The sequence below is a fragment of the Castor canadensis genome, chromosome 19, assembly GCF_047511655.1.
Source record: "Castor canadensis chromosome 19, mCasCan1.hap1v2, whole genome shotgun sequence".
In the NCBI taxonomy this organism is placed as follows: domain Eukaryota; kingdom Metazoa; phylum Chordata; class Mammalia; order Rodentia; family Castoridae; genus Castor; species Castor canadensis.
The window spans coordinates 34765138-34837226 of record NC_133404.1 but is presented as its reverse complement, the minus strand read 5'-3'; the positions used below and the strand labels follow the sequence as shown (position 1 = coordinate 34837226).

The 72089-nt window shown below is 37.9% G+C and overlaps 1 non-coding gene across 1 annotated transcript; it reads right to left on the bottom strand.

Moving 5' to 3' along the window:
* Nucleotides 1-37542: 37542 nt before the first annotated feature.
* LOC141419336 (small nucleolar RNA SNORA51) lies at nucleotides 37543-37674 on the bottom strand. Its single transcript, XR_012444120.1, has one exon. It is a non-coding gene; the product is annotated as a small nucleolar RNA SNORA51 (small nucleolar RNA).
* Nucleotides 37675-72089: the final 34415 nt, after the last annotated feature.

The window sequence follows — 72089 nt, the reverse complement described above, 5'->3', positions numbered from 1 at the left end:
TGCTGGTGAATGCCAGGGAGTCTCAATGTTGCTTGTCTTCCACTGATGTGGAGAGATCTTACTTTAGGTAAGTTGTTAGGTCAGATCAGCTTCCAAGGGGAGAGTATGTTCTGTGACAATGACATTTTTAAAGCTCTGTGCTTAACAGAAGTTGACTGCTTCACTCCACAGTCACCCATTCAATTACATACCCAACAATAAAAACCTTACACACATCAAGATGCTGAAATAATGTGAAGAAAATGCCTTTCTTTCTGACCCAGCACACGTGCTGTGAAAGTGCAGCTGGATATAATGCTTTAAAAACCTGGAGAGGCCACTATTTCAATATTTTAAGAATCTTTAATTGCAGTCACTCAAAGAAATTGTCCAAATGAGACATGTTTCATCAGTTACCATCTTCTTAGAGCAACCAGTCTCATACTCTTCTACTTTCATTAATATATAGGAAAATACTTACTAGCTTCAATTGTAGACATAGCCTCACTTGCTATATTTTTGTTCATTTATCCCAAACCTTTATCTTCAGATGAAAAGTCTCTTCTGAGGGTTAGAAGTTTACTTGAAGTCTCCATGTAGAATTACAGAGCAGCCCAGTGTCACATGTCACAAACCTCCATCCAAATGATGTGTCTTCCTTTGTCTTACACTTTTCTTTAGTTTGGTTAATGTGGTATCATATACCTGATAGCTCAAAGCAGAAAATGGGCTGTAAACCTCCACTCTAACCTCATTTTCTTTAGGTTTATGTTTATTTCAGAGTTTTTCAGAGGGTTTTATTCATCAGCTAGCAATAAGAATTACCTTTCATATCGCACTTACACACACACCTCTGAAATAAAAGTGTTACGAAGCAATAATAAACCCTATTTTGTGTGGTCTCTGCTAATAATTTACTATTCAGTTTTATTCTGTTTCACTTTTTTTGGATGACTGTTGTGCTAACTAAATTGATTTCACAATCCACTAATGGGGTGTGCAACCTGCAACTTGCAAAATATGGCCAAATGGAATTACAGAAAATGAGCTACATCAGGAATCAACTGTAATACTTTTGCTAAAATATGCAGAGCATGGTAGATCCTAGATTATAGTTACTTGAATTTTTAGTGATACTTCCTACCCCTGGACTTCAAGCTGTTCTCAAAGTCTTGACCAGACTGCCTCATTTCCAGATGTTCATATCCTTCAAATCTCTCAGACTCACACACTACCTCCTTCCTAGGTTTTCCTTCCTCTTTTTGAACTGGATGTGACTGGGAAATGAAATTTGTCTTGGTGAAATTCCTGTCATGCTTCACTCACCTCTGAATTACTATGGCACTTTCCACATCCTGAGAGGTTTATGTGCAGAGCTGTGAATATTTCACTTGTGTGTCTTCTATAGATTCCAGTAAGATCCTTTATGAGACTCAGTGTTTAGGAAAAGCACTTGAAAGTATATCCTAATAATACTGGGGAACTACTTACATCCTGCTTCTAATGGTGCAAGGTAAGCCAGTATGTTTGTTCTGAGCTTGTCGTATCATAATGTTAAAAGCACTAACTTTCTGATTTTTTTTGTTGTATTATTGTTGTTCTGGGGGTACATTGTGACATTTATGAAAGGAATTATAATATATCATAATTGAATTTATTCCCTCCATCTTTCTCTTTTATCCTCCCTCCCCCATTCCTGGAACAGTTTCACCAGGTCTCACTTTTTCATTTTTCTATTTTCATACATGAGTGCATAGTATTTTCAACATATTAACCCTCCAAACACTTTCCTTATATCCTCCCCTCCCACTGTATCATTCCCCAGGCAGGACCTATTTTACCTTCCTGTTCTCCATTTTTGAAAAGAGACATTTTTGATTGCTTAAGATAGCTATACAGGGAGTGTTCTTATGACATTTCCATGTATATATGCATTATAACCCATACTGGTTAACCCCTCTATTTTTCTTCTTTGTACTTAGTTCCCTTCTTGTGGTGACATGAGTAGGTTTAAAAACTCTGTTTCCATTCTTGTATAGAAAGTACATCAGCCATATTCACCTTCTTAACTTCCTTCTTTTACTTTGACTCTTTCCCCTTAGCATTACCTGTGTTTCATAATATCGCTATATTTGTATTGGGTCTATATTCCACCTATGAGAGAAAACGTGGCCTTTGTTTTTTTGAACCTGGCTAACTTCACTTAAGATGATGTTCTCCACTTCCATCCATTTACCTGCAAGTGACAAAATTTCAATCTTCATTAGGGCTGAATGAAATTCCATTGTGTATAAATACCACATTCTCTTAATGCATTCATCAACTGTGGGCATCTTAGCTGTTTCCATAACTTAGTTATTGTAAATAATGTTGGAAAAAAAACAGGGTGTGCAGATGTCTTTGTTGTAAACTGACTTACATTTTGGGGGATATATCCTTAGGAGTGGTATGGTATTGCTGAATCATATGGCAGTTCTTGAGGCACCTCCATACTGTTTTCCATAGTGGTTGTAATAATTTACATTTCCACTAACAGTATATGAGGGTTCTTTTTCCCCCACATTTTCTCCAATATTTGTTGTTGTTTGTGTTTTTGATGATAGCCATTATAACAGGAGTGAGGTAGAATCTTAATGTGGTTTTGATTTGCATTTCCTTTATGGCCAGGGATGTTGAGCATTTCTTCATGAGTTTTTTGATCATTTGGACTTCTTCCTTTGAAAAAATCTCTTTAATTCATTTTTCCATTTCTTCATTGATTCATTGATTTTGGAGGGAGTTTAGTTTTTGAGCTCCCTTTCTATTTTGGTTATTAATACCTTGTCAGATATGTAGCTAGTAACCATTTTCTTCCATTCTATTGGCTGCTTCTTAAACCTGGTGACCATTTCTTTTGTTGTGCAGAAGCTTTATACAGGTACAAAATATGAATAGGAATGGCACAAATCTGTTGTTATAATTGGTCAGATCCCCTACACAAATAAAACTTCCTCAGACATTGCCTGTGAGTTCACTCTTCTTGTATAAATTTAGCCAGACTAAATTTTAGCCATCGGAAAAGGAGGGGAAGAACATACACACAAAAAAATGGAACATGATAATAAAATCAGATACTTAAGGTAAGTATATATAATCATTTGACTTGTTTCTCATCTTCCTCCTACTGTCACCTTGCGCTTACCTCATACAGAATACATCTTGAGAGCCTCGATCTTTACAATTCTTTATTGCTTAACCACTAAAATAATTTGAAAAGAAAAACATGCTTTTCATGTAATACAGATATTGGCATCCTAAATTTCACAATAAGTTAAAATTGTTTCAAAGGGTATTATTCTGGCAGATTTTTACATAAAATAGCTATGGCCGTAATACTTTTAAACTTGCGAACACCTCTTAAAAGATTCGTGCACTTTAAAAACATTCAATGATTTTATATCTTTCATTTTCTTCTTGAACTCATATTTTATCTTCTTTCTCCACAGATTGTTATCATAATATGATTTATTTCCACTGAAAATCCTTTACTAATCATTGCATCATATAAAACTATGACAAAATATGTATGTATAATATGTAGGCTTACTTAAAACATTTTAATGTGTTTTATTGCCTGCAAGCATAGCTATTAATACATTTTTTAGAATGGGGAATTGTAATAATAATTAGTACTTAATTGATCTGTAAGCAATACAGATGATAAATTCTGACAATTTTTAAAGGTGAAGAAATTCTATTGGAATTGCATTTCTTGATAAGGAAAATCTTACATCTTTTTCTATACATTAATAAAAGATAAAGGTGTAAACTGGAGCTAGTCTATCTGGAATCTAACATATTATTTTTCAAAAATAGGATGTAGAAAATAATAAACCTTTTCTAGGATAAAATGAAATTACAGTTGACTGTAATTCATAAAATACTTAATGATCAATGTTAAAAATTATGTTTTAATAACTTCCTAACACAGAGAATATGAAATATATCACATAAAATTTTATATGGAGTTTTACCCAGTCTCTTGAAAAAATTGCTACTTCCATAAAATATTCTATGTACAGTTGAAAGCTTCAGAGTCACCTTCCCTTACTGACCTGGAAGAGCTTTGCTTTCTAGGTATTGACTTCACCTGAGCATGGCTACTGAGTGTAATTGAGAAGCATTGCTTACCCAAAGATATGTGAAAAATGAAAGGCAACTGTCAGCATTCCATTTCTTAATGCTCTCATTACTTTGTTTTTATGGGTTACATTGACTATTGCTGAGTAATGGAAAAATTCGAATTTTCACACCAAAGTTTCTGATATTTGAACTCCACTGGAATAGTTGAGTATATGCTGGGGAACACAGGACTCTCTGTGGAGTTATGGGTTTATGGTAGCTTGATTCTAATCAATAGACGAGGTTTACATTTGCTTATCAATTATGGATTTTCATCCCAAGACAATGGGCCATACTTAGCTTAGAACAGTTGAATGGATGACATTCTTTGTATAGTAAAATAGCAAAGGGACATGAATGTGAACTTTTAGGCAAATCAGTTTTCAAAAAGAGGCAATGTAAAGGACAGATATTTAGAGATTGAGTCTCTTAAATCTATCTATGATCATATACCCACTGAAGATCTTTTATGCTATCCACAAATATTTAGGGAACATGACTTCAAAGCAAAGCTCAAAATAAATTATTTTTCTCAAGAATGAATAATAGCTCTGAGTAATTTTTCCTTTATCATATTAGGAGGTTGAGGATAACTACGAAAATTTGTATTTATACACTGGAATAATAATCCTGAACCAGATAAACTTCCCTAGAGTTCCAAGGAGATTAATGAAGCTCCTTAACTAGGAATGTGCGTGTGTGATTTTGTGAGGACTGGGGACACACCTTTCATCTCATTCCAAAGAACTATGTAGTCTCCAAAGAGTCACTGCACTGCTTTCACACATTTTCCTTGATTCCTGTGTAATCTCTAAGGACCACACTAAATACAAAAGTAAAATGAAAGAGAATGGGGGATTAAGGTATAAATATTTGAAAAGAGGACAGACATGGTAGCACACATGCGTATTCACAGTTACTTGGAAGCTATACATAGGAGGATCATTGTCCAAGGCCAGCCCAGGCAAAAGTTAAAGACCCAATCTAAAAAATTAACTAAAGAAAAGCAAAATGGTTGGAGACATGGCTCAAGTGGTGGAGTGCCTACGCAATAAGCTCAAGGCCCTAGGTTTAATAAACAGTTGTGCCCAAAAAATTCAACGTGTGCTGAATAGGAGGTTAAACAAAATATTAAGAGCATAAAGTGAATGTTATAGTCTAAATCTGAATTTCTTTCATGTAAGGAGAGGATGCTGCTTTTCACATTTCAAGCAAGAACATGCCTTAAAAGGTACAGCTATACTAAAAAAAATTTAAGTGTTTTTTCCTTCAAAGCAATGTCTTGGCCCCTCCCCTGGAAAATTCCCAAATCCTTTGTAGAAGGATTCATAATAATAATAATAATAATAATAATAATAATAATAATGGTATAGCTTTGGGTAATGATCAGCAACAATGTGCCATTCACTTTGCAAACTCTCTGCAGGTACCTACTACCTTTCAAGAGATGGAACAAATATGATTCAGAAACTTTGAGTCAGTTGCTCAAGGTCACAAACCTGAGCTCTGAGCCCACACATAACTGATTCCCTGCTCTATCCTATCTTACTTTGCTGAAATGACCACACCTAGCAAAGCAGCTGCCAGCTTCAGAGACAAAATACACCAATATTGTCTCAATCTTTCAAATATCATTTGAAACACTTGGAAAACTGAGCCTAAAGGATAAGAAGTAATAGTGAGTATGGTCTACAATCCAGCTTGCCTGAGCTGTACTGTGCTCTCTCTCTGCACTTATCACCGCCTTGTACCCATCCTCCCATATTTCCTTGACTTCTTGTACCTGTCAAGCATCGTCCAAATCAAAAGGGCTTTCTTGCATTGACTCACTTACTTCAACATGACTGCTAAATCTCTAAAGAAGATATAGTTGACATGAATGAGGTTTTTCTTCCTTGGGTCTCTCTTCCATGTTGAGTTATGTCTCACATTCAATCCTCCTTCTGCTGAAGTATATTATATCTACCCAATTCCTCATTTGTTTTGTGGACATTTCTACCTGGAGTGTCCAGTATATTAAGTTTTTCATCTTGCTTGATTTCTACTTGCCTGGAGGTTCTGAGGCAATTTACTTCTAGATAGCTCAGTCCATTGGCTCCTGGTACCTGAAAATAAGGAGTATGATCAAATCAACTAGCATTCAAATGACTAAAAACTTTCTAACCTTTTCTGAAGTGAAAGTAATGAGTGAAAATCAGTACAAGCAAAAGTTTTACTAACAGTTTTATTAGTAGCAACTTAAATTAGTTTGTCTGGATTCTTCATTTGAATGGGAATTATCCTTAAAGAAAGCACATTGAATTTTGTTAAGGTAAATAATCTCCAACCCCATACAATACTCTGAGGATCTCCTTTAGAGTTCCCCAGTTCATGATGTTTTCAATTTAGAAATCTGGGTCATAAAGTCATGCCAAAGCCCTGTTTGACATGATCAAAATGGATTTTAATCACATAAGCTTCATGTTAGCCACTTTGCTTTTTATATTCATCTTGTGCCACATGTCACACACTTGGAGATTCTAAATGTAATCAAAAGCTATAAAATTTATTCATACCACACAATTGCAATTTGGCATAAATGTTGAAGGATTCTTGTGACACCTAACTAAGTGTGCCTCCTTACTAAATGCCCCACTTCTTGAGGACAATGAAGATAACCTGATTCTTACTCTTACCCATGACATTTAGCCCAATAGCTGGTATTTATTATAGCACAGATGTTTATGTATTGAAGGAATAAATGCAGGCTACCTTGTATAAATTAAAATGATATTTTGTTTTGTTTGTTTACTTTTTGGTAGTACAGGGGTCTTAACTCAGGATCTAGTGCTTACAAGGAAACCACCTTACCACTTAAGCCATGACCCCAGCCCTTTTTTGCTTCAGTTGCTTTCTCAGATAGGGTTTCACAGGGTTTTTTTTGCCCAGACCTGCCTCAGACTGAGATCCTCTACTTACACCTATAATCCAAGATATATGGAGGGGTAAGACACTGAGTCCAGCTTTATTCTTGATAAAGGTATGTATTTTTTCTCACTTGTACTGGTCCTCTTCTTCCTCCAAAGCATTTTTTGGCTCACCATGATTCTGGTTCATCGATAACAAGGAAACAGACTTCAGCTGACCAGTGAGGTACAGAACTGTATCTGCTGATGCCTCTACCTCTTCATAATAGAAATCTCAGGGGTCTGATTCATGCTGGGGTCATTGGAAGGGAGGACATGAAAGAAGGTCTTCAGAAAGGGGAGCTGGAATCACAGATGAAGTCTCTGTCATTGTGAGACAGTGTTAAGAAGCCCTAGTAACAAGTTCAAGTAGGCCAGGGGGAGGACAAGAGAACAATTTTCCATGCAGGTTTGTATAAGAGGATCAGAAAGACTGAGCAACTGCTTTGATGGCCAAGGTGGAGATGTTCCTGAATTTGATGGGAGATGGGGAAAGGGGACTTGTATGGCAAGAACCTGAAACTCTATGGACATCAGTAGGGATGGGGCTGAACTGCTTAGGTCCTTCAGAGAGAACCAGGCCTACAGCTGGCTCTAAAAATAGTCTTGGGAAGAAACCAAGTATCATCACTATGGTTTTCAAAGACCTGGTAGGCGAAACTTGAAGAAAACAGAAACATCAGTAGCCCCCAACACATGAATAACTCTCCCTCAACAGCTATGGGCAAGTTCTGTATCTTAGGCCTGGATCCTTGTGTTCCCACTTCTGTCCTATAAAAACCTCCCAAATGCTATACTTAGTTATAGAAACACAAAGCCAAACTCTTTTTCTGTGATGAGGGCATGGCTCAAAGGTCTTCAAAAAGTTTCAGAGTGGAAGGGGAAGATTTTCTGGAAGAGCAAGGGTCACCCACAGGCTAAGCTGCTGCTTCCAGAGAAAAGAGTGGGAACAGAGTACAGGGAGAGCAGAACAGAGCACTGTCTCTGCCCAGTGTCTGGGGTCTTGGTTGACTTTGGGGGAGAGAATCTGGCAGCTATTGGCCTTAAGCATGCTTTAAGACTTCTGTAGTGGATGTAGTTTAGGTTCAGTAACAAACACTGTGCAGGGCAGGCAGGGTGACCATCATATCATCTTTGGTCCAAACCTCAAGGACTTCAAGCTTGGGAGTGTCCAGGTTTCAGCATGAATAGTTGATGTAGTTCTCATTGAATCACTATTAGCAGAAGCAGGTAGATGCTATTTCAAGCACCAACTATGGTAGTAGAAGGTGACATATGATCACCAGAATAAAATGAACATAGCAGCATAGATCATACAGCTGGCAGGCATATTTATGAGTCCTTGTGGCTCCCATCTGAGCACTACCAGACCTCTGCGAGGAACTGAGATGGAGTAATAACAATAATACTGTCAGTTTAAGTGGAGTAATGCAGACCAAGAACTTAGCAGCATTCACAATAACTGTTAGTCTTATTAGTTAAACTTGAATATCTGAGGAAAGAAGATATAAAGTTGAGAAGTGATAGAAAGTTAAAATCAAAGATTTCAGAGTCAGTTTGGTAAATAACATGCTGCTGCCAGCACTTAACTGTCAACAACTTGCCTGTATTGTACAGAGAGTGAGAAATGAATCCGTAATTTACTAAGAGTGATTACATGTAACTATGTGACAAAATATCTAACATTAAAAAGTGCAGATCTTCAGGAATCCACCCCAGCTTCTGCTCTGAGCAGCCCCTCTTTCGATAGACCTTACATTGTTAGGACTCATTCAAATATTTTTGGGTGCAATGTCCTCCCAGTCATTCTTCTTCTGTTCTGATTTCAAGGTCAAGAATGACTTTGATTCCAGAAGGATGGGGTCTTTGATTTTGAAAATAACCTTTGCAATTTTGTAATTAATTGATTATGAGTCTTCTTGCATCTTGCATATTCTATTGTTTGCTTCCTTTTGTCTGTGGTGCCTATAGGGCGGAGTGACTCATTGTAACTTCTTTCTTCAGATACATTTATTGTTCTTATTGCTTACTAGTGTGACTATTGCTATTATTAGAATGCCAATTCTAAGCAAAATTGGACCAAAATGTGCCTTTTCATAGGTCCACTTCTAGACCTTTCATAAATAACATTGCTTTTCCTGCTAAGATATTGGACCTACATGTAGAAAAAAGCTCATATGTCTGAACAGTTTTTGAAAGGGTAGCAGGAAAGATATTTTTAAGAAGAGAAAAATCAGGCTGGTGTACAAAATCAAAGTCATATGTATATGTAGGGTTTTTTTCTTTAAAAAATTATCATCAATATTTACAAATGTGAGTAGATATTCTTAAATATAACAATTTTAATGCCTGCATAGTATTCCACCACATAACTAGACCTTAGGTTCCTCTACTATTTTTAATCTTAATATTTTAATTCATCCATATTGCTATAAGTAGTAATGTTCACTTCTTTCTGTGTTCTGCTTACTAGTACAAAATATGCAATAACACAACAATATAGTCAATTCTTTGCACAAATACTGCATCACTTACCCTGATGAAAATGTTGCTAAGACTTAGTTGAATGCTTAGCTGACAAGTATAAATGTACATTTATAAGATTATTTCTGAAAGTTTAAACAGACATGGAAAATGTGGTATGCCACATTTGGACAGTGATTTATGTGAGAAAGTGTATGTTTTTGGAAACACACCTGCACAAAGTTTGATGAATCCACAACTGCTAATAATACCCAATTGGAATAAATAATTAAGAAGAGGATAAAAAAGTTAGACTTCCTTTTTAACGATAAAATCAATCCCTCAGCATACTAAACAGTGCTCCAAATAAATGAAAATACATAATAGCTACTCATAAAAATTACTTCTGAAAGTTAATCATTACTCTCTGAATAAATGTTAAACTATTTTAGAGTTTAAAATAACCATGGATACATTCTAAAATATTCATGGCATACATTATTTCTATAGTTTCAATTACCTTAATTTAAATTAATTTAAAATTTCATGAACTTTCTTAGAATTGTACAACTTTTACAATATATAAATCTATTGTTTAACTTTTATATGGACGCATTTTAGGAACTCTTTATAAAAGAAAGTAGGCACCAATCTTCCTGATTCTTGTGATCTGACCAATATAAATACCATCATTCCAATATTTTAAGTATTCAATAATATTACCCCCAAAATATCTTAAAATATTTTCCTTTTTAAAAACTATTTTTATTAGTATACATTAACAGTACAAGGGAGTTTCATTGGGATAATTCCATAGGTGAATATAGCGGATTTGAACAAGTTCCCAAGTTCACCCCCTCTATTATGGCTTCTTAACCCCCAGCAATTTTTAAGGATAAGAAGTTAATGTTAAGTAACATTACTTTAACCATTTCTCTTTGGTTTGATTCAGAATTTCAAGCCGATGTTTGTTTGGCCCGAAATAGACCTTCATTTGGATAGAGAACATTTTCTTTCCTGGATGATGTTAAAGATGCTCATTAACCAAAGTAAAGGACAAACGTCTGCTTATCAACAACGGATTTGTCTTACGCGTGCTCTGTCCCTTGTGGAGTTCACTTGGTTAGTATTTCCAGAGATCAGATAGAGCTACCAGTCAGACTCAGGCCATTCTATCCAAGCAGTGTGCATAACAGAGAAGCACATCCATCCTCTCAAGGAGTTTCCAGTTTTGTGGAACCACAGCTTCCCAGGACTCCCTCTGATGCTCAGCCACATATTCCTTTAGGCTCTATAAAAAGCTTTGTGCTTTACCTATTTCCTTCATTACTTGGTTTTGACATAAGCCTACTCTAACAGGAGCTTCTTGGAAAACTTGATGTGCTCAGCCTGTGTGAAGACTTTGATTGGAGACACAGGCAGATTCACACAGCACATTTAAAATCTATACCAGATGACAGTGAGGATAATAAAATGCTTTTCCTGAAATGCATGGAAGAAATGATACTGGGAGGAGTTCAGAGGATGGACACTCATGCTAAGAAAAGCCAGTGTGGGGTACCCTTGCATGGTAGAAAGACCTTGGGCTGGGTACTGGTAAATGGACTCAATGAGGGACAATGGTATTTTTAGGGGGGTGAGGGGAATCTTCAGAATCTAATCCCCTTTCTCATAAGTACTATGTTATTGCCTGGGTGGCTTTCCTTATTGAGAGCACTCTTATCAGAAAGCCAATTCCAGAGATCTCTTCCCAGTGTTGCATCCCACTGCTAACGACAAAGCATTTTTTCCGACCTCACCTTGGCTAGGTGCAACCAGGGGCCCAGAGGTTGATAATGTACCAACTAGATGTATAGTCCATGGACTCTTATTGTGGAGTTAGTGCCCAGATTCAGGGCCATTGGTTGTTAGATTGGCTGTAACTATGGTGGTGTTATGCAGATTGCATGGTTTCTGATTAGGATGCTTATTGGCCACACACTCTGGAGATGCCTGGGTTTTGTACCCATTTTTCATGCCCAGTTTCTTAGCCCTTCATTGCTTTGATAATTCCTGTTTTTTTTCTAGCTTAAGAACTGGAGTAGCCTTTTTTGTTGCTTGTAACTGAGATGCTGGACTGGCCCAGGCTTCATCTGAATGGATGCAGAGAAGAACATTCTGTGAGGAGGAAACAGAATCAGCGTGGTTTTAGACTACTCAGACAACATCTACCTGGCTCAGTGGAGAGAGAGAGCAAAGGACATGACCTGACCTTGGAGGCAGCTAAATGACAGGGAGCAAAAAAACAACAATAAAAAGGAGAAACTAATGTTCATTGGTTGACTACTGCATGTCAGTCACATTTCCATAAATTATTTTAGCTAATCCTCACCATTTGGGATTTGGGTTCAGAGGATTAAGAAAGATAATGAGCTGAGATTTATCTTAGTCTCTGAGACAGCAAGGCACAGGCTATCATGACATATAGTAGGCAAGAATTTGGGGCCATTCTTGTTCCTCAAAGCTGTCTATAGAGCTACCTTTTGACTCATGCATCAAAAGTGAAGGTATACTAAACAAGCAGAGATATTAACATGCTTGTGGGTATAAACCTGATCAGTAATTATTTTGTAAAAACAGCCAAATAGCTTTAAGCACTTTTACCAGGTATTAAGTACATACATTTGACTGGAGTTTATTTTTACACCAAGGCAGAAGATTTATTGTGTCCTGTCTATTGTCTTCAACTGAATTTCTCAGAAAGAACATTATGCTCTGACATCTTTTTACATAGCATCATCATAATGATTATGGTACCATCCTCAGAATAATTTTCAGGCAGAACTCATAGTCTTTTGCAACCCAAGGAAACCAACCTTGATCTCTTCACTTTAGAGATGAGAAAATGGAGGCCACCAAGGGGAATTGCCATCAGTATGGAGATGTTTCGTGACAAAATTGGGGAAGGGAAATTCAGCATCTTAACTTCTGATCCAGTCCTCTTCCTACCTGACTGCATTAAGTTTGACATAAATTTTATGAGTACAGTAAAATTTTATATCCAACCGGGGCTCCTTGGGATCACCTTCTTAGACAGCCTAAGTAATCGCAGGCTTTTATATATCTTCTTCTGAGAGCATTGTTCATAGGAGCTCCAAATGCCAGGATGTTAATCATATTTTCATTTTACATAGATCAGGTAGCTTGAGTCATGTACGTTGTATTATCCCTGTGATAATTTCCTATTAAATATTATCATATTGAAAGAATAGAAAATCCATTTCTCAAATAGCTTGCTGTTTCATGCATGCATCAGGGTTTCCCACATTAATACTACAGCACATACAATAGTGTATAGATTAGTAATAGATTCTTCCAGAACTCTGTCTATGAGCAAGTCTCCACCCAAGACTTGGCAGGGACCTTTCTCACCTACTGTTCCACTGAACCAAAACTACTTGTTAATTTCTTTTGCCTCTTCTTCCAAACTGGATGCTCCATAAGGGAAGGGAGCATGTATTGTTTATTGTGATTACTTTGGTATTTAGGAGAGCATGTGCCACGTAACAGCACTAAATAAATGCTACTAGAAATGGTTTATAATGGAGTCAAATCATTGTTCTATAAATAAAATGGCACAATGACTTTAGTAGAGATTTTTTTTGCAACTCTTTATAGTTAAGAATGTTTGCACCCCATTCTTATTTAACAAGGGACCAGGGGCTAAGGAAGATTCAGATTTTTGAAGAAAGAGCTCACTTGATAGTTGGTAGAGGGATTAAGGATAACTTAATTCCAAGCAGAGCCTGGGGTAAACCCTCATTCTGCTGGATTCCTCCAACACTTTCTATAGCTCTCTATGGCTATAAAGCTGCCAACTGCTCATTCGCAGATGAATTTTCACTGTGGCAGGGAATATTCCGTTGATTTCGCTGCCATGTTTGCATCATTGTCAAATCATCCACACAGTCCAATATGCCATGCATTCTCAGCGGCTGGACCCCACTCCTGGACCACCAAAAATTTCTGTAATCAGAGTACCTTGTCATAACTCCTGCTTCTTCTTTCATTCCTTTCCTCTCCCAGGCCATGATGGTCCACTTGAAAAAACAGACATTTCTTATTCGACTCCTGGGATCATATGGATCAGCTGTCATTTCCCCCCTACTTGAGTCCTGCTTTCTATGGTGGGAAAAGTTCATTTTTAAGGCTTAATTTCTTGATGTACCTACTTCCAGATATCCTATCTTTTAAATTTTGTCACTCTCTATGACTTTTCTAGTCTTTGTCTGAAATTCTAAGGCTAGCATCTTAACTTACTCTTAATAGCCAAGGGCTTACTATCCATTGACAGACAAACCTCAGGCTAACTGCCTACTTGCCTAACCTTCACTTAGTATTTCCATTCCCTCATGAACCTACTGGTCTTCATGATGGACCCTATATTTTTGTACTTCCTAGCTCCCGCTTATCCTTCTCCCTGGGTCTAGTTTACAACCTCCACACCCCCATCCACTGCCAACCTGCCGTATGTAACTGAGCACAGTCCACTAAATCACACATGCAATAATTCTGATCTGATTAGAGTGGAATTCAAAAGAAAGGCAGACATGGGATATGTAAACTATCCTTAAGAGCAGTCCTTAAAGGACCCTATTACAGAAATGTAAAATATAATAGAAAGTGACCCGGTTTGTCATGAAATTTCAATGCTTTCTGGCTGGATCCCCTCATTTGATATGTCAGGGCATGGTAATGTTAACTTACCCCTAAAAGAGGTTAGGAAGCACTGGATTGGAAATGCCTTTTGACCAAATGGGACATGATGTTGATCCGGGTTGTATAACATGTTGTGATGAGAGAGCCCCTAGGAAAACATATGGAAACAAAGAGAAACTAGCTCACAGCATTAGTACTAAGCTTTTTGCTTGGAAACCAGGCAATGGTATGTGGCAGGGTCTAGACCCTGCCTCCACGAGAGGGGTTGTGAAGGACAGGTTGCTTAGCTGACCTTTCATGGATTGTTGTGGAAACACAAGCAAAAAGTTGGAGTTTGACAAACAAATGAATATCCTTTTCTAGCAATCAGTGCTCTCACTTAAGAATTCATTTATTTATTTTGGGAGTTTCTAGGTCAGCAGAAATTTTGCACCCAAAGTTATTCTATTTCACCTCCAGTTATGCTATTTGGGACAGAATAGGGCCTCAAATCAATTACAAAAGGAGGAAAGAACAGATTCACCATCTGCCCACACAGCATTACTTTCACAGGACTTTGTTTCTTGAAGCTTTTCGTGTGTGGTTTATATTTCTTCTGCCTTTGGCTTCGACAAAAGTTCAGAGTTAGCACAAAGCTCAGTATTTTGCATATACTCCATTCCTGTTCAACCAACAGAACCATTCTTCTGAAGTTTCACAATAAATTTAAAAATGTTCAAATGACACCATAAAGGAATAATATAAGTAAGCATAATTTTTTTCTTCTTATTGAAGTTTCTCTGGCTCCTCTCTTTGTTAATCCCATGAGCCTTCAATAACTATAATCTCTAACAGTAAAGATTTTGTATGTAATTTTTATGACAGCTCATTGCTGGTGCTGATTTTTCCAAAAGGCTGCAGTGATGTTGAAGACTAATGGATTCTCAGGGCTTGAGCCATGTGTAATAACTCCTTCTACTTTAAAAGTTTTCCCTGGCAGATCAGATGTTGGTCTTTGGCTGTGCTGGGTCCTTCTGATTCTTTCCATGTCTCTTCGTCCTCTCTCCAATATTCTGATTTCTTTTAACATGTGCAGCATGTAAAGAAAGTTGGATGTTTGCCTTTCCTTTTTTTATAGCCTATAAATGATTACTTACTCTACTTGTCCCCATTTTCTTAATTATAGTAATATTAATAAAAATAACAGAACAGTTACAGAGTGATTATTTCATCTCTAATATGGAGGCAGGATTCCAATAAAGAAAATAAAAGGAATAAACAAAACAGAGTCCAGCAATGAAATCACCACCTAAACTCATACTGCTTGCCTAAAGACAAATTCCTAGCACTATCTTCATTCCTCTCTTTACCCCAACCTTCATCCCCAGTTGCCTTTACCAAGAAATCTATCTTGATTCCTTCCCTCGCTCCCACAGCTCACACCACCTTGTTGATCTCAAGGCTTCAGGGAAATGAAAGTAGCTTATCATCTTGAAAAGGGCTTCTGTCCCTGCTGTGTGGTATAATTGGACACAGTGCATTTATTTCCTGCCCCTTATTATCTGGTCCCTAATAGATATCGAGGCTGGCTATTTTCTTTCCATTTCTTAAAACTTGGAGTTTTATTCTTGTGTCTATTGACACACACAGCAGAGAGCTTCTTGAATGCCCATGAATGCCTTTGTGATAGTTCTTGCATTCCTAAGTTATATTTCTTAGTGGTCCTTGAGTTCAGGGTCTTCATTTGGTAGCCTTGGGAACTGAGGAGAACAAAGAAACATTGCATGTGCTCTTGATGTCCCTGTCCTTCCAAATATTCACACAAACCATGCACCTAGGAAATGTGAAAACAGTGAGTAGTTAGTGTTTTCTATGCTAAATTCCTACTTCTTTCTGATTAGGTGTACACTTAGCACCACTTTGATTTCTATTGTTCTTCCACAACTGGTATCAAAGGATGTAAGAATAGGGGATACATTAGAATTTGCCAAAACCTCCACTACTCTCAAGCACCCAAATTAAACACCTTCTAAACAAGTGTCTCTTTGCTGATAAAATGGTGACACAGAGAAGGGCCACTTAATTCCTCCTTCATGAGGGAAGAAAGGGGAGGGTATAGGAGAGGGGGTTTTCAGATGGAGTGAGAGAAAAGCAGGGTTTCAGGAGGTGGAAACTAAAAGGAATCTCAAAAAGGGTTTCAAAGGATAAGCAAAGTTTTTCCAGGAGAAGCAGATGAGGAATAAAGAAAAAGAAAATGTGGTGGGCAATGCTGCAGTTGATGAATTTATAGATGTACCTGGGTGGATTGGGTTCTGGATAGTTGGTTAGGTCAGCAATGGTGAAGGAGAGAAGACAGAAAATGTGACAGGATTCTAGCTTATTGCTCCAGGGGAGCTATCAGGGGATAATGAAGTACTTGAATTAATTAAATCTGTTTGTTGGGGTTCTGCAACACAGCCCCCAGTAGTGCTGGACATTGCAGTGAGTGCCACTTGGCAGTGACAAGCCATAGGTCTTGTTGATCACACAGGGCCATAACTAGCTTGATAGGAATAGGGAGTGGGATATCTGAAGTTTCTAAAACAGAGAATGTACCTTCAGGTATTCAGAGTTTCATTCAAAAGTATGGGGGTTATGTATCCAAGAAATCTTCTCTCTATAGTAATCAGAAGGGAGGGATTAAAACACCTCATGGGGGCCCTGTTTTTCTTCAGTCTTCATCTTACAATGTATTCACCCCCTCCACATTCACAATTGCTGTTCTGCTACCACCTTCTCTACTATCTCCTCCACCTACACCACCACCATCGCCACTACAAGTAAATATCATGCAACAACTCAGTGCCAAAGAGTTAATAGGTGATGAAGGCACAAAATAAAACAAAGCAAACAAAAATATCAGCTCTTAGAAGTCACATGGGTTTAAGGGGATCAGATCAAGTATTTTAAATGGTAAGATATGTGTTGTATGTGTATGAAGGCAAGAATGATTCTTTAGTTTTATATTATACTTATCTTTATTGATCCTCATCTTTCTCTACTTCCTAGCTGTGGACAACATTCCACACAGCTGTCATTGCTCTGGGAGTTTCCACTGGCACAAGACAGTGAACAGCTGAGCCTGCAGTCTCTATTGTCACAATTCTTTGGCCAGCAAAAACAGGAAGAAAGTATACCTGACAGGATTCCTTCCAAAGGGCTCAGCATCAATTCCAATCTAGCATCCTCTACAGAACAGAGAACTAAATTGCTGCATCATTAACAATACCTAAAAATGCAATAGCATCTCATGTTTCTCCCCTGAATCCCTGGTTCACAATGACTTGACTTTCCTGGTTTTGGAGAGAAAGTTTCAAATTGAGAGAGAGAAAGAGAGAGAGAGAGAGAGAGAGAGAGAGAGACATACAGAGAGAGAGAGAGTTTCAGGTCATGCTGATCTATTACATAAGTGAACAAGTCATAAAATGTAATGGTCTGCATTTGCTTTGTACAACCCAGTATCTTAAAGGGAAAAATTGATGTAAAATTTTCATAACTCTTTAGATTTTTGACACATAATTAATTGGTGTCCTTTGCTCATGGAGATGGTTGGAAACTTAATTTAGTGCTATAGTGTAATGGAAATGACAAGTGACTTTGTAATAATGTGTGTATTTAGAGTCAGAAAGATGCTTATGGAAGTATTGGATCAAACCCCTCATTTTACAGATAGGTAAATTGAGGTAGAGAATAGATGGTTCCATTGAGATCACCAAGCCACAGAGAGTAGGGAGAGGTTGACTTCTAGACCAGTGCTCTTCAATTAACGCATTGAGGTACTGACCTGACTGGCCAAACATGACCTTGGGAACCATTCTGGGTTGCCTGGATGACAAGCTAACTGGATGCAGTGGCTCTTATTTTCTCAGCCGGCTGGGGCTTCCTCCCCCTAGTCCGCAGAGGAACTGCGGTATTCTGCCACCTACTTTCTTCATCATGCACCATCAGCATTCCTGAGAACTGCAAAGTGTGTGCAAACGCCACTCCCTGCACACACACTCGAACTCTTAACTTTGCCCTACATAAAGATATCTACAGTGGGGAAGGGTCACTTCAATGCAGATCCCCACTGATGGTCCAGCAGCCTCCCTATTTAGACAATTAAGCAGATGTTCCCTTCTTTCTTCATGGTCACCATTGATGAAATCAGGATGGCCAATTTTGCATATTCTTCCACTACTTCGTGTGATGCTGTGGAATACGCCCCTACCCCTGGTGTGTGACAGGTGGAGATACAGCTGAGACTTACCTGGCAACACACACACACACTTAACCTCTGATCTTTAATTTTCTAATTGCAGTCTAGAAGTATATCTGCTTCTAACTACTTAATAGGTCTCTGGAGAAAAATATGGTGACATCTATGTGTGCATTACTTATGAACGAGATCCTTGAAATGAAAGCATTTTATAATTTGGAGTGTTTGGGTTTTGCTCCTTCATATAAGAAGCTGACTTCATGGAAAAAGTACCACCTCATTCTCTTGGTAATTCTGGGCTTATCACACATTCAGTGCTCCATAAAGGCTGACTTGAAAGCTTTCATTTAAAACTCAATTCATATGAATTAGTGTACTACTCAAAATGTCAGGCTGCTAATAGGACATACATAGCAACTGGAAATTGAAATAAGTGCATTTTAATAGAGCTTGGAATTAGGATTTCCTCTATCTGTTTGACGTAGTATCACAATTATAATTGAGGGTAAATTTTTTTTCTCTTGACATTTAATGATCCTCTCTCCAGAATTATCAATCATCTCGTATTCATTTATACCATTTTTTTTCCTGAGGCAAAATGGTAAAAAAATGATAGAAATCCAAAGTTCTTTAATTATGGTCCTGATTCCAAAGACCATGTCACCTAATACTGACATGGGCAGATCTAAGATTACCACATTGATATTTCTCCTAAAAAGTACCATTTAAATACAGCTTACATCATCATTGCTGTCATTACATTTTAGTTTTATGTGAGAAAAGTTTTAGTTGACTTTCCTGATCTCTATAACGTGGTCTGGTTAGTTATTGAACAGCTACTTTTGAGGTTTGATAAAAGTGAACCTGTCCTCCACACTAAATAGGAAAAAAAAAAAGTAATATTTGGCTCGCAATAATATAATTTTTTCAAAAGTTGTGGAAGTAGTTGAAGTAATTTGTGCTCCTCATTTAGTCTGTATTTGAATAGTTATTTGACACAGGGGCCCAAACTTCAAAAGTCAGAAATGCTGTAAAAAACAAACCAAAAATAATAAAATTAGGAAGCATATTATCCTCAGCTAAAGGAAAGTTATATTATTTACTTTGCATTTACCATCATGCTCTGTTTCTGACATGAGCTTATTTCCTTATTAGTGTAGATTTCTTAGAGTTAAGCCTATCACCGTGATAATATAATCAAGAAATATCTTCCACTGTCTTCTAATCCTCTTCAGAACCAGAAGAGGGCAGTCGGGTTCCATAGTTCAGATGCAATCGCCATTGCCAGAAAGTAAGACTTTGCAATAAATCTCAGTGATTGGAATTAAGTTTTCCTTTAATGATATTAAAGGGCTTTTAGCATTACCTGAAGATTTTTCTGCTTTTATTAAAAACCTTATAACCTTGGTCAGATGGACACTTTCAACCAAAGGAGTGAAAGGAGGTATGTTTAATCATACAGTTTTCTTGCACACGTGATTTCATTCCTGGGGGATAGTGGGTAGCATAGAAGGAAGGAGCAAATCTGATGTAGATGGTCTGATGACTTCAAAACTTTGTGAGATTGTTTAAGTAAAAAGAAATGTATGGTACAAGGCAAAGGACATTCCTCATCATCATTTCAGCTTCAAATCAAGGAGAGGGAGAGATTGAGAGAGAGAGAGAGAGAGAGAGAGAGAGAGAGAGGATTCACAGCTATTAAAAATCAGTATCTGCTAGAGAAATTTAAAATTCAATGCCTTTATAGCAACATTCATTTGCTATGAGACAAAAAATATACTTTTAAACTGAAACATCATATACCTTATTAGAAAATGTGATTTTTTTCACCTGAAACCGGTTTTATAAGCTTCTAAGTGAAAAATAAGTATAGAACTGAATACAAAATACAACCATCAACATATCTGCCACCTTTTGCCTCCCACATTAACAGACTAGCAACCCCTTAATTTTACCAAAAATAGAAAAACTAGATATATTTGGATGGAAGCCTGAGTATTCAACCTATCTCTTTTGCTCTCTCTATCTTTATATTTATATATATGGAAGGGAGGAGGGAAGGAGTTTTGGGAGAATTTATTTTTAAAGAACCAGACTTAATTTAAACATACAAGAAAGAGTTCATTTTAGGGACCTCGTTTCAATAAAAACATAACCACAAGAGTTAACTATAATTCAGGCTATTTTTTTTTATGTTTCAAATGTTCCCTTTGTATTAATCATGTATCTGATGCTAATTTTAGAGGGTTGTGCAGAAAACCAGTGTTGCCTGTTATAGACAAATATTTGTGTAAATGTGCATATATAATATATATTACACACAATAATATATATATGTATATATAAGTATATATATATGTATATCACATTGGTCTTTAGGTTTCCCTCAGCTACCCGCCTACAAAACAGCTTTCTCAGCTATTGTGAAATTCATGAGAATCGCACAGGATTCTCTTGAGTACTGAGGATTCACTAGGAATCCAGGTGATTTTCTCTTGATCCCTGTCTTCACTTCTTGCCCACTGTGCCTGCAAACACAGCCTTCAGAAATCTCTGCCTCTGAAAGTGACCTTGCTCAGCAAATGCTGATTGGCTTATGTGGCAATGTCTTTCCCAGAAAGGGCGCTGCACAGTGCCAAGCTGTACTGTTGCAAAGATGGTTTAGGTTCAGGCGATCAGGTTGGGAGGGACAAGAGAGAAGTGGCATGCCACTAGCCAAATCCCTGGGACTACTTATAAACAAACTTAAGCATTGTTTCTCTAGTCCTTTATGGGGGCTGCGGAAGCTGGACACACACTGTGTCCTGGACTCCATTTATGGGAAACGTTGGGGAGAGCTGCTTTTAAGAGACTGATTTGGTAGGGAAGATGATTCCTCATCAGCTACTTTTAAAAGATAGGAGCTATTTCAGCACAAAGCTAAGCCCCTTAGAACTGCACTAGGGATTAAGAAAAGGCATGTATTTTAATGCCTTATGAATAGGAGTAGCTGATAAAAGAGGCTCTTGTTACCCCTGCTACATTTAAATGTGAAAAGCAGCTGCTTCTAGTGGGGAGGGGGCAGGGGAGTGGAGAAGAGATACATTATTTTCATAGGGATTTAATCTTCAGACTACATTGAAACCATAGAATACCATTGGCCATTTTCTTATCGGAGGCTCTCTAATCACACTAAGATCTGTAAGATTGCGGAGAGGGAAGAAGGGAAGGGGCTGGGAGGAAGAGAAAGGGATTGTGTGTAGCAATGAGGCTGGCTATTTTCATCTGCCTGTAGGTTTTGAACCTCAGATCAAAATGCATGTGCAGAGCCATGGAGTATTTTCTTTTTCCCTTACAAGTCTTAACCCTGTAAACTTTTTAAATGCCAGTCATTAAAGAGCTGGACACAACTATGCTGTCTTCAGAGAATGTCCTTAACAACAGGTCCTGGGAGTAAGGTGACCTCCTTAGAGAATAGGGGACCTTGCATGTGTGTGGCCAGAAGTGGGCAGGGGAGGAATCATGAAAATGACTCTCTTTCTCCATTTCAGTGACAGTATATTTCAGGTAGGATCTGAAAGATACCATGAATCTGACACAGAAAGGCAGAATTTCTGCAAGGTTTAATAGTCACAGGAAGCTGATCTAAACCAAGTCTGGGATTATTAAAATAGATCTTTGCCAAATGCAATGGATAAAGGATGAATATCTTTTAAATGAATGAATACAGGCACCATCTTTTCCCTCCAGGTTATCATTTTATAACCTGGTGTGGGTTGTTGTGATTTAGACTTATTGAAATTGATCACTAATGAATTTGCTCTGTGTGTTTGACCCCTGACCTGCCCATGAGGTTTCTAAAGTACTTCTTTAAAAACCTAGGATTTTGCTTCAGGATATTGTGAGGAAATTTTTCTGATAAAAATTGGTTGCATTCTCTACACCGACTATTACTTTCCAGTTTTTTTTTTCCTGTAATATTACCACTCTCAAGGGGTTAAAAAGGAGTAAAAACAAGACTGGTAGTGATAAATTGGTAGTTCTTGCTTAGTTTATAATTAAGGATAATTCACATGTAGAGGGAGGTTTCAGAGCTCTAGCCTACATGCTTAGTTAGAAACTTGCATTTGAAGGCCAAGTACAGTTTTGGCCATCTTTTTTTTATTTTATTTTATTGTTTTATTATTCATATGTGCATACAAGGAGCTCTGGCCATCTTTGCACATGATGTGCAGGTAGATGACTGTGAGATGGTTTCTGGGTGTACTAAGAAGGAGAAAAGGAAAGGGTAGAGAAAGGGCAAATCTCTAGCTGCCCTGCCACACATCAGAAATTCACCAATAGACAGTAAAAGGCTTCCAGCTCTCAAGCACAACCAGGCCTGCTTCTGGGAAGCTATTCCCCATGCTGTGATGCTGTGATTACCTGCCCCACCTGTGTTTTGAATCTGACAGAAGGCAGTCCTGGTCTGGGGTCCTGTATGCTGGGCTCCAAGTAGTCCAGTGTCTGCCTAGGAAGCTGGAGAAAGTCATTTTGACACATGAATCACAGCAAATGAGTGTGTCCTGCCAACTCTTACAAGGCACACATTGCTTCTAATGGGTTTGTCCAACTACTATTGGGTTCAATCAATATTTTGATTTCCTGACCCAACTTCCCTGCACATAAAAGATAAAAGCCAACAATTCAGCCACACTAGGCTCCATGGCAAAGCAAGCAAGAATCAGGCAGCAAGGAAGAGCTGGGAGCCAGTGACACAAGGCCAAGGGCAAATCATAGGAGGCACTTGATAGCCAGTTGTGAGCTCGCAGAAAGTTGCAAGTCAAGCTTGTCCAATGCTCTTTCTTCTTTCCCTACTGTATTAGCTGCTGCTGCTGCTCCAGCCTGACATCTCTGCTTTCTTCTGAGGTCTCTTACTTGTCTTGTGACTCTTCTCCTTCTTTTTCTTTTCAAATTTGGCTAGGGAACATTAGGTTTGATGAAGGGAAAGCGATTTAACATCCTCTAAGTGAGGGAGGTTGATTTTCATTCGAGACCAAATGGCTCATTTTTACCTTTTTAGCTCCTCAAAGTAAAAAGTGAGAGGTCAGCCCTGCATCACCATGGCAACCCCAGCAGCTCCATCCTGGAGCTGATGAAGGGAGGTGATAATGGCAAGGAAGTTTCTCCCCTTTCCTTGGCATTTTTCCCCATACAGGGTTGTGCCTATATGTATGAAAACAATTCTGTTTTTAGAAATATAAGTTTTAAAATATGACTGCTAATTTGTCTGCCCCAGGATTCTGAGTGTGGGTTTTTGTTTGTGTTTAAGACATCCTAGCTCTCCTCAGTATCCACAGGGTCTTAAATCAGACCAGTCAGCTCATGGGTACCTCACCCTGAGGATATCTGTCCTTTAAGTCAAGAGTACATCTATGGAACTTTCTAATGGTGAGAAATCCTAATGAGGAAAGAATATGCCCTGATAGCAGAAATCTAGTGTGGGGAAGCCCAACCCATGGAATCTTATTGAAGCTTCTTTGAAAGGAAGGTTTTGATGCCAGTTCAGTCCAGGGATCTTCAAGAATAAAGTTGAAAAGAGAAATTAAAATGATAAATATCATTTAGATAAAATGATAAATATCATTTAGATAGATTCAAACTTCCCTGGGATAGGAAAGGATGGAATTTCTATGACCTGGACTCAAAGGTCGAACACTTTCACCCCAATGTGCCCATTGTAAATATGTCCTAAGATGTATGGGTGCCCTGTACTGTGTTAGGTGTTATATTATCTTTTTTTCTCTGATTCTCACATTAAAGTCCTGAGGCAGGTTATTTAGTTTGTTTTACAGTATGGGAAAAGAAGCTAAAAGAGAGAAAGCAATGTGCCTAGGGTCATAGACTCTGATGCAGGCTTGGTCCATGCTCCAAGTGGGCTCTCTCTCCAGACCTGTTAATATCATCCAGATGTGTGAATAATAACTTTGCATTGGGAGTCAGGAATGTGTGCCTTTGCTCATTAGCTTATTCATTTAGTTGCAATGAAATGATCAAGTGCCTGCTACATTTTTGTGCAATTTCCAGGTGCTTGAAGTACTGACAGGGAGACATTGATGCAGCTCTCTAAGAATGGTGGTCTGATGGCTTGAATCTCAGTGGTGTGAACTTTTGCAAGACTTTCAATGGGACTGAGCTTCTACTTCCTCATGTGTGGGCTTCAGTGAGCATAAAAGAAAAATTTTCCAAGTGCCTACTAGGTTCACTTAATATATATCTTTGCTCAACCCCTCACCTTCCTGACCTCCACCTCCTCTCTGCTCTGGCATTCCTCTCTGTGCTGAGGTCAGGCTGGCCTCCTCTCTGCTCTCATAGCAACTGGGCTCTTTTCTCTGCTATGTATACTTGGCATTCAGGCAGTCTGGCTGGCCCTGTTAAAAGATTCAGTCTTCTGTTCAGGGAAAGAATTGCGGAATGCTAGAGTCAAGAGCAAAGACAGGAGGTGGTTTTGCTTCGTACAGTCTAAAAGGAGGCCATCTGAAAGAAGCTAGCCTCATCCCTTTGTCCTGTCTGTCTCCCATGAAATGACCCTCAGTGTCAGTCATAGGTCCAGGGAGGTCCATCTTGTCACTGTTTACATAGGCTCCAAGGAGCCTGTGCTGCTTGGCCTGTTCTATGATTCCCTACTCAGGGTGAGCTTTAAGGCCAGCTCTGACTTAACTGGACTTTGCAAATCCAAATCAGAGCTGGCCCTAAAGGATTTGACAAGGTTGTATCAGGTGAATGGCAACTGCTCAATTTTCAGAAAAAGATGGCACAGAGGATCACTAGGTGATTTTTACATTTTAATACAGTATGAGGTACAGAAACAAAAGAAGAATTGAAAAACCATCAGCTGGATCTAATTAAGACTATGCAGAGGGTGACTGGCATCAATAAAATTATGCCTTGCACTGGCAATAAAACTCTTGCTGAGTTTCAGAGCAGCCCGGTTAACCAAAATCTACCTCAGTCTTGTGATGTTCAGAGTCAAACTCCCACTCACAAACATTGTGACCTGAAATTCTCCATCCCCTTCATTCCCTTCCATTTCTCTCCTTCTTGTGTCTCCTTATGTCCACTTTCTTCTTTTGCCCTCCTAATGTATAGAGATGTGTTCAGTGCATAAGTGCTATGAATCTATCAGCCCACTGGCAACGAGCTAGACACTTAAACAGAATAGAAAGGGAATATGGTGTATCATGAAAGAAAAGTAAATATAATTAGTTTAAGGATAGTTTACTTTCAGGTCTGGCCTACTACTTTTTAAAAGATAGCTTCTTTAGCCTCTCAATGTGCTTTGGCTCTGTATTTCCTTATGATATTCTGTTGCTATGAGTTAATTTATGTGATTATTTGTTTACTATCTGTCTCAGTAGCATGTAAGTATCCAGAAGGCAGACCCTGTGTCTCCATATTTTTCACTACAGGAATTCCACAGGGACAAATGGAAACATGGCAGTGAAGAAAATGGAATATTAATTTTGTAGGCCAAGGGAGTAGTCAATAGGAGTTCCCAGCCATAGAAGGGTGAATGTCCAGTCTCCCTGGTAGGTGAAATAACATAAAGGAGACTCCTAGTTTCATAACCAGACAGGGCATCCTAGAATCAAATCCTGAAGTAGTATGTGTATGTGTGTTGGGTGACAGATAAGGAGGTGTGGAGATTATACTTGGAAGAGGATTGAGACCAGAGGTATAACATGGTATGCTTATGTCAATGTTTTTTAAACTGGATGAATGTATTCATAGATGAATGCTATAAAACTGAAGCCTAGCTAAAACAATTTGTCATGGAATATTATTTATCCATTTAGCAAATGCTGATTGAGTGCTAACCAGATGCACTCAGTCACCACTCAGGCTGCGAAGATTCTCCATGAGACAGAATTTACAAGTGGGTGGAGAGAAACAGACAATAAACACTTGAGCAACAAAGCAACACATAGGCAGATCATTTCTTGGAAGGACCAAGGGAGAGCTGCAGAACATGGATGCAGTGAGGGTCAGGTATAGGTAATGTCATGGCTTGTAAGGCATGGTGAAGAATTCGATTTTACCCCAAATGCAAAAGAAAGTGATTGGTAGATGCTAAACAGAGGAGGGATGTGATCTAATTTATAAAAGCTATGATTTGCTCTATGGAGAAAGGGATTGGAGAGTTCTAAGGGATAGAGGAAGTAAAAGGATCAGCAGGGGAATAACAGCATAGTCCAGGGCAGAGATGATGGTGGGGTGGTGAGACACAATACACAGGAGTTCTAGAGGTAGAAAACATAGGATTTGTCCTTTGAGATATAAGGAAAGAAGTGACTCTTAGATGATCTCTTAATTTAGAGCAAGAGCCATGGAGAGAATAGCACTACTAATTTATTACATTGGCAGACTTGGGGAGAAGTATGTTTTTAGGGGGCATCTCATGACTTCCATGCAAATATATTAAGTCTGGCCATGAGATAATACTTGAGCATATCAACTCAAGGGAGAAAGGATTTATGTTGGCTCCTGGTTTCAGAGGATTCAGTCCATGCTCAGCTGACTCCTCTGCTGTGAGCCTGAGGTTAGGTTGAAACATCATAGCAGAAGGGCATGGCAGAAAAAAGCTGTTCACCTCATGGCAGCCAGGAAGCAGAGACAGACAGACAGGAAGGGGTCAGGGAAAAATATGGCTTGTCAAGACATGCATCTGTGACCTACTTCCTCCAACCAGGCCATTGCTGAAGCTAGGATCCTTGTGTTCCCATCACCTCTCAGTAGCATCACCAGCAGGGGACCAATCCTTGAACACATGAGACTTAAGGAGACACAGTTCATTGTCAAGCCACAACAAGATAGCAAACTGACAAAGATTTCAGAATGTAATAAATGGAGAATCTTTCTGTCATAGTAATAGAAAACTGTGGACAAACTACATATGTATACACATTAAGGAAACACTATAGGATAGGGATAATGTTTATTTTGGGGGTAAATACTATAATAGATATTTTCTTCATTGTACTTTCTGTGTTCTACATATTTTTTACAATAAGGAGTATTATGTTTATGAGCTAAAAACAACAACAAAAAATTCCTTTGAGAGTTGGGCATGGTGGCTCATGCTTGTAACCTTAGCTACTTATGCAAAGGTGATCAGAAAGATTGAGGTCTGAGGCCAGCCCTGAGCAACAATGAAAGACCCTGTCCAAAAAGTAACTTAAGCGAAAGGGCTGGAAGCATGGCTCAAGTGGTAGAGTGCCTGCCTAGCAAGTGTGAGACCTTGAGTTGAAGCCCCAATAATGAAAACAAAAAACCCTTAAAACATCACAGGAGAAGATATTGCCTCTTTATTTTGACTCTTGTTGGTTTAATTCAGCTTTACACTGGTTTCTAGGAAATGTATAGAAAAAAAGAAACCTAAAAGGAGTGAGTAGTGACATTGAAGTAGTTAATGATATTTTACCATTTGTTAGATACTCTGAAAGATTCTGCTATGGCAGGCCTGAAATCATTGTAGTGTTCTAAAGAATGACATTCCGGGAACCAACAGGGGTTTAAGTTCATCCTTTTTCATCTGCAAATGTGCCACCCAATAGCAAGATCTTGCATAAGACCAGGATCTTCTGGGGTGGAACTGTCCCAATGCACTCTTGCAGTAGCCATCCTATTGTCAACTCCCGTTAACACAGAACTCTTAATGCTGAACCCAGCATCCTGCTGCATGTGGGACCAGGCAGAAATATAAAAGAGCTAAGCAATCATTGCTGAAGCTAGGGAAATCTTGTTCTAGTTATCAAGCCTATCTCAGATGTTGCAGCCACACTAAGAAAATCATCTTACCTTCCTTGTTTCTTTTGAAAGCTAGTATATCCTGTTCGACCACATCTATCTTGCTTTTCGAGGCAATGGGAAAACTAAAGAACAGTGTGGTGCAAATGACTGACCAAGATGGAGAAGAAAGCAAGAAAGGCCAGTTTTGATTAACTAAAAATACTAGTTGATGTGTTTTTTTATACCATAAAATAATTTTAGAGAAGCTTTTGCTACTATTTTATGGGCAATTATTCATCTACTTAACAAATATAGCTGAAGAACTTTTCAAAACTTTGAGAAACAACAGAGTAGAGCTGAAGGAGATGGAAGACCATCTTTAGAAATCTGGTTTCTTCCCTCTACTAATTGAAGAATTTTGTAAGGGAAATATTACTAAACTTCCACAAATGTGAAATGAGCTTGGAGCTGCTACTATACGGGTATTTCATCCTATAGTGTTGTCAATAGAATCAAATAAAATAGTATTATATACAAATATAATGTAGCATGTGGTGACTCAGTGACTATTGGTAAACAATAGCCACTATTATTACACATACTTAAAATCATGATACCAAAGGAGAATGATGGAGGGGATGAATTCAACTATGATATATTGTAAGAATTTTTGTAAATGTCACAATGTACCCCAGTATGGCAATAATAATAATAAATTTTTAAAAAGATAGCAGCTTTCAATGAATTAATCTTTTGAGAAGCTGTTTCTTCTTTTCCTTCTTCTCTTCCTCCTCTTTTTTATTTTATTTTGATTTCCTATATAAATTGTAAGGTGGTTTTTATATTACATTACAGCATTCTGTAGGCTGATTAGTAAAATTTTACCTTAAATTTAGGGCAGAAAACCCAATGATTCTCAAATGCCACCTTCTTTGTTAAGCTCTTAGTCATTATCCTAAACATGTCATTTTTCTTTTTTTGAATTTCCATAGCAATTGATTTATAGCTGAGCTTACTGTGTTCCTAATTTTCCTAACTTCATACTACCTTCCTTCCCATTAGATTTTTGGTTGTTTATACAGAAATATCTACTCTAATTCATTTGTCAATATCTTCAGTAACAAACACATAATGGACACTAAAGTAAAATTATTCCGTTGATTTCATTTAAAAAAATATTTTCTAGAAATCTCATCTCTGTTCAGCTCTATGCAAATAGTGTGTTCAGTTTCAGGCTTATAAGAATTCTTTAATAAAAATTTATAAATAACTAGAATTTATATGGAATTTAAGAGTATTTTAAATTTCTGTGTTATTGAAACTTAGATTTTTCAAAACTAAAAATCAAAGTCTCTGGATGAAGCATTTATTTGAAGTAATAAAGAGCAACTATTGGTAATAGACGATCCAGGGGAAGGTGCTACCACCCATCCTGTACCAAGCAGGTATCAGTCGTGACAGACCCAGAATGGCTTTTCAGGAGATTTTAGATTTTAAATTAGAATTTGAATGACAGACTGGGAAAAGGGTAGACTATTGTGGTAAAAAGGATTACATCACCATTGAAACCCCACTCTCTCTGCTCTTCTTTGCTGGGGAACTTTAAGGACCTTAATTTGGGGTCACTCTTATCATTGGAGGTTGGCCTTACAATTTTTATTTTCCCCCTCAGACTCTTCAGTATCTTGGAAGTTATGATTTGGCTGCCTTGAGGTCAGAACACATTAGTTGAGGGGAATAGTGACTATCTTAGAAACTAGTCATCTTTCTAAAAATATCCTCCTCCAAGTTTTCAGGTAGTGCTGAGGAACTAACTGATCCTTTACATCAGCATATTTTGGTTCCAAGTCCATTTCTACAGGTCTAGATCTTTCCAGACTCTTTCCTACACCCAAAACTCAGGCTAATTTAGGAGCTGTCCCTTTCTGCTTGTTCCCAGTGTCCCATGAATCCTCTGTCACCACCCTTGCCCCATGAAATAACAGTGGTCTGTCTTAGTCTCTTAGTCTTGAGTTTTGGGTATCTGCAAAGAAGTCTAATTTCATATTTATCTCACCAGAGCCTAACATGTCACGCTTATAGTAGGTCTCAATATGTTAAATAAATCTTTGCTACCAGAAAGAATTTCTTCCTCCTCTTCTATACTCACACTTAATTTTAATGCCTTTTCCTTAACCTTAGCACTTTCAAACCCACATTAGACTTTTGCCTACCTGATATCACAGTCCTGTTGCTTACCCAACTGGAGAGAAAGTTGCTCAAACATAGTTCCCATGTTTAGTTATTATTATTTGGTGGTCCTGGGTTTGAACTCAGGGACTTACACTTGCTAGGCAAATGCTCTACTACTTAAGCATACCCCCAGCCCTTCTTGTTTTAGTATTTTTCAGAAAGAGCTCAAGCTTTTGGCAGTCCTTAGGCTCTGATCTTCCTTCCTCCACCTCCTGAGAAACTGGGACTACAGGTATGTACCATCACCCCTGTCCTGAATTTTTAACCTTTAACTGATCTGTTTCTTAACTAATCACTATTGAGTTTTTCCCACATGTCAGAAATATACAGAAGCTTGAGACAGTGGTACAATATTGCTGCCCTCAAGGATAATAAGGTCTATTAGAAGAGACCAGTCACTAAAACATGGCATGACGATTCTGAGTAAGATGTGGGAGAGACTTTGTGGGATTAACAAATCTTGCATCCATTCATGCACCAGTTCTATGGAGCCCGAATTTTGCTAATAGTGTCAGATAGCTGTGATATCATGGCATGGCAGAGTCTTTGCCTCTATTGTTTTTAAGAGAGGAACACAGAGAGGGCACCTGCACAACTTGTTATTTTAAGACATTTAAAGTATCTTAGTGCTAAACACATACACGCATTGTTATAGAATACCAAAGAAGTTATGAGAGAAGATAGTTGAGTTTTTAAAGAAAAGGATGGATTTCACAGAGATCTGTTGGGTCAGATGGTGAATGCTAGCAGGACTTACTAAAGGGTGTAAGATATTATCTGTTGAGCAATGGGGAGGCACTGATGGCTTTTAAGAGAGGAAGTGACATGATCAGATTTGTTTTAGATAGATGGCACTGGCACCAGAGTAAGATGGATAGGTTGGGGGGATGGAGAGGAACTCACAGCAGAGGCAGCAGAAGTTTCAAGGCACAATTGTTCATCCAATAAATGTTTGTTTTTAAAGAGACAAGTATCAGAAGGCTCCACTGTGCATGGAGGTCCCTGAGCAAGAAGCCATGCATGTTGGGGGTGTCACTTGTTAGGCAAGGAGAGATGGTTTTGCTCTGGCTGTCCTTTTTTGCTTGGTGTCCCATGGAGGAGGTCCTCAAAGGTCAGGCAAATCTCATGCCCAGAACGGACTTTATTATTGTCCTTTTTCAAGCATAAAAATATACTCCAACATTAGATTAGAAACATTTACAAATATAATCCTAACATGTTTTTCCTTGGTTTCCAGGACAGAATCAGAAAAATAATGCTCATAAGGGAAAAACAACCATGTTTTATTTCTGCCTTATTTTTTTTTCCCCTAGGTCTGGGACAAACAGCTTAAACTCACGTTTTCTTTCACAGTAAGATCTGGAGAAAATTCCAGAGGAGGCTTGAAAGCTCAGATACCTTCAGAATTATGTGTCCAGGGTGTGTGCTACTATGAGATGGACTCTGAGTTCTTAAAACCATTCCAAGCCCACATTGACATATATTTTATCCTTTGGAATGACACATATGCTCTGGACCCAAGAAGATACCCTAAACCATGATCTTATTGACACCAGAGGTCAAAGAGTTCAGGGATATGAACTTGGCACCTGAAGGATGACATATTTCCATTGCAAACATGTAATCCTTACGAGAAGCTGGCTAGAGGGTTGACATGAATGATGAAAGTAAAACAAAAAACAAAGGGAAAACATCATGTTGAGGATAGTAACTCTGCCAAGTGTTTCTCACGGATAATTACATTGATTTTTCACAACAGCTGCCATCTTCCTCCATTTTACAGATAAGGATACTGAAGGATAGAAAGACCCATGATCTTCCCAAGGTTAACAACTGGTAATTTCTTGCAGGAGCTAGAATGAGAACACAGGTGGTCTGATTCTCTGAGAACTAGGCTATAAGCTCGACATTGAGGACGCAGTTATGTTACTTGCGTTGTAGCTAGTTAAACTTGTGTTAGAACATGAAAACCAAGTAATATGACTCGTAGACAAACAATTCGTGCTCTCCATGAAGCATTATCAGGTTAACCAATGGATATATGGCAGCATACAAAGGAAGATTTAAAAGATCAGTATTGTGTATAGCCACAGGAACTAGACAATTCATAAAGGCTATTAAATGCAATACTGATGACTAGACTTGTTCCTGGGATCAGTGAAGTATCCCTTATGGCAACCTTTCTGAAAATGGAAAAAAAATCATTTAAGAAATGGCAGAAACCAAGGAAATTCAGGCACCAGCTTTGATTTTGGGTGAGGAGGTCTCTCAACTGGGATAAACCTTTATCTTCCATGGCTCAGAAACTCCCTAGCTTGTGCCGCAGAAGCAATGTGCAATACATGCAATCTCAGCATTTATCTTTAAGCTCCAGAATTTAGGTTAGCCACCTTTTTTGTAAGTGGATTAATAGTGAATATTTTAAGCTTTGCAGGCCATAAGGACTCTATCCATGTTTACTGTTGCAGTAGAAATCAGCCATAGATACTAAAAAATGATTGCCATGACTATATTCCATGCTATGTTATTTTTACAAACAGGTGGTGGCCTAGATTTGGTCTGCAGGCTATACTTAGCTGAATTCTGGTCTAGGCCTACATTAGAGTAGGACCAGAAAAGAAGCCAGCGATTCAATGAATATTCAGTAAGTGGACAATATCTGATATATGCTCCAAAAAACCTCAGTCTAATGCAGGATACCCATACATAAGGAACTAGTTGCAATAAGTATAAGTGTTATGAATAAAGAAGTCAAGGTGTAAGAACACAAATGACTGATAAATCCTTTTCAGGGAGTTGGAGGAGGTTTCATGGAAGGAGCAATATTTTAATCAGAACTTCTCTCTTTCCAATCCTGGAAGATACTGTTTAGCTACTTGTACACCGTCACTCTCATTGATTCCAGACACACACCATGATCCTTACTGAATACAGAGGCTCAGAAAGACAATACCAGACAACACTGTATTTTCTAAATGAACTGTATTTCTGCTCCTCACTTAAATGACAAGTAATAGTTCCCCCACAAGGAAGCAAGGCAAGACTGAGGTCAGTGACACTGTATGTGTGGTCAGATGGCTGAAATGTAGACCCTGGCACAATATTCTCAGATTGGCAGGCACGACTTCATTGGAACAGGAGCACAGAATTCAGAATAGAGGGATTAGAAGTAAAAATGAACATAAGTCCTGCAGTCAGGGTCTCAAAAGTTACAATAAGGGATCTGACTTACTTCATCCATGTAGCATTAAAACCCTATTTATATTTTTGAAAACTCTTCTGACAGTATTAGAAAGCTGGATAAAAAGGTGGGGTTGGGGGTAGAAATGGAAATCAAGTAGAGAACTGCATGAAGATTATAAAGCTATGTCCTAAGACAATGGTAGTAGGAGTGCTAAGTTGAAAGCAGTTTTTAAAAAAGCATTAAGGGAACAGAATTTATGATTCTTGCATATCAAATTGTATGTGAAACTAAAATAAGGGTAAACGTTCACATTCCATTCTTAAATAATGGACACTTCTGCCCTCCAGTGACTAAGATAGACACAAAGAAAGACACATAACGAAACCTATGAATAATGTCCTAGTCTGAATGACACCTTGAAAATCTGTGCAAAGCAGAAGAAGTTTGGTAAAAGGAAACATCAGTCTTAAAAATGAAGGAAAACCTTCACTGATTTTAATTTTCAAATCCCCCTGCTTTCTACTACAGCCATAGAATCGAATAAGTCTTCATATCTCTCTTGTTAGCTCATTAGCAATGAGGATCTGATCTTTAAAAGAAAAATTGGGAGATTTCACCACAGATGGGAATGCCTTGATTACACAGGGAGGCTGCGACTGCACAGTCAGCAACAGGTGCTGCTGTATTTGTAGAACCCTGTGCGTCAAAAGACTAGCTGAGCCTCCGGAATGGCTGGTGAATAACAATTTACACTGATTGCAAATCCCTGATCTTGTTTTTCTCATATTTTCCTCTAATAAAGAACAAGTGGAGGTATAGTCCTCATTCCAGCCAGCTTAAACAAGCACTCAGGATTTGTTTCTACTCAGCGAAGCCCATCTCCATCCACACCATTAACTGTTCCCCTTTCCTGGGTCCCATAATGGGCAGATGACCTTCTAATGATGAAGAGAAAACATTCTTCCTCAGGATCACAAGCAACATGAGATGGTCATCTTTAATAATCTTGAAGTTTCTAACCTTCCCTTTTGGAACAAAAATAAATGCTGGTATAAATCTCCATGTTTTATTTGTGGGAAGTTAATGATAAATTTAGAGGGGAATAGACAATGACAGCCCACCTCATACATATGGACATGGATATTGAGGGCATGGCAAGCCCTAGAAACATAGATTGGTGTTACATGAGCTGAATGCAGATAATTCTAGTGGATTAAAGTGATATCGTAGGTCTAAGTTCATAGGTATGGATGTTTAGCTGAGTAATCATGTTCCTCTTCCTTCAGGTATACATGAGTGGCCATCTCTGTTGTGTTTGTAGAGAAAAAACAATTCTTTGGTAATGCAATATTAGTTTTGTAAGTATTTTTGGCTGTTAGGGTTTGAACTCAGGGCCTCTTGCTTACTAGGCAGGTACACTAGCATTTGAGTCATATATACAGACCTTTTTGGTTTTGGTTATTTTTTGGATAGGGTTTCACATTTTTTCCTGGGGAAGGCCTTGGACTATGCTCTTCTTACCTCTGCCTCCTATGCAGCTGAGATTATAAGGCATTTGACACCATACCCAGCTTGTTTGGTGAGATGCAGTCTTATTAATTTTTGCCTGGACTGGGCTTGATCAGTAATCCTCTAATTCTCTACCTCCTGAGTATTTGGGATCAAAGGTATGCACCACCACACCTGGGCTGCAAGGCAATTTTAATAGTTTTATCCAGTGGAATCCAAGATGTCCCTTACTTATTGATAAAACTTAGTTTGTATATACTTGTCATTATATTATTTTGAAGAGCTTGGTGGTCATATGAGCTTAAGCCCTCAAAGTCTATATTGTGCATAAAAACTTGTCCCCTACAATAAAAAAAGCAATTTTAAAATCAACCTTCAACTAAGATAACTGTAAAGGAGCTGTATATACTTTGGTAATTCTTTCAAAGCGTCTTGCTTTTTTTTTGCTAATCTTTCATTCAGTATTTTTATGAGTTAGATGATTTGGAGAAGTTGCTAATTTTTCCTTAACTCAATTTCCTCATCTTTAAATTGAAAATGATTTTAATATCTATCTTTCAGGATTGTCAGAAGCAGAGAAAATTATTTTGCAAGTAGAAAGCAATACCTGGCAGAGAATAAGCAAGCAATAAATAGTAGCTATGGTGATGGTAATTTAAACAATGAAATTAGGAGTCTCCACAGACATTCCCAGGCCCGGCAAGCTTTTTTAGTTCTCTGCTACCTCGAGGATGCACATATGTTTTGGAGGAAACAGAGCTAAACGGTCAATGAATACTTTTTTTTTTTTTTTAAGTATAGTGCTCTTGTTCTTTGCTGCTGAACTTTTTTTCAATGACCTCTTTACCTCCTCATTTTCCACTTAGACCCATTAGCAGGATGGGCTGCAATATGTTGCTTGTCATCTGTTTCAAAGACACAGTGATGGGATACAGGTACACCAGATGGATAAACCTAGTGTGACTAATTATTGTGTATTTGCCTTTAATTATTATCATTTATTACCAGAGGAAAGACAATAGAGGTTCTCTGACTAAGAAGAAACTGTTGGCAGCTGGGAAGTTTTCGTGTCACATTATTGAGTGCAGGAAGTCTTCATTGTTGCCGGCAAGAAAAGAAAGGAAAAGCCTACATATATAGGATAGAGAGGTAGGTAGATAGGCAGATACATATGTAGGTAGGTAGATAGATAAGACAGATAGATGATAGAGATTAGGTAGATGATAGAGACAGCTAATAGATAGATGGGCAAATAGATAAAATTTGGCTTGCTTTAACATTAAAACTAATTCATTTCTATAAATATTGAACTGTTTGTTATTTGTAAAGTTGGTTCCAGAGAATTTTGAATATTAATGTACAGGATCTTTTCTAGTCTTTGATAGAGCAGTTTTTGGAAAGAATTAGCCTACGTGTGTGGTGATAATTGCGTTTTTACAGCAGGAATTTGAACCTAGAAAATCACCCCTAGATTTTCCAAAATAGGTATTTACATAAGCTTTATCACTTGTATTTTGATTTTTCTTTCATTATCAAGTAGCATTTTAAAAAAAATTAGCCTGTTCTTAAACCACAATTATGATACAGTTCATTTTAAAAACATGAAAGATACAAAGTTTTTAACCACAAGGTTAAAAATCTGAGCCACTTATGAAAAACGTCCACTGGGAAAGTTTGTAATCAAGGAAACTTTTTATTTAGACAAATATACCCATTATCATGGAGTGTAAAGTCAATTCATGTGGTTTGACATATTGATATATACCCAAACTATAAAATGACTACAATTTCTCTACTCATGCAATAATGAATTGGAAGAAGTCTACATGAGAAAAAATAGGCTATGTAGTAACACGAGCTTAGATTGTGAGAAGCGATTCTTTTTTGTTTTATTTCATGAAGAGGTTTATTTTAGTAAGACAACTGAGTACAACCACTGGATTTGATGGTCTCTAAAATTCTGCCTGGTCCTTGAATTCTCCTAGTACTTATACTTTTTTAAAATGGACAACCCTGTCATCTAGTTCATTTACCAAAATCAGTTGCTAAATGATTCCTTTTTGTCAAGGGATTGGTGGTGAAATAAACCTATGTCAGACAATCCTGGATATATTTTCATTCTGAATCCACTCAACAACCTTACTGAGTGGTAACTCACTTCATCTAACATTGAAGTAAATGTTTTTCTCAGCAGAATGAAATTCCTTCATCCTCTGGAAGAGATGGAACCCAAAATTTAAACCAAGACCTGTCTGACCCCAGAACCACAATCCTTTGATTGTAGCCTATGTGCAAACCGTCTTATGCATTTAGATATTCCTCTTAAATAATGTAAAATTTCTAGTGTACTTAAATTAACCTTATGTCTGCCTTTACTTTCCCCAATATGCTTCTTTTTTTTTTTTTTCCCATGTCTCCCAATTCACAATACAGACCAGGCACAGGGCCTGGGCTGAGGTGTATATGGGGTAGGTTTACTTTGCCTCCTCTTTCTATACAGTCAGTGTAAGAACACAGCCTGTGGTAAGCACCAGGAGGCCAATATGCTTCTCTATAAACAGAGATTTTCTTTGAACCATGTTTCCATAGAAAAGCATGCTTTCCTCCATATACTCTGTGGTATTAATAAAAGTGTAGAAATCTTCTTCCTGGATTTTCCTTTTTTTTTTTTCAAATAACAAGATCTTGGTGCACATACATAGCAGTGACCAAATTTCAGAGTCCTAAGAAGTAACTTTTTATTTGGAAGTTGTTTGTAGGAAGGAATAAGCTTTGCTATATGAGTTCAGGTACAGACTCACCTGATGGGTTGAGACCATAACTCAGCCATTATATACTGATGCTCATTTTTCTGAGATTAGATAAATGTCTGTCTCTCCCCAAAAGGATGGTTCCATAAATATGCTTTTAACAATCTGTCAATAACAATCATTAGAAAGAATCAGATGAAGTCTTTGTCATTCTTAATCCATTTCTAGATGTAGAAGACTAAGATAGAGATGGATGGGAGGATTCAATGAATGCCAGTGACAGCAAAAGATGCTGAGAAGGTCATGATCTTTCATAGGTAACTGGAGATGGAAAATAACATACCACCGAGAACCTAGTACAAGTAGAGCAGTCATTCATTTAAACAACAGACTCTGACTGGGGATCTGCTATGTATCAGGCACTGTTTCAGGCCACCAAATAAACAGGACTTTTCTCCTCTGTCTCTATGGATCCTTCAGAAGATCGAATACAGAGATAGAATTCAACAGCTATCCATATTTCTGAAAGGGACTTCCGTCAAATCAATCTTCAGGACTTTATATCTTCAGAAAGCTAGGAGAAGCCCCTAAAGACTTCTCATTTTCAAGGGTCTTCATGGCCATTTATTACAGGGTACCAGTAGGATGTTAAGTCCTTTATTCCCTGACTTAGACAACAAAAATTTATTGAGAGTTTCAGAATTCTAACACCAACTGGACATAGTTTGTATATTCATAGGGCATATATCTCAGAAACAGAACCAATAATAAATAAGTAAAATAAATTTTCAGTATTTTAACAAATGAATCAATATTAAATATTTATAAATTGCAGAGTCTTATGAAACTTTATATTTTGACGATGTTTGAATGATTTGGTTTGACATAATTCCTTGCTAGTTTAGACTGATCACATGTAGATTGATTAATGAATGCATTCAGTTACTTCCAAGAGATATATTGAGTTCCTACTATGTGATTAGCATTACATTAGGAACTGGGTCCTCAAGGATAAATAACAGGACTCTGCTCTTCCTCATAGGGTCACTCACATACTGGTGGAAGAGAAAGACACAAAAAAGAAATAATAACATATTCATATTAGAAGTGCTTTAAGTGTTCTAGGGACAAAGTGCTTTGGAAGCACAGAGGAAGGAAAACTAACTTTGCAGGAGAAACAAGGAATCCATAGAGGCACTGACTTTGCAATTGGCTTTGACATGTATTGAAACCCAAAGTACTAATTTGACCACATTATTTCTGAAATGAATAAAAGGACAAACGAAAGAAGAAAAATTTGAATTAGTTTCTTGCTTAACTTCCCGATCCCAGGTACAAGGATTGAGGCAACATGGGAGCAAGCTTCCCTGTTCCATTCTTTTCTAAAAACTCATCCTTTTTACTTGCACACATGGGCTTTAATAATGCCAAAATGTCACATATTTTCTGACAGAGCAACACAAAGGGCCCATCTCAATTTAAAAGTACTTTTTTTTGTCCTAAAATAAAGTAAACATTTACCTTATGAGTTCGTGTGGAACAGGGATGCTGAGATATAGCAATGCAGAAAGGAGTTGACAGATCCAACTGGAGGCTGACCATGGAGAGTCATTGAAAGTCTACCCCTGCACTACTGCAGTCATGGTAAGGTGGGCAGGTTGCTGGTACCCCCACTTATCCATATCTTACATTGATATTAAGCACTGGCGTTCTTTGTCATTCCAGAATGAAACTCTGGTTCCAGAACATTCTTACAAGCTAAGGTGTCTTATTAAAAATAAGCCATAGAGATGCTGCTAAGCATAAGAATGGTCCAACCCATTGTACTCTGTTTCCATGATCCACAAATCCCATGGGGCTTCTTTATAGCCTCTGCAGAATCATTCTTTCTAGATGGAGAGATTATGTGGTTCTTCAGAGAGAACCACATAACTTCTGTGATGTGTTGATGAGATGTTCCTCCAAAAAGGCTGTCCCTGTTGCACAGGGGAGATAGTATGACTTGGGGAAAATGATTTACAAGTCTTGGCATCCATAGAAATGGTGTCATTTTGAACAGTTAAAACTGGTGGCTTAGAAGTGCATGACCCACCCATGGCAAGAAAACTTATAAACAAGCAAGTTTTCTTATAGACAGAACCAGGTAGCATGGATTTGTGCCTTTTAAAATTCTTAAAAGGCAGCACAGAGTGCCCTAGTCTGTGATTCTGGTCAAAAAGAAAGGTTTAGTTTCAGAATTAAAGCCCAGAATCATAATTGACTTATTTAGGAGATGCAAGAATGCATAAAATCAAGGATATCTAGCAGGTGGCTTCCTTTAACTTTGACCTTGTGAGTGTGGTTTGTCCTATAGCAATGATAGGATTGTATCCTGAATCTCAGACTTCACATGTCAGAAAAGTAGTAGTTCCAGGTGTGTCTTTCCATTGTGGAGAGTCTTCTCTGTCAAAGAAAATATATTTTGGGGGGTGATATTGGAGTTTCTCAGGACCACGCTCTTCATAGGCAGGAGATCTCATACTACAACTCCATTTCTATTTTAAAATGGGGTCTTGTGCTGTTTGCTCAGGTCAGCCTTGGACCACAATGCCACCTTTCTACTTTTGTCTCCCCAATAGCTGGGATTGCAGGCATGTGTCACCACCCTCTGTTTACTTGTTGAGGTGTGGGTCTTGATATTTTTTGCCTAGTCTGGCCTGGAACCATGATTCTCCAGATCTTCACCTCCCATGTAGCTGGGATTACAGGTAAGAGTCACAATGCTCAGCCCAAAGAAAAACTTTTAAATAAATATTATGCTGTATTCTAGTGACACTAAGTTGCTGGCAGACCCAGATGTTGCTGATGACTTATTGTACATACTAATTTGTGTTTAAATTTTTTGAAAAATTGGTGCTTTTGTTTGCAGAGTAGGCTGGGCCCATAATGTCTAGTCCAGATTCTTTTCAAGGTTTCTCACTGCTATTTCTAATCTGTGTCTCCCATAGCAAACAACCTTGTCCCACTATCCCCTAAATTAATCTACAAAATGGTTATGATAATGATATCTGTTTTTCAGGGCCTGTTGTTAAAGTGCAGAGGGAAAGAAAGTTCATGGTACAGGATGAGCCTACAGTAACAGCTCACATATGTTCATAAACATTTTATCTTCCCCCAATGTGATGAAGGTGGTACAGTAAGATGACCACCTCATCCTGCAGGGGAGAAAATGAAAAGTTGGAGAAAGACTAAAAGACCAGTTAAGATTAGAGCCACTGTCAAGGTCAAGGGTAGAACTAAGATCTATGCGCTCTGGTTTTAAGCTGGTACAAGCCAATTTTCTTTAGTTATTGTTATCTGTTCTTCACAGAAAGCCCTTCAAATAAAATATTACTTATCATACAGTAGTATATGTAGAAATTTTACATATGAGAGAGATATGACATAGATACAAAGTTATATGACATAGATAATAAGTATTCCTGTTAGGGTTTTGTATAAAATTTATCATGGAACATCTTTATACAATAGGAGGTTAAAATCTCAAATTTTAAAATACTTCCATGTTTTATCTATATGTTTGTAAAAACACATAGGTATTATCAATTTTACTATAAGTTTATAGCATGCAAATATTCACATCAGTGCTTTCGTAGATATTTAGGAACATTAAGAAGATAAAATAAATTACACCCTGACTTATTGGGAGACTTAAATGCACTGTATCTTCTTAAACATATTTCTTTTTTTTTTTGGATTTTTGAGACAGGGTCTCTTACTGTAGTCCAGACTGACCTTAAATTCATGATCCTCCTGGATCTATCTCCTGAGTTCTGGGATTTTAGGCATGTACCATCATGCCCAACTCTTAAAAGCTTTTAAAGGCAGTTTGACAAAAGAATTCATATTCTGCCATATTTGACTCTGGTCTGGAGATAAATATTCATTTGTGCATATGTAAATGTGTGTCTACATGCATATTGTATACATACATATGTGTATATGTGTACAATATACATGCAGACACAATTTTTATTCTCTTTTTACTCTCCATATGGATACTTGAATTTTCCACAATGATTAGACACTATATGAAAAAGAATTTCTCAGCTGTTTCTTTAATCAAAGTAAGCTTATGCTTCTCTCTTGATCCAATTTAGATGGAATTTCTTTTGTCTACATGGGACTGTCATTTTGTGCCATCATATCCAAACTTTATAAAATCAGTATATGAAATCAAAGAACTAAACCAACATATGCTTCATATTTCCAATGAGAAGGAAAAAACCCTATAATTATTTTATTAATACTAAGAGAAAGAGATGTGCATTATTTGCTTGTTTACTTGTATCAAAGCTTTTCCTTTGAGGGTGACCAAATCTCTCCAAACATTTTCATCTCAGTGGTAAGCCTCTTTGGAATCTGAATAGAAGCTTCCTGAAAATATTATTTTTGGAAAACTGACACTAATTGAAAGTCAACACTAATAATGCTAGACTGTCGTCAGTGGTGCAAAGTGATAGGAATGAGCAGAGTTTATGAAGTTGAGCCAAGGCATCTGGAACTCTTCTTGGTGTATGGGGACTGTCCTTTCAGACAGCCAGCACTGGCGCTCGGAAAGAGACTCTGGAATCATCTATGTCCTACCAATGCTTTCAACTATGTTGTCCACCATCTTGTTTATGAATTACCTTCTTTATCTTTATTTCAAGATCAGCTAGCCCTTATTTGTCTAGATGTTGTTGACTTAAAAAATAATCCCCACCAAACTTAAGTCTTCAATGAATGTTGTTCCAGATACAGGAGCTCTTGAGTTAAACCTAACGTGATTTACAGGATGATAGAAATTCAAGAAATTATGCCAGGAAGTATGTATGTGTTATAAATACAGACATGGGCTTAATTAACTTATTTAATGTCACTTGATCCAAGCACAGTGGTGATGTAGAAGGAAGAAAGGAAGCAAAGATGACCACAGTTTCCTTAAAAATAATGGTCACATCTTTCTGCCAGCTTGTGTAGACAGGAACCAGTACTATACTTAGAACATAGTAGATGCTCAATTTATGTGACAGAGAGAGGGAGAGAGGATGGAGGGCATTCGTACATGATAGGGTGAAGATGTCCTAACTTTGGAAGGCCAAGATCTCTTGGTGATTCTTAATGGATAATTGAGTTTCTTAAGGTATATGAAAAGTGGAATGGATGTGATATTCCGGAAAGAATAACTAGTGCCAGGAAATAAGCATTAAACTGATCATAGCAAAGGTAAATAAAGAAGGTCTCTACAACCAGAGGAGATAATTGGCAGTGGTACTGGTAGGAGGTACCACTAGAGAATGAAGGTCTTTGTGGGTATGCTAAAAATTCAATGTATTGATTTATAGGAAATAAGAACAAATTTCAAGTGGTGACCTTGAAGTCTGGAGAAATAGTGAGAAGGCCACTCTGAATAGCTTTCTGCTCTGCCATAGCTGATTCTTTTACTTACTGGGCTGAGTTCCCATTATCCCAAGAGGGGGAAATTTATGGGGATTAAACTTAAGTGGGGCCAAGCATGGGGGCTCATGCCCGTGATCCCACCACTTAGGAGGCTAAGGCACAAGGACTGAGAATTTCAGCTAGCCTGTATCAAAAATAATTTTTAAAAATAAATAAAAAAATAGAATGAAAGAGTTAAGTGGCCTTAAGTTCAGTTAGTAATGTTAGGAATGCACAAGGAAGGACTAGCGATAAGGAATAGATTTAAAAATATAAAACCTTTCCTTAAATGGATATTCTTCACTCAGAATGAATGATATTTAAGTTATGATCATGTAAAAGCTGCTGCTGGTGAAATTCCCTCACTCTTCCTCTTTCAAACAATGCATACACATGTTAGCAACACCAAGCCTCCAAGTTGTTTCAAGGCTGCTTGTTGGAGTAATTCATGATTGGAGTATGATTGCAAATGTATAATTTAAAAACACTCTGGTAGCAATTACCCTAGTCATTAACTGAAGAATGGATGTTCTCCTAAGACACTGGCTTTCCTGAAAGCTTGGATCTGAGATTCCAGACGCAGGAGGCTCAGAAGCTAAGGGAGGGGTATGGGACACATATGGATAGGAATTTTGATGTGAACTCTACTGTTTTTGAATCAACAATATTTAGGAGGCTGGAAACAAAATGACTTGTATATGAAATAAAATAGCATAGTTAATCTAATGCAAAAAGGGTTATTTTCCCTCCTAAAGATGCAAAAGAGCCTTGCTGATTTCACCTCACAGTATTTTATAGGCAATATTTGAACATGGCACTTCACAGGCAGGGAAGGAGGCAATGTGAGAGCTACAGTAGACACTTTTGCCTCAATTACCAACTGAAAAATGATTACACCTTCTTTGAAAAATAACCATGATACCAGAGGAGGGCCCTAGAAGTCATGCGCATACCGTGTTACCAGTGGCCCAGGCTATGTTATCCAGGGCAGGCTCTCACCAGACTCTTATCATAAGTCCCCACTTCTAGGAGTTACCAAAGCACCATTCCTGCAGTCCATGTATGTGAAGTGTTTGTTGACTGATTAAAAACTACTTGTGCATATTTCGCAAACTTGTCTGCATCAACTCTGTAACTTTCACTGATTTATTGATATTGCCCAGAAAAATACAAGTTTTTCTCTTCTGCTGTTACCTGGGCACACATAACTCAATGTGAGCCTTGATGAATCTGTCTTCAATAAATCAATTAAAAAAAAAACTGTCAGTAAGCTTTATATATCTATAAGAGTTAGTGTTGGTGCAAGGGGGACAAGGAAAGCCAAAATGAAATAAGTTTGAGATGGAAGCGACTGTAGTACCAGTCTGAGTCTGCTCTCTGCTTCACCTGGGAGCCCTTTAGTCTGTTCCCTTTCCTTCATCTCTTCCTTCCTAAAAAGGCAAATGGAGAAGGTTTGATGAGGAAATTCCTGACCTTGGGGCTATTGAAGATTTTCTTCCTCTCAACTTGTAGAATTATAAGGTTTCCCAAGATCCACAGATTCCCAGACTCCCCTTTGATCCTTTCCAGAAGTATTGATTAAATGCAAGATTCAGTTTCCTTTGGCTTCTGGAATTTCCTACCATGTTGCTTTGGAGGAGTAAAGAAGTTGCGATATGGAAGTCGTTTTATTGCTGCATGAATTAATTGGTGGTAGGTTCAGAGTGAGTCAGGTTTGGTTTAATTGAAGTACTATGCAGAGGATAACCTAGTGAAGGTGCACAGTAGTTAAAAAGGCCCTGGACTAGGGTCCCAGACCACTGGGTTCTAATTACGGTTTTGACATGAATGTGAGCTAGTGATGACCTCCCTACAGCTCCATTCTCTCTTACATTCAAAGAGAGAAACCTGTCTCTTCCTGCTCTCAGAGGGGATGCCTCCAGTCAACCGATGCAGGCAGAGTGCCACAGCTCAGAACTCTGGGAAGTTTGCCTTGTTTTCTGAGTGTTCCCTCTTTATTTTCTTTCCAATTAGTTTTATGTGTCTATTTATTTTCCTCAACAAGTTCACAATTTCATTTCTTTTTTTTTCTGTTTATATTCCTCCTCTGTTTCTGCCCAAACCCTGGAGTGCTCCACACTCTGAAAATCTGCTTGCTTTTAAAATCCATCTGCATGGAATTATTTATAGTTTTGATAAAGTCCTATTTTGTCTCATGTTTATTTTCTTTAATAATAAGAAACCTGGGTGAACTTTTCCAAAAGACCAAAAAAGGATTCAAGTTTTCAAAGATGCTAGGCAACCCTGGCCAAAAAGTACAAAACAAGCCTTGGGTGCCCTCTCTTTTGTGATTTGGGATTTTTTTTCCCTCCTCTATTAAACATTCTTTCATCTAAATGTGTTGTGGGGAGAGGAAAAGTAAATAAATCCTCTGAGCATGGACTCTTTCCAGAACACAATTGTGTTTCTCTCTTCACAAGTCAGTCCCTTTGCTTCTCTATATCATTTCTACACCAATAATGATATTTCAGTACCTGAAGTAAATTCTGCATTGTGATTGGCAAGTATGTCCACAGTTTAAAGATGCCCAGCCAATTATTCTATACCTTTTTTTGTTATTATTATTCTACATTCTCCATAAAACAGCTTAGCTCTTAACACTTGTGAATCTGATTTTAAGTTATGCCTGTAGATTTTCCATTATCCTTTTAGCTAACTTTTCTTGTCACTCTCACCACTGAGTACTTTGAGCCTTTGTAACTAAATAATTTAAGCCTCATGCCCTCTCTCTCCCACATCCTTTCTTCTTCATTACCATAATGATGCTGCCCAATGTTTCCTGCATTAAATTAATTTGCCCACACATTGGGGGTGTGTCAATATGAAGAGAGAAATTTTCAGTCTTTAGAGTGAGATAAACACAACATCACACACATGCACAATTACACCTGCCAGGTGTGCTTACAAATACAGCATGCTAAACAGTATGGATGGCTAGTGCTGCAAGGTGACCAAACTTGAGAAAAAAAGAGCAGAACAAATATATAAACCAGAGGGTATCAGTGAGCTAGTCCAATCAGAGTCACTTACAATACATAATAGAGGAAAAACAGAAGCAAGTCTGATACAGACAGTTTTCAGAGAATTTTTTAATTTAGTTAGGTGAAAATTAAAAAAAAGTTTTATTTCCTCACCTTGCCTTTCATTTTCTTCCTTTTGTGTGTGTGTGTGTGTGTGTCTGTATAAATAAATAAATATATATATACACCCCACCCCCACCCCTTAGCAATCCTTCCTTTAAGGTTTAATTTAACAATAACATTTGCGATCGGGGTCCTGCACATCTCAAGGGCATTGCTCTTGAAATTGCACACACTCTGCACCATTTATCATGGGCTGACATGTGTCATGTTCCAGACTGCGACTCCAAGAGGTTACAGCTCACGACTGCTCCTTTGTTGATCAGCTGCCGAGACAACTGAGGCACCTTTCTTCCTTCTCCTTTCATTTTTCCCCCCTTCTTATTATTAAAGCTGCCTCATCTCCTTTCTGAAGGCCTAACTCAGCCCTTTGCAGAAGAAGGAACACAAAAAGATTTGTATTGCTTTGGATGCTATGCCCCTCATTTCCTGAAATTTCTGATGGGGGCCACACAGTGTTTAATAAGATCGGAATGCACCACTAATCAACTTTAATCTTTCTCGCAAAAGAAACAGAAAAGGCCATTAAGTGAGCACCCACCTGGCTTTGTTTCCAAGCAGACAGCAGCCTATGCAGGATGGGAACTATTGGATCCCTGACTGAATCCCAGTCACACAAATGCAGCTCTCCAACATGCTCTTTTCAGAACATATGTTTCAGAATAAGATCCTTGTCTCATGATACATTCTAACCCAGCTGGAATTTGAACTTAACTCTGAATACTACTTTCAAACACATTGAAGTACTGAAGTAACAGAGAAGAGACTTTCTGGTTATCATTGCAAGAAGTCGACAGCTCCACCTACCAAAGATACTAGTTATTCCCAACTTTTCATGGCAACTTGAGCTTGGAAAAGTTTTAAATGCAAGCTCACCAGTGGCCAGTTTTTTCCTTAAGTATTTTAAAGCCATTTAAAGTGTTCCTGGCTGGATGTTTTCTTCATTAAAGAAGAGAAATCCTAGCTGGGCTCTGATGGCTCATGTCTGTAATCCTAGTTACTCATGAGGCAGAGATCAGAAGGATAGTGGTTTTGAAGCCAGCCCAGACAAATAATTTATGAGACCTTATTTCAAATAAAATAGTCACAAAAAAGGGCTGGTGGAGTGACTAAAGATGTAGGCCTAGAGTTCAAGCCCTAATATCAGAAAGAGAGAGAGAGAGAAATGAAAGAGAGAAAGAAAAAAAGAAAGAAAGAAAGAAAGAAGAAAGTCGGCACAGCAATCCAGAGATGTCAGTGTGGTTTTAAAATAAGTCCCCAGTCATTCTCTTCATTCTCTTATCCATTCCTTACATGTTCACATCAGACCTTTCCTTTCTTCCTGTAGCACAATGGAAGATCTCTCCCTCCCGTGTGAACTACTTCTGCCCAAGGGACTTGGCTCAGACACCCAAAAGCCTGCTTCCTTCCCCTTTCACCTTAGTGGCTGTGTTTTCTCTATAGAGCTTTCCACATTTGTATTTACTTTGGTAATCTTTCTGTTTGGTTATCATTGCTCTTTCAGTACCTACCCTAGTACCCAACACACTGTTGACCCTCAAATCATTTGTTGAATGAGTGAATAAACGCGGTTAGAACCCTTCCTTAGGGATTGTGAAAGGGACTTGCTAATCTGCATTCAGCAAGAGCTTTCCTTTCTTCTTAACCAGTCAGCAACTATGGTATACATTACCCCCATCTCCATCGCATCCACTCTATTCCTACCTCCATTTTAGGTAAACTCTTACCTTTATGAGGTGAAGCTCTCCATACAGGACTAGAACCTAGGCTAGAATAAACAGGAATCTTCCTGCACTCCAGGAACACATAGAAATACACTTGCACTTTGTCTTCACTGTGAAATTTATTCATAAAGAACACTCATCAGTTTGAGGATAGCAAAGCATTCAAGAAGCACTAAGATTGTCCAGGTACTAAGCATTGGGCAAAGTTTGGGGGACTACAAAGATGATAAAAGCACCCCTGTTTACGAATTCCTTGTCTGGGAGAGGCAACAGTGAATCAGGTATAGGTCTGATCAGGGAGTTATGGGTACTCAAAGACAGCCCACCAACAGACAGAGTGACACACTTCCAAAGGGTTTCATAGACTTACTAAGGCTGAATCTTCAGTAGGGAAGTGAAGCCTTCTCCAGGTGGATAAGAGTAAAGAGTGTGTCTGGAGGAAAGTGTTGCCTGGATAAAGGCCTGAAACAGTGCAGTGCAGAAAGATGATTCTAGTCCTACTAATGTTAGCATCTCCTGCAGAACTAAAGAGGCCAATTAATCTGCTTTGGAGTCTTGAAGGCATAACTGGGAAATGGATTAGTATCATCCAAACCACAATAGCTGGTGTTGGTGTCCTTTTGGATTCCTCTCTAAGGAATCTCTCTTCTCATGGGTCCCTGAAGCTAATTGATAAATTATCTTCTTAATTAAGCATTAAGTAGAAACTTGTATTTGGTAACTTGTGTGTATGGGTAAGTGTGTGAATGTGTGTGCCTGTGGTGACTCATCTTCTCTCATTTTATTTTTGGCAGTACTGGGGTTTGAACTCAAGTCCTCCAGCTTACTAGGCAGGCACTCTACCACTTGAGACACACACCCATCCCTTTTAGCTTTAGTTATATTTTTGGATAGGGTTTTGAGGTTTTGTTTTGTTTTGCCTGAGATTGGCCTGTACCTTCTTAGCCAGCCTTCAATTCTCCTATCTAATCCTTCCATGATAACTGGGATTACAGACATTCACCACCATGCCCATTCTATGATAGTTAGTCTTGATGGTCAACTTAGATTAGTAAAACACCACTTTTGGTCTGTCTTTGATGTCATTCCAAGAGAGGATTGATTCCCACCCTGAATGTGGGACACACCATCCTATAGACTAGGGGCCTGGATGGATTAAAGGGGGAAGAAACCATAGGCGTTCCCTTTTCTGTTTCCTGTTTGCTATTATGTCTATGATTCTGATTCACCATGTCCTCCCCACCATGATGGACCAAAGCCTCTGAAATCGGGAGTCAAAATAAATCCTTCCTTCCTTAAGTTGTTCTCACAGGTCCAGTGACAAAAAAAGTAACAAATATTGTGCCTATGACACAATAGAAATAGAAAGAGAGAGAGAGAGAGAGAGAGAGAAAGAGAGATAGATTGACACAACAGCTAGTAAGTAGTGAGTGAACCTCACATTCTTATGGCAGTAGATGAAATCCTTCACTGTGTCTCAGAGGATGTATGCTATCACTAGATTTCTGAGGATTTCTTACTTATTCAACAGGAGCCCAGGCTTTGCACACTTCTCTGGTCAGACTTGAAAAATGATTGGCAGCTGAAATCACAGTTCAAAACTCAATAGATGAAAAGGTAAATTGAGAAAAGTCATTGTAATATCTAATCATCCCATTGCAAAGTGAACAATTGAATTATCAACTGGTTGTTTTGTTTCTATGACACCAAACATCAGGTAATTTCCAACTATTTCCATGTTTAGCATTACTTAGACAATATATCGAAATGACTCATTTTATCCAGATATCTTTGTGTTCTGAAAGATACATCATAATTGTCATTTAATTTGAGACTAATATTCATCATATTACCGATGAGAATGTGATGTATTAAAAAGATCAGGGCAAGGGGATAAAATATAAAATCTGGGTGCTAACTAAACATACATAACTGAAATCTCTTCCCTTTGCCATGAACTCAGCACTTTCTGTTTTTCAAGTGTGTAATTTTTATTCTTACTTACCCAAAAGGCATAATGTCACACAATTATGATTGACCTTGGCAAACAATGGTATTATTCTCAAACTTGACCAAAGACCACACAATCATCAAACCATTATTATTGCTTTCTTGATTTTCACTAAAATGTTAACCACGCCACATTCTTCTCTTATGAAAAGAAGGACCTTGTTGAGATATCCATCAGCTCCTGGGCATTAAGAGGGAGGTGACTCAAGATTAGAGAGGTCATCTGATTCTTAAAAGGAAAGGTGCCACCAAACCAAATGAGCAAAGCAGAAAATAGATAAGACATAATAATAAGCTGAAAAGTATTTAAAAGCAATCAAGTGAAGATGTTGTTGAGAATATTACACAAAAGAATAATGATGTGTGTACAGTAGGTAAAATATAGATTAGGATTTATAACAGGATACAGGAAGGAGACAGCGATTGTTTATAGAACATTATGACAGAATTTCAACAAACTCTTTTAAAAGCTTTCTCTTTGCCTTGGCATTGATTCCTGGGCAACCTGGCAGCTGCATCAGATGAAATTAAATGCCCAGGCTGGCAAGCATTCCAGGGGCTAAGGCACAGAACCTGATCTGAACTCCAGACTCAGCTGTGATATCTGTCTTTGGTCCAGTTCATCTAGTAAGTCAGAAGCCTCATTGCCTCTCCGTTCCAGGCCATTTATCAGGAAGAGGTTTATTTGCGGAAAGTTTCTAGTATTTTCTTTAATATCAAGTGGTTCCAGTGAACTTTAAGTTGACCTCTTTGGTCTCCATCCTTAGGTGATTATTTCCTTCATGGTACTGGATTAAAGTTATGTGCTGAAATGGAGATAAGAGTTGTATAATATTCTTACAGAGTCTTTCTACTGTGTGACTGGACCTTAACTGCAATTTAATGAGTGTCAAAGCTTGTCTTTTACATCTGCCTCATCAGGTTGTGGTGAAGACTAAATGGATTAATCCATGCAGAGAGCTAAAAATAGTGTTTGTCACATGGTAGAGGCTGCAAAATTGTAGCCATTAGTTTGTTATCATTATCATTATTATTTTAATAATATTTATAATGAACCAGATGGATAAATCAGGCTATGTACATTTCCATTCTTTGTTGCAATTACTTAAGTTTGCCTTTGTTTTACCTACCCTTAACTCCAACTCTCTTTCTTTCTAGCTTAATTTTGCTTTAAGTCTTCAACTTTTTATTCCATTTATTAATAATGACTACTATCATATATTACTCACCATTTGCTGGAAACTGAGCTATCTTACATTTTCATATCATTTAATCCTCTCGAAAACTTGTGAGATAAGCACTATTATTTTTCTTGTTTTGCATGTGAGGTAGTAGGTAGGATTAGCTAGTTTGCATGAAGTTGTACCTTTAGTGTCTTACTTATTCTCTGTTGCTAATAACACAATACCAAAGCCTAGCTAAGCTATGAAGAAAAGAGGTTTACTTTGGCTTGTGGTTCCAGACAAAGATCAATGAACTAACTCCAGTGATGGACTTCTGGGCAGAGGGCAAAGATAGTGCAGGGTAGCACATGACAAGAGACAGGGAGCACAGGAGACCTAGACCAACTGGCTTTTAAAGCAGAGCAACTAATCCATTGGTTCATTGATTGCATGAATGGATTAATCCACTCATGAGGATAGGGCACTAATCAACTCTTAAAACATCCCACATGACCTCACCTCTTGTTCCAGATCTGTTATGTTCTAGATTTGGGATTTCTGGCTTCCAGAACTTTGAGAAATAATTTCTTTTTTAGGAGCCACTCAGTCTATGGTATTTTTGTTATAGAAGTCTAAACAGATTAACATACCTTATATAAACAGAAAAATTCCAATTCACTATCATGCTTTGGAAATGGGAACCTCCATGTAAATTGCAGGGTTTTTGTTTTGTTTTGTTTTTTGCTGTTGTCAGTTGATTAGCATGAGAAACTATCTTCAATTTTTATTGCATTATTATCAAATTTTATTCTTAAATATATCAGTCTACTTCTGTGCCTCAGCTTCCATAACAAAGTGAACTTAACTTATTTATTCTTTGTTTTGTTATTTAAGATATTATAGTTCCCAGGGTCTATTTTTCTTTATGAATTCTTGTATTCATTACTGTAGAAAATTAGGACCACAAAGAGGTTTTATTTTTGAGTTTTTTTCTATGAACATAATGTTGTAGTATTCTCCCACATTGAAAGTGACTTTTATCCTTAATGTGAGCCAAAGAATCAAAGAAAAAGTTCATAGATATTGTTTGTGCTGGTCTCAATCATTTTATTATTTTACTTCAGCTTGTCTTTTCCCTTCTGTCTAGGAACATGATCCATTCCCAGTGCAGTTCTTTCTGTTTCCATCTCCCTCACTCCTACATGGGATTGCTGTTCCCTTTCTTATGAAACCACACATAACACCAAAACCTGTCTCAGTCCCTGGTTGCAGTCACTTCCCTGCCCTCTTCTGCCCTCCAGTCTCTGACCTCTGTCCTGGCATCCTCCTAAAGCCTTTAATGTTTAGACATCTTCTACACCAACACCAACACAGGTAGGACTGGTTGGCTCAACATTGATTTTGATTGTATGGCTGGTGTGGCAAGGATTGGTGTTAGGAATGATGAATTCAGACTTCTAAGACAGACCCTTCTAATCCTCAGTTGAGTGCCCTTAAGCAAGAGCAGGTTCTAGCTCTGAATGCAACTTGAACGTACTTGAACTTACTCATTATATACATAGCTATGAAGACAAAGTAGACCAAGTTTTTCCTCCAGTCACTACACCATGACTTGAACTCTGGACTTACAGTTTTATGTCAATCATTCTTTCTGTCTTGTTTATCAAATGAGTTCTGTCTCTCTAGACAAAAGATAAGATTACATTTGTAAATTACCTTTGAAAAATTTGGAGTACTAAATATATATGCACCAATATTGCATAAACAATACAAATAGGCCTATCCAATGATCTTATATAGAGTAAAACCTGTGCTGAGAACCTCAGCAAAGAGTAATCTACTATTCATGTTTTTGTGGATTCTGTAAAAGTAGTAAAAGTAACACTCTTGTCCGTTTCCAAAGTAGAATTTAGAAAACAACTGCATTTGCTTTCAGACAAGATAGAAGGGTGGAGTTGGCTGATGCTAATCTAAACATGGATCACTTTTCCTTTCTACATTATAATATAATGATAGGAATGAAAGCCACTGAAGCTGTTAGGAATCTTTCACATAGGGCATGCAGTAGTTAAAGCAATCTAGGAGTAAAACAGTGATATTTCAAATAAATATGTGAGCACAAACAATGCAAATAAATAATAAATATATTTTATTAAAGAAGTAGGTACCCAGGAAAGTCAACAATGTATACCAGTTATATGAAATCTCCAAGATTAAAGTTGGAGGGGAAAACTGAGCTGAGTTGTTTATAAGACAAGTAAGGAATGACTGAACAATGAACATTAAGCAGTGTCCAAACAATAATGCCATAAATATAAATAGAACAAGTCAACTCTGTCCTCAGGTCCAAATGCTAAATACAACAGAACCACATAAGCCATGTGAAACAAAGAGGTTAAGATAGGAGAAAGGATAAGCAGGAGACTGAAGAGCATTGCTCAAATGCTAGAGTGCCTATCTAGCAAGTGCAAGACCATAAGTTCAAACCACAGCACTACAAAAATGAAAAGAGAAAGGCAGTTCCATCATGGAAGGAAGATGGTAGTCTAAGATGCCCACCACTTCCTCTTCTTGGACTTAGAACATGTGGCATAAGAGAACATTACCTAGACACAAAATGATAAGGTTATATGCAAATTCTTAATACTCATTTTGCCCAGTCCTTAGAAAGCAGTAAGCTTCAAAGATCCCCCATTCCATTAGTCTGTCTTGTGTTACTATAATGAAATACCTGAGTTTGTGTAACTTTATAAACAAACAAGTTTTATTAGCTCACAGTGCTGAAGGTTCAAGGGCCTCTATGTGATAATTCTCTTGCTGGCAGAGTGGATTTGGCCCAAAGCATCACCTGGTATGTTAGTGAGTTTTTCATTACTGTGACAAATACCTGAGACAAACAATTTAAAAGCAGGAAAACAACTTAAAAAGAGGAAATATTTACTTTGACTCATGGTTTCAGTTCATGGTCACGTGGCTCTGTGTTTCTAGTGAGGCAGAGCACCATGGCCGAAGAAGCATATGGCATAAGAGGTTGCTTACCTCATAGTGGCTGGAAAGATGAGAAAAAAATAAACAGGAAGGGTCCAGTGACAAAGTACACTCTTCAAAGGAATGTCTCCAGTGACTTGCTTCCTCTGGTCAGGCCCTACTTTCCAGTCTCCATCATTACCTGATAATTCACCCAATCATGAATCCATCAATTCATTAATTAGGTAATGATCCTTCACGATCCAATCATAGAGTCACCAGCTGGGGACCGGACCAGCCTTTAACACATGAGCCTGTGAGATACGTTTTATACTCAAGCCATAATGCATGGCAAGAGATTAGGTGCACATGTGCACACACTGTGTGTCTTCTGGAATCTTTTAAAACATCGCCTACATGCAATCATTGGGTGTCCACTCAGATCACCTGAACTATTCTAATTATCCCCTAAGGCCTCACATCTGAACACTGTATGCTGATGAAGTTTCTAGCCTCATAGTACTTGATGGTGGGGATTAAATTTTAACACATTCAAAGCACATCCAAACCTTAGCATTCATATTATCTGGATAAAGTATTTGCAAAAACTTAAAATGTTAGTTAGTTGTTATTTATTTTGCATCTAATTGCAGTACAAGGGGAAAGGGACAGGAATCTCCCTGCCCCCCTCAGGATCTCTAAGAGATACCTATATCAAAAAAGAATAAAAAAAGGGGGTGGGTGAGAAATTGAATTACATTATTGGACACAAACCAAGTTCTTGGTAGGAGTCTTTTGTCATTAGTGAAAAATCAGATACCTATTAATATTGTCATTTTCCTTGAATAAAATCTGCTCAAATGGGCTACAGGAAGATATTCTTAATTTGCTTCCCTGCTTGGTGGCTGCCTGAAGATGGGAAATGGAAGGGCTGGTCCCAGGAAATTAGGAGAGGCGGTGTCAGAAACCCAGTTGGAAACTGATTTGAGACTGAAATAATTGCCAAGATGATTAATTATTCCTCTAAGTCCTACACAAACCACACACCAGTGGCTAACTTCAGAAGAGGAGCCAGCCCATAAATGGCAGGCCCATCTGCTCTGAAGAAGCCAGTTACCCAACCCCATTCTCCCCTACAGAGCAGTGGTTGGAGGGCAAGGGACTTTCTCTTTCCTCTGGAGAACTTCCTGTGGTGTCACCTTGTCACAGTTCACACCCTCTTTCTCCATGACAGTAATGTGTATTTCTCCATATGATTCTGATAAATGTCAGAATACATATTCTCCACAACTAACCTTCTAATAAGCCCATGGATATTATATATACAAGATACAGTTGAAGCATGTAACCTACTAAACATCATAGCTTAGCAACATGGTACCCTTCCCCTTTGTGACCATGTGGCTGACACTCAAATCTAAGAATCACTGCTTCTACTCAGCAGTTTGAGAGAGTTTCATACCACATATCACTAGCCTGGAAAATGATCAAAATTTGAATCTTGAAGTATGTGGCAATTCCATCAGAAATATCAATAGTGAATATAGGAGACAACATGAGTGTAAAGGTATGTTTGGGAAATGTTTATTGTTTTCTTGATTGATATTTACATCTCATGACCCAGAAAGACCTATTTGGGAAGACAGATGAATTAAGATGATATAGTACAGTGGTTCAGAGCCCTGTCCTGGCAATTACCTTGCCTGGATTCCTATCTTGGGCCTACCAGTTGCTATAAGAATGGCCCTGAGAAATATTCTAAAATATCTTTTCTTTGTTGTTTTAGTTTTTGTCAACTGAGAAATGGTTATGTTAAGCAGTACTGTGAAATAAAATTAATAGTGGGATATTGGTTTGGACTGAACTGCACTAGGCTCAACAGACCAACCACAATGGTCATTCATGCTGAAGTCCCAAGTCATCAAGCCAACACAAGTTGGTTATCTGACTTTGCAAGAACTCTGGAGAGTTTTATAATAGCCAGATCCCCATAGAGGACAGTTTTAGCCAGGTACATGGCAGGTGGAGGTAGGAGGATCACAGTCCAAGGCAGGATTGTGCAAAAACAGGAAAGCCTATATAAAAACAAACTACTAGGAAAAAAAGGCTGAGGGGTGGCTCAAGTGGTAGAGCACTTGCCTAGCAAGCTTGAGGTTCTGAGTTCAAACCCCAGGACCACCAAGAAATACAAAGTCAATCAAGTTCTTTATACTAAACTTGTTGCGATTTTGTCTCTTACAGTGGCTATCTCACAAAACTACTATGAAGATTCAATGATAATTGGACCATTACTTACAACTTTGCCTGTTTCATAATATTCACTCCATAAATATCAGATATTATGTTCATAATAGTCATTGTAGTGGTAACAATGACTACTCAAAGTAGTTAGCTTCAAATGAGTGACATAAACATAAACTTCAGACTCAAAATCAGTCCCCAAAATGGAAATGGCAGAAAAGGAAGACAAAACATGATTAAGCTACAATTCAGGTAATGAAGATCTGGAAGTTTGGGTTGGGTATAAGCTGAGTCTGAGTCAAAAGTCTGCTGTATTTACTTTGAAAAGGTAAGCTAATGCAATAAGAAGTCTTATGGATGTAAGCAGAATCCTAAGTCCTCAGCCTCCTGCTCTTGTTTAGCAGTGTGAAGCCACAGAGTTTCATGTCTAGGCAAGTGGGAAATTAATAACCTCAATCAAGAATGTGCCCAAAGGAGAGAGAGGAAAAGTAAAAAGAATCAGGCAGTCACTCCATTTAAACAATACTTGACTACACAAGAAGGCTGCATTTACACATGACAGAGGGAAATGTCTTAACTCAGTATTTGAGAGAAGGTTTTAACTACTCCAACCATCCAACTATGAAATAGACTGCTCTGTTAGCTCCTGAGTCCTCTGTCTCTCTGAGAGTATACTAGAAAAGGTAGAAAAGAACTTACAGTGGATTTTGGCAGGAAGAATGTTGATAAAACTCTGAATTACATAAATTGTTTGAAGGCTTTCTGCCGTCTCTCTCTTATTTCATTTCATGTTGCTATGACAGAATACCATGGACTGGGAAATTTATAAACATTAGAAGGTTATTTGACTTGTGGTTCAACAGGGTGGACTATCTAATATCACAGTGGGGGCTTTCTTGCTGTATTATTCCATGGCAGAAGGTATCACAGTGACCCCAAAGAGGTTATTCTCAAGTGCAAAAAAGGGGCCAAACTCCTGCAATAACTAGGCTGCTTCCAGAATAATTTTCATTTTTCCCTGAAAGCTAAGCCCTTATGACCTCATCACTTCTAAAAGACCTCACCTCTCAACATGGTTACAGTGGGGACTATTTCCAACAAATAAACTTTAGAGGAAGCATTCAAACCACAGAATTATCCCAAATAGTTTCTGATTGCATGACAGATATAAACCTTCCCATAGGCACCTGCCTCTTGTTATCAACCTCCACTTTTATGATACACACTCCATAGCAACGTGGTACTTTCCATTACTTCTGATTTCCATGCTGAATACAATTCCCACCAAACAGTGCTCACTAAGATACCCAGGAACTTCTGCTTCTTTCCATGGAGCTGGATGCTTTCCAAGAACCAGGTGTATTTGTCCCCATTTCTATTTAAACTAGTTGCATCTGTTACTGTAATTGCTTAGTTTCATTAAACATTATGTAAACTGGTGAAATATTAGTGTGAGAAGAAAGCAAGATGTTGTGTCTATGAAAACTAAGTTGAATGCTTTGGAAAGATTTGATGAAGGCGATTTGCTAAAAAGTAATTGCTGTTAAATTAGGTGTGAGTTAGACAAATGTATAAGATTGTGAAAGATCATTAAAATTTAGATGGATTCTCTTCTGAGATTGCTCTGTAAGTCTTTAAGTTCTTGTTCCACTTTGTAGAAATCATGGATGCTGCTTAATGGGTGTGATTTATGCAGAATAACGATGCAGAGCTCCCATCAGAAGGTCCAGAGGCAGAGAGAAGGCCTGGGCTCTACAGCAAAAGACTGACAAATTAGGAATCCATTTTTACGTGTTTTAAGTTAAAAAGTTGAATATGCAATGATTCTTTTTCATGAGTCTCTGCTGTGATTTGGTTAGAAAACGGGTTGCCGACTACCTACCAGGCTTCATTCCTCAGACAGATTATTGTTTAGTCTAAGTGACAGCCCAGGGACTGGAAGGTGTATTCTGCTATTCTGTTAGCTCCTGCTAGAATGACTGTCATGACAGTGTGACTTCAGAATTCCATGGTGGGTAAAGGCTACACAAGGGACAGGGGACTTTAAATATGCATGTGTAAAGTAAGCAAGCAACCAGGAGGGATGGAGGGTCTAGGTCAAAGAATCAGGTTTAAGGTTCAGTCCATAAGACAGGAGGGGATTGGTTGAAATCAATGCCCAAATACTGGATATCCTTGTCACATGAGAAGTGAAAGTGTCTGAAATGCAGCTGAGAGACAAGAGCTAACCATTGGGACCTGAGACAAGCAGAAGAGAAGAGCGAGGCAAGATGTAGGCACTCAATGGCCTAACCTAAATCCATCAGATGCTCCAATGGCCTCATAGGTTGCTAGTGCCTCAGAAGTCCTACCAAACATCTGTCAGTAAGATTTTTTTATTTTGTTTTGTTTTGTTTTGAGGGAGAAGAGCATTGGGTGAAGAGGCAACAACACTAGGTGGCCTCCTTGGAGTGGCATTGCTATGATGGATAGTAGGGAGAATCCTAGTGTCATGACCTATCCATGCCTCTCTCAAGTGTCACATACTCACCTTTTTAAGCGGAGTCCCAGGGAACAAGGGAACATGTGTAAAATATGTGTGAAAACAATTGAAATGGAGTAAGTATAAGATTTTGCTATCACATACAAAGATTTGATGCCAAAGGCACAATTTTGCAGTTCTGTCTGGTGTGGAAAATAGAAACTAACAGTGGGATCTGAGCTGGTAGAACCATAACAATAAAAAGATTACAAAATATTTTTTAAATTGTTGATACTGTTGTGAACTGATTATTGCTATTTTAGAATGTTTTAACCAGGTATTCAATGCTTTTAAAACCACAGGACTTTACTTTGTTTTGGTTTGGTTTTATCTTCACTGTTCTTTTGCCAGGTTTCATTTGTTTTGTGTGTTTTATTTATTTATTTTTTGGTGGTAATGTAGGCAGTTGCTCTACCACTTGAGCCATACCCCCAGCCTTATTTTTGTATTGTTTATTCATTTATTCATATGTGCATACATTGTTTGGGTCATCTCTCTCCCCTGACCCAAACCCCCTCTCTCTTCCTCCCACTCACCTAGCTTCTAGGCAGAACCTGTTACGCCCTCTTCTCCAATTTTGTTGAAGAGAAAACATAAGAAATATTAAGAAAGACAAAGTAGTTTTGCTGGTTGAGAGATTCTTAGCATTGCTTCCATGCACAAATGTGTTACAACCTGCTTTGGCTCATCTTTAGCAGACCTCTTCATTACTTCTTGGTCACCTTCCCATAGTTGCCTCTGTCAGTTTAAGATTACTTTATTCGGTCCTCTACAGTGGGCACATCAAACACTTTCAAGTTTTGGGTTTCTTACCTTTCCCTATTCCTCCTGTACGTGTTCTCCCTTTAGCATGTAGCCCATGTCCAATAATATTACTGCATTTGTTTTAGGTCTAAAGTCCACATATGATGTTGAACATACTAGTTTTAGCCTTCTGAGCCTGGCTAACTTCGCTTAGGATGATGTTCTCCAGTTCCATCCATTTACTTGTGAATGACAAAATTTCATTGTTCTTCATAGCTGAGTAAAATTCCATTGTGTATAAATACCACATTTTCTTAATCCATTCACCAGTAGTGGGGCATCTTGGCTGTTTCCAAAACTTGGCTATTGTGAATAGTGCTGCAATAAACATGGGTGTGCAGGTGCCTTTATTGTAACCTGACTTATATTTCTTCGGGTATATCCCTAGGAGTGGGATTGCTGGATCATATGGCAGTTCTATGTTTAGTTTTTTAAGAGGCCTCCATATTGTTTTCCAAAGTGCTTCTACTAGCTTACATTCCCACCAGCAGTGTATGAGGGTTCCTTTTCTCCTGCATCCTTGCTAACATTTGTTGTTGGTAGTGTTCTTGATGGTGGCTATTCTAACATGGGTGAAGTGGAATCTTAGTGTGGTTTTGGTTTGCATTTCCTTTATGGCCAGAGATGGTGAGCAATTTTTCATATTTTTTTTGGCAATTTGGATTTCTTCCTTTGAAAAAGTTCTGTTTAGTTCAGTTTCCCATTTCTTTATTGGTTCATTGCTTTTGGGGAAGTTTACCTTTTTGAGCTCCCTGTATATTCTGGTTATTAGTCCTTTGTCTGATGAATAGCCAGCAAATATTTTATCTCACTCTGTGGGTGGTCTTTTGTTGTGCAGAAGCTTTTTAGTTTCAAGTAGTCCCATTTGTCCATCCTTTATCTTAGTTGCTGGGCTGCTGGAATTCTATTGAGGAAGTCCTTTCCTATACCAATTGATTCCAGAATATTCCCTGCTCTTTCTTGTACTAACTTCAGAGTTTTGGGTCTGATATTAAGGTCCTTGATCCATTTTGAGTTGATATTAGTACAGGGTGAAAGGCATGGATCTAGTTTCAGTTTTCTGCAGGCAGATAACCACTATTCCCAGCAACATTTGTTGAAGAAACTGTCTATTCTCCATCATATGCTTTTGGCACCTTTGCAAAAAATGAGGTGGGCATAGCTGTGTGGATTCATATCCAGGTCCTCTATTCTGTTCCACTGGTCTTCATGTCTGTTTTTGTGCCAGTACCATGCTGTTTTTATTGCTATTGCTTTATAATATAGTTCGAAGTCAGGTATTGTGATACCTCCAGCATTGCTCTTTTTGCTGAGTATTGCCTTGGCTATTTGCGGTCTCTTGTGTTTCCATATTAACTTTAGAGTAGATTTTTCAATCTCTGTGGTAAATGTCCCTGGGATTTTGATGGGAATTGCATTAAACATGTAGATTAATTTTGGGAGTATAGCCATTTTTACTATGTTGATTCTCCCAATCCATGAGCACGGGAGAACTTTCCATCTTCTGTAGTCTTCCTCAATCTCTTTCTTCAGTGGTTTGTAGTTCTCCTTGTAGAGGTCATTCACATCCTTTGTTAAGTTTACTCCTAGGTATTTGATTTTTTTTTTTTTGAGGCTAGTGTAAATGGAATTGTTTTCATGTATTCTTTCTCAATTTGTTCATTATTAGTGTATAGAAAATATAATGATTTTTGTAAGTTGATTTTGTATCCTGCCACATTGCTGAAGCTGTTTATGGTGTCTAGGAGTTTTTGAGTAGAGTTTTTTGGGTCTTTGAGGTATATAATCATGTTGTCTGCAAATAGGGATATTTTGACAGTTTTTTTTACTTATTTGTGTTCTTTTTATTTCTTCTTCTTGCCGAATTGCTCTGGTTAGGAATTCCAGGACTATGTTGAATAGGAGTGGGGAGATTAGGCACCCTTGTCTCATTCCTGATTTCAGGGGAGTGGTTTCAGTTTTTCTCCATTAAGTATGATGTTGGCTCTAGGTTTGTCATATATAGCCTTAATAATGTTGAGGTACTTTCCTCCTTTTCCTAGTTTTCTTAGAGCTTTTATCATGAAGTGGTGTTGGATCTTGTCAAAGGCTTTTTCTGCATCTATTGCGATGATCAAGTGGTGATTTGTCTTTGCTTCTATTAATGTGCTGTATTACATTTACAGATTTGCATGTGTTGAACAATCCCTGCATCCCTGGGATGAAGATGACTTGGTCATGGTGAATGATCTTTCTGACACTTTGTTGGATTTGGTTTGCCATTCTTTTACTGAGAATTTTGGCATCGATGTTCATTAAGGAGATAGCCTATAGTTCTCCTTTTTGGATGTGTCTTTGTTTGGTTTTGGGATGAGTGTAATACTGGTTTCATAGAATGAGTTAAGCAGTATTCCTTCCCTTTCTCTCTTGTGGAACAGTTTAAGGAGAGTTGGTATTAGCTCTTCTTTAAAGGGCTGATAGAATTTAGCAGAGAGTCTATCAGTTCCTGGACTTTTCTTTTTTGGGAGACTCTTTATTGCTTCTTCAGTTTCACTTTGTGTTATTGATCTGTTTAGGTGGTTAATATCTTCTTGGCTCAGTTTGGATGGTCATAAGTATCTAGAAATTTGTCTATTTCTTCAAGATTTTCAAATTTATTGGAATATTTCTCAAAGTAGTCTTTGAAGATTCCCTGGATTTCCTTAGTGTTTGTTGGTATCTCCCCTTTTGTGTTTTTAATTTTACTGCTTTGGGTTTTTTTCCCTCCTGATTTTAATCAGATTTACCAGGGATCTGTCAATCTTGTTTAGTTTTTCAAAGAAGCAGCTTTTTGTTTAGATGATTCTTTATATGGATTTTTTGGCCTCTATTTCATTAATTTCAGCCCTTATTTTTAATATTTCTCTCCTTCTGCTTGATATAGGTTTTGATTGTTCCTATTTTTCTAGGAGTTTGAGATGTAGCATTAGGTCATTTATTTGAGATCTTTCTGTTTTTTTAATATATGCACTCATGGCTATAAACTTTCCTCTTAGGACTGCTTTGCTGTGTCCCATAGGTTCTGGTAGGTTGTGTTATCATTTTCTTAACTTCCAGGAACCTTTTAATTTCCTCTTTTACTTCATCAATGACCCATTGTTCATTAAGCAATGTGTTGTTCAGCTTCCAATTGTTTGCATGTTTTCTGCTACTGTCTATGTTGTTGAGTTCTAGTTTTAATGCATTGTGCTCCCTGCTCTATTAACATTAGTTATTTTTCAAACAGGCTATAGTATTTATGTTCAGGCCAGTGTGGACCAAAGTCCTCTTATTTATACTTCCCATGTAGCTAGGATGACAGGTGCATGATAACCATACCCAACTTTTCTTGTTGAGATGGGGGGCGGGTCTCTCAAAGTTTTTGCCTCGGCTGGCCTTGAATTGCAGTTTTCTCCTGAGTAGCTACGATTATAAGCACACTGTGCCCAGCTAGCTAGGTCTTTGATTTCATTAAAATATGTCTATTTTGTCACAGAGGTGAATATAACATTGAATATATTGCAAAGTAAATGAAGTTGAAGGAAGTATCTGGCAGATCTGAGATTCTAATCTCAACTTCCACATGGTTGGCTGTGTTATCTTGAGCAGGTGAGTTTCCTGCCTTCATGTTCTGTGTGTTTTTGTCTCTGAAATGAAATGATAACACAGCTTTCCTCAAAGAGTATTAGAGGGATTAAATACATTCATGAAAATGTACATAATTTACCTAGCTTGATTCTGGGTACCAAGTAAGCAGGCAATAAAAATTAGTGATAGCAGTGCTATGCAATTTAAAAATGAAATTACATGTATTCAGTATAAGGAAACAGGATTATCATTCCAAAGATAATTATGAGAGAATTAGTCACTTCATGAAATGGATTTTTATTTTCTGTAAGGATTCATTATTATTGGGTTCCTTCTAATGCATAGTTTTTTATAAGACTTCAAATACCATTTGACTTATAATTTTCAGTGATATACCTGTTATATACAATTATATACAGTATAATAATTTGAAAACAGTAGATGTGAAAATCAAGAAGTAAGTTTTGTTTGTACCTTGTGCTTTTGAAAGGCAGCTATGGCTTATTTAAAAAGCTTATGATGCAGAAGAAAGGAATAAGAATGGGTATTGAAAACGGAAATAACTCACTCTATAAGATAGGTTGAAGTAATGGTCAAATTGTGTGATGTATTCTCTAAGTGATTTGTTCTATCTTTTGCAAATAATTTTTTAGTGCCTACCATACATCAAGCAATAATCTAAATACTGGAATAAGAGTAAACAATGAAAAATTAATAGTGCCTGCCTTGGGGATATTTATTTCTAGTGTGAAAAGTCACAAATATGTAAATGCATGCACAAGTACAGATCATGGTATGTGCTACACAGAAAACAAAATAGAGCATTGAGAGAGAGAGAGAGAGAGGAGATTGACAGAGAAAGACTTAGTGTTCAGTGAATATCAGGGACAGTATCTCCTAAGAATGACTTAGAAATTGAAGCCTGAATGACAAAGAACCAATGATATGAAGATTTGTGGGAAGTGTTCCAAGCAGGAGAAAAACCAAATCCAAGATCCCACAGCAGGACAAAGTTAGGTGCCTACCAGGGACAGGAAGAAGACCAGGGTGTCTGTAGCAAAAGAATGAAGGGGAATATGATAGGAGCAAAGGGGATAGAGGTAGACTGAGCCTAAGTCTTTTAGCCATGCATACTCTTCAAAAGGAGTTCTAGAAACAAGCACTCAATGGGTTCTAAAAGAGTTGGAGTCTGAGCTTGTCTGGCGAGAGAATAAAACAGAAGAAAGCTCAATATCTTCAAAGGGACAAAAAAGATGAAACTGTGACCACTTCATGGCAAAGTAAGAGTCAGATTTGATTGGGTGAAGGACAAAAAGGTGTAAGATAGCTATAGTTAGAATGTAAGCACTAAGAGTTGGAACTGTAAACATTTTGGCCTTCATAAAAGAGAGAGTGAGAGTGACTCCAGGTTTTTGAGTAGAGATGTGTGTGATAAAAATGACATTCCTTAAAGAAAAGCATGGTGGGGCTAAGCAGGTGCACCTGAAGAGAAGAGAGCTGGAAGTCAGGAAGATCAACAGAGATGAGCCATGTCAGTGTTCTCATAGCTATGTGAGCATCTAAGCCACCTGCAGGCCACATTAAACTCATAGAGTACTGACTGTTTTTCCCTGAGTTTCTTAGCAGATCTAGGGTCGGGCCTGAGAATCTATTTCTAACAATTTCCACCAAAATGTTGATATAGCTGGTCTGAGCATCATCTTTGAAGGAGCACAGTTCTTAGCAACCCTGGCATGAGCCAGCAGAGTGCAGGGGAGAGGACACTGAATTCAGGGGTAGGGGATCAGGCTTCAGAGCTGGGTGTTGCTACAAGAAGCTGTGTATACTTGGGTGAGTCCCATCAATGTTCTGAGCTTCAGTGTTCTCGTCAGAAAATGGAAATAATGATAACTATATCCAAGGTCCCCATGAATTTTGATAGAAACAATGTATTTAAGACACCTAACAGAAAGCCTGACATAGTAAATATTTTTAGTTAGGTTGAATCTGAAATGATGAGAACTTAGATAATGTAATAAACTGGAAGCAAAAGATTTATTTACTAGAAGAGAAAAGCATTCACATTTTGTGTTCTTTTGTTTGTTTGTTAAAGCAAATGTCTTATTTTAACATAGTGTGTACCAGCTGTGGTCTATTGGAATGCATTTGCAAGTTAATACTGAATTTAAGTCCCAAGTGCAAACTGGGTCACTGAAAACAGCTAATACTTTTATAAATAATGACAGAATTGTCTAGGTAATCATAAAACATGCTTCTCAGATTTATGAATTCATTGGAGAAAAGACCATGTATTATATGTTTAAAACCATTAAAAGGCATTCTGGCCTTTTCATAAGTATGAACTATTTGAATCTGTGTACATGGCTTGGGTTTCTGAGGAAGGTTATTTGTATAGGTTATCATTCTACAGTGAAAATCTTGGCTTTGTATCTTGTTTCTGTTTTCCTTGACCTTACCTAGAGAGAGATTGAAAGAATTTTGTATGACTTCAAGAGTTTGCAGGTATTTAATGAATACTCTCCATGTGGCAGGTTCTTTTTTGTGCTTGCTGAAGTATAATCCTCATAAGTTCGGAAGCATTATCGTATGTGTGAAGCAGGTGGGGTAAGGTGAGGCACAGACATTAAGCATTCCCCATTGCAAATAAAAAGTAGAATCAAATTCTGAACGCTTGCTGTTCAATTCCCCATCAGTATCCTTCATACCAGCCTACTGTTCCCTGTGCTACTGGGATCTTCAGTGTAGGAAGTTATTTTGCATGGGTAGTTTTACATAGAACCATTAAAACTCAGAAGTTAGGAGATAAGAGTATAGAAAGGGAATGTAAATTAGTGAAGAAAATGCTGAGAAAGTAGGAGGAATAAAGACTGTAGGGAAAAGGGAAAACTAAGTGTCCCTTCCTGGAGACATGTTATTCTCTAGATAAATGTCCACTTAGACGGGGGCTTCATTAGAACAAGAAATCCTTGCTTGTGATTATTCCTTCCCCCACCTCATTGATTCATGCTTAGCATCTAGAATGCAGTTCCTGGAAGATAGCATGTGCTCAAGAAATATTTGTTGAATAAATGAATGCAGAATGCTACCTAAGTAAAAACCAGATTCTCAATTTTGTCTTAAAAAGAAAAAGTAACTTCCAGATTTGCATAGTTCAGTCCAATTTTTAAAAAAGAAACATGTAGGCAAATCATAAAATGCTTGTAGTCTGAGTATGGTCAGCGGTGAGGATTTGCTTCTTGAGTATTTTAACTGGTGACACTAATAGACACACAGTAAACAGCCATCAACAGTGTGTGACTAGCAGACATTTATAATGGTTTAGTCAGGCATTCTTAGAGAATTTCCTTTAGCAGTTAAAAAGTATTCTGAATACAAGTGAAAAATTCATATAGACTTGTTGATTGGGCAGAACAAAATTTCCAATTTGTGTTGCTGCATTTCCAAGTTGTAATTCCAATTATTGTACAACTTGGCTTCACTTTAATTTGTTTGGCATAGAAAAACACTTCCATGTCTTTGATTAGAAGATACATTTAAGAAATGCCAATATGCCTTGAGCTGGATCATTCTTTTTAAGTTTCAAATGCTAGCAGTAAGGGAAGGAAGTCTTTTTATTTACCTGAAACACCAAGTTCTAGAAGCAAAATAAGAATGTTTGGTGCAATTTATCACCTTAATGCAACCAGCAGGCGAGAACTGACTCCTTTTTCTAGGTCAAGTGTTTTAACAATGCCCACATCCTTGAATTCATGAGTTGTAAAGGAACAAAGAGAGAAAGAAAAAAATCTAGAAATTGTGGTCCCATTCCTTGTGTACCAAGAACTGACTTATCAGCTAAATTTAGCCTGAAAACAGCCAAAAGAACACGTGATTTTCTACAAATGCCTAAGAGAGTAGAAATGGAAGATTTTTCTATCTTAGTCATATTTGTAACATGAGTTGAAATATTTGCAAAGTAAACAAGAAAGATGAATCATGGCAAAGACTAGGAATTCTGTCAAGAAGCTTGAATGAGAAACTTTTTCCAGGTGTCTGGAGGTGAATTCTTTTCAGCTGAACAAATCCTTGTTTGACCTGATGATTTGACATCATTGCTGAGGGCTTGGTTCATAGATACCAAATAGCCTCCTTATGCTTTATTGGTTTTGGCTTCTCATGACCTCTTCTACTAGAACAGCTTCAAATGTCTGAGAAGCCTCATCAACATCACTCACTTTGAGATGAGAATTTTTTAAAGAGTTCAGCACAACGAAAGGAGGCTATTCCAGCTACTCCTCCAATGTAGCCAGAGAGAATGACTTGACTCAAGCAATCTAACAAAATGAATAAAGAGAAATGAATGATTTGGGTCATCTTTTCATAGGCTTATTTGTCACCTGTATGTATTCTTTGGCAGAATGTCTCCTTAAATCTTCATTTTCTATTAAAATTTTATTGCCCTTATTGTATAGTTTTGTATATTCTAGATACAAATGCTTTATTGGATATATGTTTTCCAATTATGTTCTTCCAGAAAATCTTTAATGGAAGTACACTTTGAGCTGGGGTTGGGGAATAAAAGTTCTTTGATACATGTGAAAGCAACTCCTATGATGGCACTTAACGCCTGTCTCCCTTAGTCAAACATGCTTCATGAAGATGGAGTTGGTGTTTGTATTAGTAAGTGCTGGGTGTTCACAGCCTAGTGCACAGTCTGACATCTTAGTGATAGTCATTACTTATTTAGTAAGTGATTAAGGGGATAAGCAAACAAATGATTTGCAACTACCTGGTGCAACTGGTGAGAATGAAAAGGCAAAGAGCTTTAGAAGAAGAAGATGAACATGGAAAGGAAGGGTGGGACCTGGCTGCAGGAGGCCAGTCCACAGATTTCCATTCTAAGTTTTAAGCAAATGAGTGTTCTTAAGATAGAGTCTGAACTGGGCTGCCGATGTGCTGGGTGTCTAATGGACATGTTTGAGAAGTCAAAGCCCTTCATTGGGACCCCGTAGCATGTTTTGCACTATATGAAGGAAGAGGTGATGAAGGCTATATCTAAGGCCATATAATAACGCAACAAATAATATGGAGAATGAGCTGCAGAATTTAGAAACTCACAGAACTGGACAGAGAAAGAGGAAATATCCAAGGTAGAATACAATGGAGTCCCAAAACCCAGGTATACAATAAAAATTCATGCAAGACAATTGATATGGACTGAATTATGTTTCCCAAAATGCATATGTTGAAATGCTAACCTTCAATATCATTGCATATTGATAAAACCTATGTGGAACTAATTAATTGATGGGGTTATAGTGTGGGGCTTTACTCTGCTAGGATAAGTATCTTTACAGGAAGAGATGCCAGAGATCTTGCTCTGTCCTTTTCAATCACATTAGAAATCATTGCAAAGGCAGCCATATGTAAGCCAGGAAGAGTCCTTATTGGAGATTGAATTGTTAGGCATTCTGATCTTGAACATCGTCACCTCCAGAGCTGTGAGAAAACAACCTGGTACTTGTTCAAACTAACCAGTCCATGGGTTTTATTATGGCATCCTCAGTACACAAATAAAGCACTAGAGATTTTTATAATTGAATTCCTATAGTAATAGAGTACTGGCATAAATTGAAGAGCCAAACTAAAACATATTCAGATATGAATCCTGGTTCTTAAATTAAAAGGTGTGAGGCAAGTCACTAATTTTTCAGACTTCATTTCCTCATCTGTTCAAATAGAAATACTATGACTTCTTCCTAGGTGAGAATTATTTTCTGCTGGTGGGAATTAAAGTTGTGCTTAATGCACCTAGTGTAAAGCCTTGCGTATTTGATATGTAGTAGAAAATTTTGAATGCTTTAGGTGCACAGTTATATTCTGCCCCATTGTGTCCCGAATGTTGTTGGAATTACAGGGTAGAGAAAGGCTGAACACATTCTCTCCTATTTTTGCCTAGTATTCCCCACATGTAATAATTTCTCAGTAAAACAAGTTTAACCTTTCAGTCTCTTTCCTAGTCAAATCTCACATTTAAAATGGTGCACTTAATTCTGAGCTATAGCTTTTAAGAAGCAATGATATCCTCCTTTTTTTCCTCCCTCACAGGAGAAATGTAACATAATTTCATTTATTTCCTTTTCCAACAAATATGTTAATATTTCCTGAAAGGTGCAAATGAGGAAAATGAGGCTGGGCATGGCTAAGAAGACTCTCAAGGTCGTAGTGCTAGCAAATGTCCTAGTAGAGATGAAGGTCAGAGTCTCCTTGAAGGTATAGTTCCTACTCCTTACCTGGCACCACACCACATATTGTAGAACTTGAAGGATTTTTTTGGGAATAGCTGAAGAAGGGAAAGATTTTCAAAAATGATGTTCATGCTTTGGTCCTGCACACTTCCTAAGGTGGACATTCCGATCTGAGCCTGCCTTTCATTCAGCAAAATGTGAAACAACCACAATTTAGCCCCAGGTGCTCTTGGCTGAGAATGAGTTCCTACAAAGATGGCATGGATGCTTTTTCCCTCTTCAACATTTTCAGCCATTACAAATAATTGTTACTCTATGTGGTTGCTCCTACTCTATAATTTTGTTTTCAGTTTACAAGATTAGTAAATTTGAGGTACAATCATTGGGTAGAATTGCAACCTAGAGTTATTTTTATTGTAAGTTCTTGGAGGTTTGAAGTAAATTTTTAAATGTTCTGTTTTTTTATTTTATTTTTTGCTTGTACTGGGGTTTGGACTCAGGGCCTCAAGCTTGCTAGGCAGGCACTGTACCACTTGAGCCCCTCCTCCAGGCCTGTTTTATGTCAGTATTTTCAAAATAGGGTCTCATGAACTATTTGCTCGGTCTGGCTTTGAACTGAGATCCTCCTGATCTCTGCTTCCAGAGTAGCCAGGATTATAGGCATGTCCCACCAGAGCCTGGCTTAAATGGTCATTTTTGCCATAGATTAGTTTCAGAGTTTGTTAGCTTAACTTTTCATTTTCCATCTCCCGGTATTTTTGGAGGCCTTTGTAGTTAAGATCATTAAAATCATCTGTGTCTCTTCCCCGTTCCCCTTCCTCCTTCCTTTCCTCCCTCCTTCTCTCTCTCTCTCTCTGCTTCTTTCCTGAAGACAAGTTGTACTGAATAAAGACGTAATGGTCAATGGTCAATGCTTGTAAATAGCCATATTATAGTTACCTTAAAAGTAAAGAAAAAACTCCTTATAGTATGTATGCTAGCAGTCATTGAAACACAAACGTTCAGGTAGAAAATGGTAATATTTGGAGATGATTTATAAAGGCAGAAGGGATATGTAGGAGGCAAAATAGAATTAGACAGACCTGAAAAGCAAACTTTTAATTTGGAGCTATCTGGTTGTCTACCTCTATTAAAAGAACTCCTAAGGTGAAACTTTAAGCCATCATATATTATTGAGCTCAAATAAACAGCTACCATGGATTTAACTGTCTGCCATATGGGATGTCAAGCCAGTAGCCATGACCTAAAGGCCTATGAGGATGCAATGGTGGGTAGCTTATCTTATCTTCACAGGCCTGAGGTCTGAGCTGCTGAGAAAATATGCTTAATAAATGTTGAATGAAGGCCAGCTTGGTTGTAAAGGTCAAATCACATCCAAGAACCAGTGGAGGGTGGGGGGCTTTGTGATGTATCGGTTTGAAATCCACAGGCTATGAACAACAGAAAACCCAATCAAATAAAATTTTCAAAAGTGAGGGGGATGCATTGCTTCATGATCCATAGGCATTGTTGGCTTCAGGTAAGCATAAGACTCAGTTCAAATAAGACTCAGCAGGAACTTACTTTCTTTTTGTCCCATGATCTGTCTTTTATGATGTTGCTCAATTCTTGGCTCTTGACTCATGGTGGAGAGATGGCTGCCAGCAGCTCCTGGGGCTTCAAAGTCAGTGATACAGAAGGAATCTACTACTGTGGATTGAATGTGTGGATTGAAATTTGGTCATGGACCCATCTCTGTGGCCCACATGGATAAAATGTAATTGGCTTTTCCCAGGTACCTGCTCCAACTCTAGAGCCAGATGGTTACATCAACTCATCCAGAATAAGTGGGAGTTGCCAGGATCCCCAAATGAAATTCAGGGTGCAGCTGCTGCAGGAAGAGGAATATATGGTGGAGGAAAAATATAATATATGTCTAAATGCATGCCAGATGTATGCTGAGACCAAGTCATCAAAGGAGGGGAGTCAACTAGCTTGGATGTGGCCAAAGATGATTTTACAGAAGAGCTGTATATTCATAAGCTCAATTTATTCAATTTTACATTATAGCAAGGTACAAATTATTTAGTAAGAATTTTGTAAGAAACTTGGAAAATACATGTAAAAAACTTACCTACAACCTTGTTATAGCTAGTACTATTATCTGGCATATATATGAGATATTGAAACTGATTATATACATAAATAAAGTATGGTAGCCATTTATGCATATGCATATGTTGCATAATTAATATCATGGTATGATAATACTTTTTAAAATTAAGATCAAGTTAGATATTTTGGTGCTACATTTTACTTCATATTTTACTTAGGCATTTTAATAA